Below are 72,089 nucleotides of genomic sequence, written 5' to 3' on the forward strand. Positions count from 1 at the left end.
GTGCTACCTGTGTAGGAGAGAATTCCAGAAGCCTCTTCCAATCCCAATGCCTTTTCTTAGCAGCAGCGAGTGACGGCCATAGAGAGTCCAATATAACCTCCATACGTGACCTCCCCCCAAACGGAAGTCCTGCTTTATCTATTTCAGGACTAGGTGCTTTCACATGTCCTTCCAAAGTAGGGACAATCACATAAGGTCTCAGTTGCCTTGTAGTTGCCACATCTGTACCCTCCTTCTGCATAGGAAAATACACAGGGATCCTTTTTTTGTTTGGATCCAAATAGTAAGCAGTGCGCACTTTAAGTGAGAGCAATATCACTATAAACAAAATGCATGTGTAAATAACGTACAGGTAAGCCCACTTCTTACAACAATAGCTTCTTGCATATCGTGGACGCCTCTCGTTATCTGCCATTATATTGTTCCTATTGACTCTGCCCATTCTTAATCTTTTTTATGGAAGGAAAAATCAACTTTTATTCGGGCAACATCATGCAGTACTCTGGAAGCTGCTGAGTCTGCACCACACGTTTCTCGATTAGCTGGCTGCTGCTGGACGATTTAACAAAGTTCCCAACGAAGACAAAGGAATTGCCCTTTCACCAGACGAAATGAAGATTCTCCTCTAGCAAGAAATAAAAGACTTCAGAAGTAGATTTTTGGATCTCTTCCTCCAAGTCTCATTCGGTTCTCAGTGTTCTCTTGGAATATAGATTGACTTATTTTATTATATCTCGTAATAATTCATTAAGTGCCACATTATTCCTTGGGTCTCTCAAGACGGTGCAAACATCAGTTTGTCTTCCAACATGATGCAGGCATTCCTCAATCAGATAGTAGAACACCATGCCAACCAGTCTATGCGCATTATCAGCCGATGGGGGCATTTGTATTTTACCCACTCTACTCTGGAAGCTGAAGAACTTGCTCTATTATGGCTGCAAGCAATCTCCTCACGACTGGACCAGAATTAGGATCTTGCAGGAACAGATGAACACTAGTAGTTTTCCCCCACAAGTGCAGGGTATGCACGCAGAATAAAGAGAAAAACTGTAAGAACGATCCGAGGAACGTTGTCATTGGGCACCACCATGAGCACCTCCAAAAATAAATTCAGTGAGAAAAGAATCCGGCAACTGTTTCCTCTTCCAGTCATCGAAAAGGAACCCCAAATCTGCCATGCTTTCTGTCTCGATCAAGACTTAAACATGTCTCAATCCAATGTCAACAAACTCCTGTGGCTCAAGAACAAATAACTTCCCTTAACTCCTTTTTTAGTAGCTGAAAAGTGTGTCCCGAAACAAGCCACAGTCCAATATACTCTTTATTCATCTATTCCAGCTTCTGCATCCTATTTCCTCATCATGGACCTAGACTGCACGTGCTGTGGTTCTTCCCCAATGCTTGCTTCTGACTGGGGTGGGGAACAAGGGGATTCTCCAGCGTAGATCTTTATGTCTCCAAGAAATATCCATGCACGTCTGCCTTGCACCTTCACTGCTGGTGGTGTTACGTCTTCCACTATGAAGGGCCCACTAAAGCGTGGCTCATGCCATCTCCTAGTAAACCTGCGGATCAGGATCCGATCACTGGGGAAACATTTGGGAAGATGTAATTCCTCAACTCCAGTTGTTGTAACATCTCCTTCTGTGTTCTGTGCCCCACACCCCTTTCGCTTGATCTGATCTGAAATGACAGAGATACTTTTAGTCATACATGTTAAGTAATCATGTAACTCCTTTCCTAATAATTCTGCTGTCGTCTGGGCATCACTTCTAGTTCTAGATGGAGGTGTGAGGGGTGTCCTCATCAGCCTCCCTGTCACTATTTCATGGGGTGTAAGATGGTGGTTTTTCAACACATACAATGCCAGTGGTAGGCAATGCAACCATCCTTTCGTCACGGTAAGCTTCAATTTGGCTATTCTTTCTTTAAGCAGGCCGTTGAGTCTCTCACAGACTTTGTTCGCTTGTGGTGATAAGCCGATGAAAACCTGTGCTTTATACTAAGCAACACGCTTATCTGTTCAAAGACTTCATTAACAAAATGAGGGCCATTATCTGATCTCAATACTTCACATATTCCCCATCTAGGAAACACTTCTCATACAAAAATATAGGTGCACAGGTGGAGTCTGGATGTGTACATGAACTAGCCTCAATCCACCATGAAAAAGGACATACCACTACAATCATATATCTGTATCCATTGTAGACTTGCAGCATGTCGATATAGTCAATGTGTGAATGCTGAAAAGGACCATTGGGTCTTGGAATAACTCCTCTAACTGTGCGCAGTGTATGTGCAGTGGTATACTTTTGACAATCAATGCAGTTTACTACATAAAATGCAACATGTTCTACCAAATTCGGAACAAACCATTCCTCTGCAATTGTTGCAGCAATGCTCTCTCTAGTGACATGCGCAGGGTAGTGTAGCTGTTCTAATGCCTCCCTTATTAAGGCTGCAGGCATCACCGGTTTACCAGTGCTGTCTTGTCACCACAATGCTTCGGAAGGGCTTAAAGAACATACCCTCGGCGTCCACAGGTCTTTCTCATCCTGAGGCGCTTCCCCTTGAATCTCTACTAGTTGAGTCTTAGACAAGTTATTATAACAATCAGGCACACTCATCATCACCACCATACTTTCATTCACATCAGGCATATTGAACTTCATAATATTTTCTGAACATGCAATACGTTTCGCTTTCTCGTATGCAGCTTGATTTCTGTGCAAGATAAAGTCTGCCCTTTTAGTGTGAGCTGTGCATTTAATGACTGCAATGGCTACTGGGAATTGTAGTACTTTAATAAGTCTGTCCAATAGGGCAGCGTGCTGCACTGGAGTGCTGTCCGCTCTGAGGTAGCCCTCCTTTTCCACCCTGCGTGCACTGTCGACGTCACATAGGTGAAGTCGCTGTACACTGTTACTTCCATATCTGCGTGATTCTCGAATGTGACAATCAGCGCCACTAATTGTGCAGTCTGTGCCGAAAAGTGAGACGGTAGTCATGCACTGATCAATACTTCAAACTCTCCTATGGCCATGTCATTCACCACAGCGGCATCTGTATATCTTTGTCCATCGTTTTGATCGATTCTAGAAGAACCATCAATAAAGAGAATCTCCCCAGCTGCCAGCGTGTTTTCCTTCAACCTCAAGGGTTCATCATAGAATTCCTCATAGTACGAACAATCCTGTGCATGCTCGTCCTCTGCCAGTGGTTCTGCTATAAACATGGCAGCGTTCACTAGTCTACATCTAATTATTTTAATTGCTGGATTCGATATGACTACTTTGTAGGCAGAAGCTCTTTGAGAAGTCAACGTGCCTTTAGGCTTTTCCAAAATGGCAAACAAAGCATGTTCAACAAATAACGTCATGGAACACCCCATTACTATGCTGGCAGCCTTCTCAATGGCGAATATGGCGGCTGCCAAAGATTGTTTGCAAGGAAAGTGACTCCTCATTACTAGGTATACATTCCCACTGTAATATACAAGGGGCCTGTACCCCAACATTGTTCTCTGTGTGAGTACAGCTGTAATAACAGTGTCATTTATTTTTTAAAACAAAAATAATTCTTTAGTATAATTGCGAATCCCTAAAACTGGAGCACTGCAAATTGCCTTTGTCAACTCATTAAACCCTTCTTCCATTTATTCAGCCCAGAACATTTTTTCCTGAGTTGCCTGTGCTTTTTTCAGAGCTTGCAACAAGGGCCTTATGTATGAACTGTAGTCAAAGACCCATGCTCTTACATAATTACATAGTCCCAAAGATCTTTGCATGTGCTTTATCATGTGTGGCTTTACTGTTTTCAAAATAGCCTCAGCCCTCTCAGGGGTGACTTTCTTTCCTTCATGTGAAATTAACTGGCCTATATACAATACTTCCTCTTGACAATACTGCAATTTCTCTTTGTCTACTTTATATCCTTTCTCTACAAGAATAATCATCAGTTGAACTGAATCGCGTCTGCATTCTTCCTCTGGGGTGCTGCAGACCAATATGTCATCTACGTATTACAACAAAACACTTTCTAAATATATATTGCTTAAGTCCATCTGCAGGACTCTATTGAAAATCCATGGAGACTCACAGTACCCTTGGGGAGGGAGAATACTTTTCAGTCAAGTTTGGCGGAAAGTAAATGACGTCCGATCCTTTAAGTCTTAAGACTTGGATTGATAAAAATGCATTTTTCAAGTCAATCACAGTGAAATATTGCACCTGAACATGAAAAGCGGAATAGATTATGGGCACTGACACCCATTGGTCTGTCTCTCCCCACTTAGATCTACCCATCACCCTAACAGGAAGAGGATTAGAACTTACCAGCACCTGGAAAATAATCCATTTAGCCTAGCAAGATGAAATCTGCGATTAGCAGGTACTTACTCTTTCAACTCTAGATGCATATACACAGTTCCTAATGCAAGATATGACAAGCTAGTATATATATATTTTTTATAGGCTACCCATGCAGGAAGCCAACCATCATAGATGACAACCAGCAAGGCATCTGACTTAAGACAACTGAGTGAAACCACAGGTAATCGCTGTATGTCTTTCGCAACCACACAAGCCTTGCATACCTTGTACATTCCCATATTGATTACTCCCCCCTTTTTGTCCATTTGTATATCCCTACAGGGATCGGGACACAAGCCATATTGCCTGTGGAAAACCCTGAAGATATCTCTCCATTCCGTGGAGATGTGGACACTTTTGAAGCAATCATAATGTCAATGAGAATACATAATTCTCCGCCCTGAAGAAGGCGGCTAGCCAGCAGCTCCGCTGAAACCGGTTGACAACCCCATGAGTTATGAGGCTGATGACCTCTACTCCGAGACCCTTAACACAGTGGAGGACAGGGCTCGAAAAAATATACATCATATTTTATTTCCAATTCTTTCTATTTAAAAACACAAGTGAATGTACTGATAGAAACAAATAATACTGTTTGACTTACAATTGGCCATCTGGCCAGAGTCCTTTTTTTTTTAATGATAAGACACATAGACTGGAGGTGGCAACAATAAATAGAAAAGAGTACCAACCTCCAGGATATGTGCACTTGAGTGATTTAGCTTGAGGAAAGCAGTGAGAGAGCTCAGGGCTAGGATCTCTACACCCATTTCTTAGGCGGCACATCATTGCCATTCTAGGGATGTGGCACCAGACTATGGGAGTATGAGATAAGAGTACACAGGGCTAGAAAGTTAACAATAGGGATTTAGACCCAGGAATAATTTGTTTAAATATAATAACTATTGTCTGTTTTGTGATATATATGATTTTGAGCAACCCCATCTCCATTCTGTTGAGTGTATGCAGGCGGGTATCCAGTCCCCCCTCTTCAAAATTGCCCATTTTGCACAAATCCTTGGCTTCTACACATGCGTGCAAGGTGTCCTGACATACCACATGTCCAACATACAGGAGGTCTCCTAATTTGCCCTTCCTGCATGCCTTGACTATCATTCTGTGTTTTTTGAAACCCTCATTGGTTGTTCTGCAAATTTCCCTGATTATTCTCAAATCCTCTACCTCGAAAGCCTTCCCTTCCCTGTGGTAAAAATCCATTATTACCTTGATCGTACTGCCTTTGGTTATTCACCTGTGCTGCTTGCTGTTAACCTGACCCTTCTCCACTAGTTAACATCGCCCCTTCAATGGCGTACCTTGAAAATTTCTTGTGCACTAATTTCGCCTCTCCACCTTTCCTAGCATCGTCTTTTTTCAATTCTTCTCTTGCAACAGTCTGCAATAATGCGCGACGGTCAGCTGAATTTCTGACCATGGCTTTGCTTCCATGCCCACCAATTTCTTGAGGTGCTTCTGCACTGGCTCTGGCAACCCTTGGCATAGTATATGATAAAAACAGGTATATATTTCCCCCAAGACTTGCGTGTCTCCAAAACCCACTACTTTTGAAAATCCTGAATGTAAACAAGAGGATCATCCCCTTCCTGCATCTTTTTCATCATTATAGCTTTCATATCTGACGTGTCCAGATACAGCACTCTAAGCGCTTTCCAGACTCCCACCCTACAATTATTACACGGTGCCCATCATGAGCAGTGCTCAACACAGTAACACTTGAATATCCTGCTCTTGTCCAAACGTCATCAGCTCTTTCTCCAAGGATACTGACTAGGAGACCTTTAATGTCCCCTACAGCTATCATGTTTCCCCCTCTCATTTTTTCTAACTCATGTATGCATTTCCCAGCACCAGAAGTTAAACTCGGGAGTTTAGACCTTAAATTATCCTTATCTATCTGTAGCCAAGGTATATACTGCGGTCTGGCTCCCCCTTTCTCTAACAAGGGAAACTGCAAAATCCCAAACTCACATTTGTCCTCCATCGTCTGTCTGTTCATAACAGGGACAATGGCTCTGCACCGCCTTCTTCCTGACAGCGACCTTAACCTGCTTACATAAGGTGGCGAGTCCCCCCCTCTCACCATGGGAACACCCTTTAGGATGATCTAGCCGTATTAGGGATTCTGACGCACGAGATATAGGTAGGTCTAGATCCGACCATCTTAATTCCTTGTCCATTGAAAAACATCCTTCAGGGCCACATGCATTACCTTCCTCCTCCCCACGAAAGGTTTCACTGTCCTCGTCTGACATATCCTGTCCCCAACTTGTGTGGCTTCTCTGCTCTTTATCTTTATTCAGAGTTAGTCTATCTAAAGACAGCTCTTTAGGCTCCAAACTACATGAGCCTCCCTCTTTATCATACAACTGCGTACTCTCGAGTCAATCGGTTTTACCCTTTCCTTTCATTTCTTTCTTAGTCCTATATCATGATAGACTTTATTGATTGCGTCCCCAATGCTTCTAGAGTGAAACTCATCCTCTAGATCTGCTCTAGAAGGACCTGGTCTTGGTTCATGTGCTGGGAAGATTTCCTCTATGTCCTCCCATGCCACTATTGGATTAGGCTCCATTAATTATTTTTCTACACGCTGAAGATCGCGTGCTCTCTGCCGCCTCTTTCGTTCTATTTCATCATCAAACTCTTTGTTTTCTTGCTTCCTCTCTCACACTGTCTTCCTCCTTTCTTTTCATATCTCTTCTCTCAATTGCCATTCATATCTCTTTGTCTCTTCGTCTTTGTATTCTTTTATCCCTTAATTTCTGTTCCTTCTCTTTGTCTCTTTTTCTTTCTAGCTTTTCCCATTCTTCAATTGCCCTCTGCCTGTTGTCATATTTCCTATGCTACTCTGCCCTTTCCTGCTTCAGCTGTTCGTCTTGATACAACTGTTCCCGTCTTTCTCTGCCCTTCCTTTTTGCCCCATCTTCTTTCAATCGTTCCTCTCTTTCTCTATCCTTTTTGTCTTTTTCGTCTCAATCTTCCCTTTGCCTCACACCCTCGATGCTCTTACCATCAAGTTTGAGCAAAATCTGACCACATTTGTTTTGTATAAGCGCTATGTACTTGGTTGATCATTTCTCTCCTTATTGCATCTCTCCTTGTGCTTTGGGACTTTAGCGATCATATCTCTTTCGGGAATTTTCTCTGCACTCTCATCGCTGCTTTGCACCTGTCGCTGCTTTAAGCTCTCTTAATGGGTACAATCCATCATCTGTCTTGCTATCGCTGTTTGTTTCAGGTGCGGCGGGGTGAGAAGAAGGCTCCTCACCCCCCTCTTTGGATATATTAAGTATCCCATCTTCAGGAGGCGGTTCTTCCCTTTCCTCCTGGTACATTTTCCAGAGCTCTAAGCTTGCTAACATCTTGTCTAACGTTTTTCCTTTGTATGCTGCATGCAAATATATCATCATATGCTGAAAAACTGCCTTTGATAATGATCCCCCTTGTGGCCATGGTATGAACATCTTATCTGCCGTGCCCATAACCCATTCTGCACTGTACTGTTTAAGCTTGGGTGCATGTTTTGGCAACTGCTTGCAGAGATGTGTAAGCGGAGTAATATCCTCCATTTTGACTCGTCACACTTGACTGTCAATACTCACCTTTACACTTTGCAATCTTTTCAAAAATACGTTTCAAGAAAATAATACAATATGAGCATGCACCAATCGTCACAGCTCCAAACCCTCTATATCACGTTTTTACTTTGATCTATTTGATCTATTTATTCACTAAACACCATCAATTCAATTCCAACAAATAAATAATTAATTCTTAAATCTCATGTTTTCCTTTTCACGTTTCTCAATTACCCTATTGTTTCTTCACCATATACAATCACATAAAACAAACGGACAAACTGACATACTCGACCGGCCACATATATCTCCATCTACGATCTTTGAGAGTTATCCTCACCCCTAAAGAACATCCTGATTAGGATGTAAACTGTTCTCTTTGGACTGTCTTTAAACAAGTCTGTAGCCTACGTCATCCACAAATGGGACTCTAGATATGGTTCCTTCTGTTACGTGCTTATGATGCAGGACACTGGGCTTATTCTATCATGGCTCCTCTCCTCAAGACATCTCACTTGCTTGGCTCCTCTCCTCAAGTGAACTACTTTAATATCTGAACGATCATTGTCTTGAGTTGTTTTTACCCCAACCTCCCTCCGTTACTCGTTTTTCCTGATCACTTTCTCCACTCACTGCCCATTCACAATTTTTGCCACCTCACTCAGTTTTCACTCACCATTTGCTTTTTAACTTCCGACTCTCGGGATCGCCGCCTCTTTATCAGCCGCTTAACCTTCCGTCCACTAGGCTTCCTGTAGACATTTGGAGGGTATTTTGTAGAAACCGAGGGACCCGTCTCACCCGCACTTGCAAGACTAATCTTAAAAAACTGGTTCGCTATCTACAGGGAGCTTCACGTCCTTTCAGCCAAATGGCTGTTTGAAATTGGCGGGACCCCAAAGCTACTTAGATCGATGGCTCTGAGCCATCATCTCTGCTACCACATGAATTGCGAGACCCCCAGCCCTTTAAGACAAGGTAACAATACCCTTGAGATGAATTGGGATGCAGAGTTACTCAAATATCATTAATCGAAACGACTCAGGTAGTTGGCAAAAAGGTTGACTGTTTTTAATATCAATTATCTAAAACAGGGAGTACAACGGACATCACCGGACGTCTCATAGCATGGTCTCAACGATTCTTATAAAAAACATCATACTTATAGTAAAAACTCGTCATTGATGAGGTTAACCTACGTATTAACTAATGTCATTCTACGTGGCAAACTACCAAAACCTAGTGAAGAAAGTGATTGGGTCTAAAGGAACATCTAAGCATGCGTTCCATACTAGTCTAAAAGAGTAATAGGCTCTTTAACATCAGGTGGGCAACTAAGCCCTCCCCTCAAACAGGTCACTATGAACGTCACTAAATACATGATGTCCCATTGGTTACACAACTATAGGGCCCTTAATTACATGATCCCTACAATTGGTTGGCATTCTTACATTCATCAGTACTCTTCCACCTACGTTAGCAGCACACAGGCTAGACTTCCAGGTGCTAGTGAGCTGGTCATACCCATAGCTAACCACCAATTAGCATATCATCTTTCATCACCTCAGTGGTCTGCTGTCAATTAAGGCTTTGAACTTGTCCTTGGAAATGTTCTTTGCTCTGGAGAATTCAGAAGAGTGAAGGCACGCTCTGCCTTCATGTTTAGGTGTGGTTCGTCATGTTTGTCCAACTTCATCCTTCCACGTGACTGAAGACCACAAAATTGAGCTCTAGTTTATTTAAAATGCTATTTTTTTTAGATCTCTGATGTCTTCCTTGTTTTTGTCCAGGCCTTCTGAACAGGAGTTTCTTTCTTTCACACAATTGTAACTAATGTCTGCTCATCCCAGCCCTGAACGGCCTTTGCTTCTTGGTGCTCATCCAGCTTCGCCTTTCTGAGGTTTACTCCTGTTCATTCAATTGCTTTTTAGCTGCAACACACTGGAAAGGCCTTCCTTTTCTAAACACGTAGTGGAAGCATCCATTCTTTGCTCACTCCTATATATGTATACGTTGTCGCATGCCGCAATCTATTCACTACTTAGTTAGCCTCAAGAATACTTAGTCTGCTTGTGTTTTTTGCATATGTACACGTGTACCATGACTTGATATCTTCATCATTTCTGTAGCGTAAGTTTCTTCATCTTGAGCTCAAGATGTCACCTATGTTCGATACTTTCTTGATGCCTTATAGAATATCTTCACTCTCTTGTCTCTGCATCTCTTCTATATACGTCAGTTCTGGCTTTGTGTGTGACGTACAGTTTCGACTGTAATGGAGAAGGTGCTCTGATAGAGGAATGCACAGAGGATTGACAGGATGTGGTAAAGGGATTCAACATGCAATGTCTTGAGGATGGAGGCTGGAAAGAGTCAGCTTAGACGGGTGTTGCTTTGAAGGATGCTATGGTCTTTATGGTCTTTATCAGCTCTTCCATGCAGAGTGTTTTAAAGGTAGCCATGTTGTTATTGTGCGTAGTTGGGGTTCCTCATTACAAGTTGGTAGAGGCGTTGCTAGCGGGTGTCTGGGGTGGCTATAGCCCTGGGTCTTTTATTTGTAGGCCCAGATAGAAGCTCAGGGGCTACAACCAAAAGGCTAGCTAGCGCTGAGTCCTGACAGTCTCGACATTAGCATAGCCTCGCATCTTTTACCAAAAACCTAGCAACACCCCTGCAAGTAGGGCACTAACTAGATAAACTGGTGGTAACAAAACTACTACCAGTTTTTCCATTCCCCATAATTATGAGTTGGAAACCTATTAGGATTAAGTACCGTCAGTGCTTGCAGAAAGGTATTACTATTATAAAATGATGAAATCACCTTTGGCAGAATCATGTCTAATTTACAATAAGATCCTTTGGGACTTCGGAAGGAGGGATCATTTAAATGTGTAATGTGGTGGAATGACAACAGTTACCCTCGGCAGTAGTAGTACATTTTTTTAGTGTGATCAACATTGCTAATACTTCCAAACAGGTTAATGAGGACTCTGGGCCTCATTACGACTCAGGCGGTAAGGGGTGTACGGCAGCGTAAACAGCGCCGACCCTTACCGCCTGAGTACGAGGTCCCTTAGCGCCATGGCGGATTTAACACCTGCTTTTAGCAGGTGTTGAAATCCATGGCGCTAAGGGACCATGGAGTTAATTACGCCACCGTAATTTACGGTGGCGTAATTAACGCCTTCCCCACTCCCATTATGCCCTATGGGGCAAAAATGGGAATGGGGAAGGGTAAATGGGGATTGGGGACTTACCGCCCCGCCAAAGTCGGAATGGGGCGGTAAGTCCGCCAACCACCATGGCGTAAACATAGTTTACGCCATGGTGGTAAAGTCACGGCCCAGGCGGTAACTTACCGCCTGGGTCGTAATGAGGCCCTCCATCTCTTTGTTGGGCCGGGTTTCCTATGTATTTCATGGAGATCACCTAAACATGGGTGGCGGCATTGCTCCATGCAGTGCTGAGGAAGTTGATTTTTTTTTGTGTGTAGTGGGGGGGTAGAGGGGAGAGATGGAGTGAGCAGCATATACGCTAGGTGATTGATTGGCTCCAGCTGCAACTGCGTAGGATCCCATGCATATGTTGATGAACATTAGGGAACCGGAGCAAAATGCGTAACAGGGCCATGATAAAACCCTTCTCAGAAAAAGTTGACATGTTATATACACTACTCTTCTGTGCTCGTCAAGTGCAGCTGCAGTGAGCAGCTCCCCGATCATCAGGGCCCATTACCATACCACAACTGGGTCAATCTACTGACATGGTTCTGTGTCTGGCTGCACACCAGTCCTCACTGACACATGCATAATGCATCAACATGTCTTTTTTTCGGCCCAACAAAACCTAGACAGAACAAGCCAGGTTACAAAGGAACATTTGCAGTGCCTGCTCTTCCTTGGTACAATTCAAAAATTGATTCAATTGGCTCACGCGATTCTGCATTTTTGGACTTCGATTATAATCTTAGTTTTAGCAATGTGCAGTCTTTGCTGCATTGTGGAGTTTAACAAATGACTATTAGCACTTAAAGCTATGGCCGAAATGCCACACATTCCCGGTGCGCGGCCAGCATCACGTGCTGTACAATGGCTTCCCAGCAACGGCGGCCTTGGTTTTGCGTAATTTGATTCCTTGGCAGCATGAAGGCCCGGCTGAAAAAATACAGACAATGGCGACAATGGCCAAGGAAAGGCCCATTGTCTTTGAGCTAGAAAGGCCTTATTTCATAGCATTAACTTTACAAAATAAAATGTTTTTGAGCAGAAAACGAGTAACTGCAGAGGCAGAAAGATCACACGCTCAGACATAATACCCTCTTTGAGGCCCGTGGAATTCAGTTTTACGTCTCTTGTCACTTGCTCCAACATTGGTTGGGCAAACACAATTATTTATACTCGTCTTGTGAAAGTAAATTTATAGGACTAAGTGGCAGAAAATCCCGTGGCCTCACTCGGGCCTCGGAGATGCTGTTTGATGTTTAGAATCTGTTCTTATTATTCTTTCCAATTCTTCTGGGAATCCATCAAGAACGCTGCTTCACCCTTGCCCAGGAGAGCAGCGGAGAGGGGAACTTCTTGGCCAGAGCTAAGACATTGGCGTTGTCTGCTATGCATCTGCTTGCCAAATTTTTCTGAACTTTACATGTTCTGTATCCAAGGGATACGAATGATCATTGGCACTCTTTAACCCTCATTCCGGGTAGTGGTAAAAGCATCTTATATTTTAAATGCATCTTTATTTAAAATACCACCTAGTTATGAGTTTGGGTTGCGTGGGATATTTACTGCCTGGGTTAAATAGAAAGTACTGCATGGGGCAAACAAGTCATATCCCCCCCCCCACATTTACCCCAGGGATGTACCCCAAGATGCCAGAAGTCAACGGGATCACAACTTATAACCAGGTGGTATTTTAAAAACATTGGGGCTTTAGATATGTCTTTACTATCAGAGAGATGATATGTCATTATGTCATTACTCTCTGCCTTTTCAAATTCAAGTTCTTTTATGAAATCAAGAAACACATGATTTTCCTAAAACAGACATTCTGGTTATCAGCACACCACCTTTTTATTGTAATGTTGGACATGTGTAGCACTGAATGTCCATGTGATCTTTGATCCTTTAATTGAATCGAGCAATTAGTAAATAGTGACCGGTTGGAGCTCAAATGTAGGAGATATCCTGTACAAACGCGTGTGGTCGCATTGTCTTAAAAATGTCATTCTTATGATAGACTCTTCATTTCGGCAAAGCACAGTCATGCATACAACCAACACACTTCACCATTCACTACAAAGATAGAATTTATTTTTCAAACTGTGAATCTTAAAAGTTTCAACCCTCGCCCTCTATCTTCTTTGGGTTGTGGGGATCCGCCCTGCACTGGTGCTTTGTGTTGCCCAGTCACTCTCATCTGCCCCCCATGACCCACTCACCTGTGAATCGTTCTCCGCCAAGCCGCTCTGTGTAGGATGTCTGCTGGGTGATGTGCGGCACATCCAAGACGGGCGGGGTCTTACATGGTCTGCGTCCTGCCGGTGGCGTTTGTGCATGCTGCTCTTTACTCTGTGTCCGCAATACATACATAGCTCAAAACCGGCCATCCAATGTAAATGTTGTCGTTTTGTACAAATAAGAGAATAACAGATTTACGTTACCCATACCTTCAAGAATTTCTTCAGGTTGCATGTCTACTCATGGGTATTTCTACAGCTCTTATCCACCAGGTTATCATCTCGAGAATGTTTTTAGGAAGATTGGTCTCTCAGAAAGACATAATACGGGCCATCTATGCCTACACAAATGGGTCCTATGTTAGGCACATCTTCTACCATCTTTTTCCTAACTCCCACAGCAAATATAAAAAATTGTTTTTCCAAAGTATTTAAGTGCAATTCTGTCAATCTAATCAGATTTGGTTTTCCATCTGTTTTGGACTTTGACTCCCATGATCCTTCACCATTGTCTTTGATGGCTGTAGCTAATGGAAGTTATAGTCTCAAACAGCTGGGTAGCCAAAGGTTGCAGACTCCCGATCTATGGGTACTTACAGAGGGATGGTTGCTACCACTGCATTCACTGACCTGCTTTAAATGGGTGAGACCACTGCAGCCTCCCCACATGCCTGGATGTACTTAGTCCTCCCTACTTCATCTAATCACCCTTCGCCCTGCCTATTTGCCCCATTCACGGGCACATCTCCTCAGTTAACCAGCCCATTATAGGACAAAGCTGGGACAGGCCTCTCCACACCTAGTCCCTTGTGCTCCCCACACCATCAGCTAATTCTCCACAAACTCCAGGCCCGGTCTCAATAGGGGTCGCCCCACTCACTCCTGGCCTCTCGCTCAGTGGGAATCTCTGTAACATACTAAATATTAATTACACAAATGTATGCACATGGTGCGAATGTTGCAACAGGGAGGGAAAGGAATTACAAGATTGCTGTGTTGTACAGGGGCTGGACATGGCTGCTCAGCTCCTGTGAACCATAGACAGATATTTCTCCTGATGGTGGATATGTGATCTGAAAGGCAATTGAGAATGTAAAAGTGTCTTTTAGGAACGTTAATTTTCTTATGAATATCTCTGTTACACTACAATTCTGCAACCTGCTACTCTGTAGATTTATAGACTGAGTCCCATGAGCCCTCACCCATGATTTCTTTCTGTTGTTGTCCAAAACATCTGGAGAGCCCATGGCTGCAGGTCCTTCCCTACGCCTTCAAGCAGTCAGTGTTTTCAGCTACCCTTTGCACACCCTTTCTGATCCCTTTTCCACCAACCACATAATAATCTTCAATAAAAGAGCGGATGATAGAGAGAATGGCAGCGTCTCAATATACCCGACTACCATAAACTGTATAGGAATTCCCAGCCAGCCTTTCAAATATCTGGCATGAAAGATTACCAGCCCTTTCATGGCAATACTATTGGCCGTTGTTTATCACCCTTCACAGAAAAGGTCTTACTTCACAGTTGATCTTCATAGTCATGACTTTGCCGAATATCTCTCGTCCTTTTGAAACAGAGCCTTTATGAATGGTGACTGAAAATATGGGCTAAAAACGTAACCAGAACATATGTGGAATTTTAAATGACTTGGGATGCCACTAATTCTCAAGGTTAGGCCAAAACACACTCATGATCTTAGTCATAGTCCTAATTTACTGTTCTTGCTCAATGTGAAGGTAAAGTATTCCAACACATACCCATATCTTAGCCTGGCCATCACGCTGTCCTTTCCAACCATCCATCTGAGCTACATCTTCCACTACCCACAACACCTGCTACAATATAGCGCCTTGAAAAAGGACTAACAAGCACATTTTTGGAATGCTTCCATTCCAACCAACTACCAATAAAGGATTTGACGTCAGAAATCGGGAAAAGCCATTTGCCTGTGTAACCCAAGCCCTCATTGCTGTGCCCCCACCAAATCATGCGGAAAGCCAAGTTACCCAAAGCAGACATTAACCAATGGTTTATTGAAGCCATTATAGCCATGGAAGAAACCCAGGAACAACACTGGAGAAAGTGCAAGTCCCCCACAGACCAGATCACTTGTCTGATCCTTGACAGATGTTACAAGGACACTATATCGTGGGCTAAGTGAGCTCACTTCCAAGGCCCATTAAATGCAGCTGAAAACTGAAGAGAGGAACTTGAAAAATAATTTTCTGAACTTTCTCCAGTCTGGGGATGCACACTGTAGTATGCTTGATGATGCGTGTGTGTGTGTGATGTCATGTAGGAGTGGTAGAATGTATGGGTTTGAGTGGGATCCAGAACTAGAATGTGAGGGTGAGACTATTGAGAGAAACTTGCTGAGAGGACACTCTGCTGGTGGGCAGCATTAAAGAGACTTCAATAAACATACTTGTCTCAATTTATGACCGCCTCTGCACGCTACTTCAACTTTGGCAATGAGCGCCTACCGGCACAGATCCACTCAGATCATCCCCTGTGCTGCTGCTCCTCATGTCATGCTACAAGCTCCATCTCTACTGCTAAGCGTGCCAGCTACCGCTTGGTGTCACATACGTGCATTGCTTATCTTTTCAGGGTAAAAACGCACAGCCAGAGCTGACGGAGTGAGGTAAGAAGCGGAGCACAGTTTAAAGACACAATTCATTTTAATTGGAGTGGCACAAAGTATAGGAGCTAAACAGGAGGGAAGCTCACAACGTTCATACTGAAGCGGAAGGCCCTCTCAATATATGAAAAGTTGATAGAGACCAGTAGGAAACTGTACAACAGCGCTACCGAAGTGACTTACAACCAATAGTCAATCCTGTTTTAAAGCACAGACAAAAAGGCAAAGGCAACAGAGACATTGGGTATCACACCATGAATTGGAAAGGCAAATAAAGGAAAATAGGAAGGTACACAGACTGTTTCGGGATTGCGACAGCGGATCACACAACTTTAGAGATGATGCAAAATATTCCTTCCCCTATCACAGTTCTTGCTAGCCCAGGAGACCGTCCAGTTCTATGGAAGCGTTGGGAAAAGTCCTTTGGGCATTACGCAGCAGCTTTGTGTGGAATACATTTTAGTGCAGAAAGAAAGAAATCACTGCTACTGCATTGCCTAGGGGCGCCAGGACAAGAGAAATTTCACGTTTTGACCGAACTTCGTGATGAGGAGGCTGGCGGTCTCAATTAATTTGAGAACTGTATTGTAAAATTGGACAGACATTATAAAACAAAACTCAGCATAATTCTGGAACACTATAAGTTTGGGAAGAGGTCCCAGAAAGAAAGAGAGACAGTGGAGGCATGTATTACAGCCCTTAGAGGATTAGCAAGGACATGCAACTTTGGTCAGCAGACTGATGAGCGTTTAAATGACCAGTTTATGTTGGAATCTTGGCATGGCAAGATTAGAAAACGGGTGTGAGAAAAAGGTGACCCTCCTTTGGAAGAAGTGTTAAGCATTCCAAAGAAGTGGAACATACCACCAAATGCTTGAAAACGTTGGAGATGAAAGTACAGCAGAGCAAACAGGTGGAAGTATCGCAGAGAATGTAGCAGCTGTCTCCAACAGCAAACCAGTGGTTCAACCCAAGGTAGTTATGAATGCCCCCAGGCAATCAAAGATGCCTCCTCAAAAGCATTGTTAGAGATGCAATTCTGTGGGGCATCTCACTAACAACCTGTCCTGTCCAGCAAGAAAAGTGTAGTGCAACAAATGCAAACATAAGGGTCAACTTGCGAAGTGTTGTAGATCTCACACTGTTAACATGATTGATGAGTGGTAAGTGCACACAGAGGAAACAGTCTTCACTGTTGATGATGAGGAAGATGAGGATTTGGAGGGGCCTAAAGATCTGGTATCGCTCAATTGGCGTCATGTCAATATGATGATAGACTCAGGTGCAAAATACACTCTAATTTCCAAGGAGTTCGATGAGGTGTTTCTTGACATGTCTTTGAGAGAGGTTGACATAAATCCTCAGGCATATGGGTTGCCAACATCAAAGTGCTTGGGTGGTTCAAGGCAAACATTCTGTTTAAAGGGAGATCAGCATCTGGAAAGGTCCATGTCACGTAAAGAGGAAGTATCCTGTTGCTGAGTTGGCTACAACAGAAAAGGTTGAATATCAAGTTGAATCCCAATAATGATGATCGTGTCCTTTATTGTGATGCTGATAAGTTATAGTTGCAATTATTCAGTGGAAGCATAGGATGTTTGAATGGATTTGTGCATAAAATACGGCTTGTACATGGATCAAGGCCTGTCATGCATAAAGTGAGGTCCTTCCCTATGACCCTGAGGGATCAAGTAAAAGAAGATCTGTTGAAACTGGAGCAGGACGGATTATTTGAAAGGATTGAATCATCTGGAAGGATATCTCCACTGATAATGGTTTTGAAGCCCAATGGCAAATTGAGACGTTGTGTTGATCTTTGGTCCCTGAATAGGTATTGTCATACCGGATTGCAATCCCCTTCTGAATATGCCAGAAATGCTTTCGACACTAAGAGAGGCAAAAGTGTTTTCCTTACTCGACCATCACACCCGATAACATCAATCCCTTGCTCAACAAAGCCTTAGATACTGCAACAATCACCAGTGATAACCCATGCCTCCTAGCGGATATCTTCTAAAATTGTCTCACCTCCACAATCAACATTGTAGCACCATTAACTACTAAAACAAAACGCTCTGACAAACGCTCATGCTTCTGGTTTAACGAGGACCTGGTTGCTTTCAGAAGAAGGAAGCGTGCACTTGAACATAACTATGGGAAAAACCCCTCACCTGAAACAAAAAATGCCTGCCTCCTGTCCAACAAAACCTACGAAGCAGCCATAATCTCAACCAAAGCTAATGCCTACAATACACGGTTCAGCAATGCTGCATCTGACTCAAAAGAACTATTCTCTATCTTGAGAGAATTGGAAAACCCAATCCCAATCGCCAACCCTATTCAACCGAGCAAAGACAGGATACCCCCATTCAAAATGCTCTAGCCAACAAAATAAAACTGCTATAATCTAAAATCACCACCAAAATGACCGCACTAGCAAGTAAACCCTCTAGTGATAAACATTATATCAACAACACTGGTACTACCAGCTCCCCCCCCTTTCCCTTCACTCCAGTCTCCTAAGATTTAGTCTGCGACACTATCTCCAAACTCAAAGCATAAAACTTCAAAGGAGACTCTGTCCCAGCACAAATAGTTAAATCCTGCGCCCACTCTCTCACACCTATCATCACCAACTTCGTGAACGCCTCGTTCAAAGCCAATCTAGTCCCAACCAGTATTAAAGAAGCATGGGTCACCCCATTATTTAAAAAAAAACACGCTTGACCCAACTGTATCCACCAACTACCGTCCAATAACAACAGTTCCCTTCTTACTTAAATTAATTGACAAAATAGCGCATAACCAAGTCCAATCTCTTCTAGAAACTTACCAACTCCTCGGCTCAAGACAATCCGGATTCAGGCCAAACCATAGTACAGAAACAGCACTATTGGATCTCAAAATTCAAATGGATACCATCAGAGATACAGGCAAACTATGCATCCTACTGTTATTAGACCTTTCTGCAGCGTTTGACCTCGTTGACCATGATAAACTATGTAACACGCTAACTAAAGACTTTAACTTCTCTATGGAGGCCACCATGTGGATCAAATCCTTTCTAGCTGACCGCACCACCAGAGTATCCTTAGGCAAGGAAGCTGCAGACCACATCCCCGTCCCCATAGGAGTGCCCCAAGGCTCTTGCCTCTCTCCCACACTGTACAACACATACACGAAGCTCCTCTTCGCAGCGCTAGACGATATGGGTGTCATCTACACCAACTTTGCGGATGACACCCAGATCCTTATCCCACTCTCAGGAAACTACACCCAAGATACTCTACTCATAAACAGAATATATGCGATCATCCAAAATTGGATGGCCCTAAACAGTCTTTGCCTTAACAACGAGAAGACCGAAATACTCATAGTGGGCTCGCAGACTAAAATCAGTGCCCTTCACTCTGACTATGGATCAATCAGCATTGACAGCACTTTGATACCTGTCTTGAAACAAGTAAAAACTCTAGGAGTTTACTTAGATGCTAACCTGTCTATGAATAAACACATTAGCACCCTTTCATCTACCACCTCCTACATAGCGAAACTGATTTAATTAAGCAGACAATTCCTCACCTCTGCAAATTGTGTCACTCTGGCCAGAGCCCTTATACTATCACAACTTGATTATTGTAATGCATTACATTTAGGCACCTCTAAATCCAATTTGAAAAAATGACAACTCATACAAAATAAATCCCTTAGAGCAGCCCTCGGCATAAGGAAATCAGATCACATCGCTAAGACTAGAAGAGATCACCACTGGCTACCAGTTGTAGACAGGATAATCTTCAAAACCCTTTGCATTTCCTACAAATGCCAACAGGGCTCAGCTCCCAACTACCTTAACAAAGTACTGCAAAAATAAACTTCCTAAAAATACTTAGATCCCACAACCAGCAACTACTTGAGATTCCTCGTTAAAATAATATCAAAGCGGGCAGCATTAGTTTGAAATACTTAACCCCCAAACATTGGAATTCCCTGCCCAAGCATATCAAAGAAGAGGGTTCCTTTTCAGGCTTCAAAAAATCACTCAAAACATGGCTTTTCAACTAATATGCAAGGCCAAAACCCTGAGCGATTGTAAATATAACTGTAACTGCTCTCATTATGTATAAAACCTTATTCCGATTTCTCCACTGCTCTTATGACTGCCCAGTATAAGCAGCTCATTCCCATTGTGTAACTTTGTGATTAATGTGTTTTGTAATTCTTGAATAATGCTTCTGCAATCTCGCCATGATACCAGAGGGTATGGGCGTGTAACAAATGTAATAAATAAAATAAATAAATAAAACATCAGTGTATCTTCAGAAGAAGCTGCATCACACCTATATATATCATCCTCAAGCACATGGGGTTGCTGAAAGGTTAAATAAGGTGATTAAAGGCTGTATGAGATGGGCTTGGGCAAACGGAGAAGACTGCGATAGTGTTGTGAAGAGGAGGATTGAAGTGCATCAGTTTACCCCACATGGGGCAACAGGTGTGTCTCCCTTTCAGTTGAGTAGGGGTTGGAAAGTAAATTGCAAAATGTGTCCACCATGGATGAAGAAAACAAAGTGGACGAGGGAGTGTGTGTTCAGAGGGCTACTTCATGTGTCCGAGAGAGACAAATTGCCAACAAAACTATTTATGACAGGAGGAAGGCGGTCAAAGAAAGTTGATATGATATAAGTCATTTATAATGCGCCTGTACACAAGTGTATCTAGGCGCGACAAGACAAAGGAGGGTACGGAGGGAGGACAAGACAAACGATCTTAGTAGGCCTTGTATCATTCAGATCATGCAAGTGTGGTACGCAAAGTGCAGGGGAGGGGATGGGGGAGTCCAAGGAGTGGAAGGGTAAGAGCAATCGGGAAGCATTGTGAGAGAGGGAAAACAGAAGCAGGGGATCCAATGAGAAGGATCTCTGTCTTACAGGCATTAAGGCAGAGATGGTTGGGGGCGCTCCAGTCCTGAATCGCGGATAGACAGTCTGGAATGTGAGAGAGCAGAGAGGAGGCTGTAAGGAGCGGGAAAGGGAGCTGCGTATCATTCACATAACACTGAAACTTAGAACAGAAGGTAGAAATAAGGTGGGCCAGCAGGGTCAAATAGAGATTGAAGAGGCAGGGTGATAGGTTAGAGGCCTGGGGAACACTACATGTGGAGGGAGAGGTGGTGGAGAGAAAGGACCCAAGTTGGAACTACAAGGATCGGTCCAGTAGGAAAGAGGCCAGCCAGTCTAGGGCCTGATCTGTGATGCCCACGTTCTCAAGGAGTCGGTTGATCAGGATGGTGTAATTGACTGTGTCGAAAGCAGGATGAGGACAGATGGGGTTCTAGTGTCGGGATTGGAGAGCAGATCTTCATTCGTGTTCAGGAGAGCAGTTTCGGTGTCTCTGGCTGCTCTGAAGCCAGACTGGTGATCATGGAGACACAAGTTGTGTGCAAAATGGCGATCTTTGCGACAGGGGCCATTCAAATGATCAATGCCTTGTGGGGTCAAGAGTTTTTCATAATGCTGTAATGACGGAAGATGGTACAACTTGGAATGTGGGTAGAGTGGTGAAAGTAGGGAATCAGGGAGCACTTTTGGTCTCTGCTGGAGGAGAAAGCAAGAAAAAAATGGACGAGGTAAGAAGGAGAAAAGGAAGGCAAATGAGGCAACTTCAAAGTTCCAGGACTATGTGGTTGGTCTGTGTGACAAAGAATAAAAGGAAGTTAGATATGTATATAGTTGTATGATAAATATAATGTTTTCTCTTCTTCCCTCTGTTTTACTTTACCCCCGTGTCCCACTCTTGTCCCCTGTTGGTGTTTTTGTTTTGGTTATTCAGGGGAGGAAGGTGTGTAGTATGCTTGGTGATGTGTGTGTGTGTGATGTCATGTAGGAGTGGTAGAATGTATGGGTTTGAGTGGGATCCAGAAATAGAATGTGAGGGTGAGACTCTTGGGAGACACTGGCTGAGAGGAGGACACTTTGCTGTGTGGCAGCATTTTAAAGACTTGAATAAACATACTTGTCTCACCTTATGACCGCTTCTTCGTGTTACTTCACACACCCAACCCTGCACCCTCTCAGAAGCCCACCTTTGATCCTATGGAGTTCTTCCATGAGAAGGTTGAGTCCCCCAGAGCGTCTACTGTATTTGCAGCATAGCTGAATTACCTTCACCCACTGAACGAAGAGCACACTCAACCTTCATTCTCATCATTTGCACCTACAACAAATACCTTGGCAAGATTCAGAAATCTTTAACCCTTGCCCCCAGTCCGTAACTGAACATAACCGCCCATATCAGCTCCTTACTTAGTGAGCATGAGGTCCTCCCGGGACTGAAACATGCTATCATCATATCCTTACCAAAAAATGTAATGCTTACCCTAAGGGCCTGGTTAAATAACAACAAACAACTCAACTCTGGCCTACCTTGTGCCGCTACGGACAGGTGAACTACTATCACTGGCCACATCATGAAGTTCATTAAAGAGCACAGTCTTCTGCCAAAAGAATATCAATAAGGCTTTCATCCACAATGGTAGGCGATACCACTCTTATTGGAGTTCACAAAGAATTGCTTATCATTAGAGGTCAAGGGAAGACCTATGCCTTGATCCTACTATATCAGCAGCTTTCAATACCTTGGATCAAGGTATCCTCCTCAGCTGCCTTGCACATTCAATGGGCATATCAGTTACTGCTCTTTATTGGTTCAAATCATTTGTATTTATTTATTGAGCATTTGTTAGGCTCCTATACAACAAGCTGGTGTTTCCAGGCCGCACAAAGCAAATGGGGAGGGAGCAAGGGGAGTAAATAAAACAGTAGATATACAATAGAGGTCCTACTAGGCCTTGTGGCATTCAGACGTGCAAGTGCAGTGAAGGGAAGCGCAGGAGGTAGGGAAGGGAGGAGAGGTGCTGAAGTGGACAAGTGATTTTGAGATCCCGGAAGGGAAGGGCCGAGGGGTGCCAGGGGAGGAGGCCATTGGCTAAGTGCTAGTGGGGAGGTATCCCAAGGATGGGATGCAGCTACCAGGTAGGGGGCCCACAAGGGCAGTTCTGCCAGGAAAGGGTGAAGGTATCGGCTGGGCAGAGGCCTGGTGACTTATAAGAGTCATGCAGGTCCAGGCCCCCAGTCTCAGTGGCAGTGGGGTGGTTAGCAGGGAAGGGAAAGAGGGAAAGCGGTAGAGAAAAGCAGAGTTATGAGGAGTTTGCAGAACTGAAGGAGGTCCAGCTGAAGTCTGAGAGGGGGAGGGAGAGGCTGTTCCAAAGAGAGGCACCAGCCGAAGAGAGAGACCTGCCCCGCACTCTCTGCGTGGAGAAGCATTTGACAAGCAGAGAGCTGAAGTTCTAGCAGGGAGTTATTTAGGGAGAGAAAGTTGAGCATAGTGTGGTCGTAGGCTCCAGAAAGCCTTGTGGTTGATGCAGAGGGTCTTGAATTTGATCTGTGTGGCCACAAGGAGCCAATGGAGAGATCTTACGGCTGGAGAGATACTGTCCGTGGGCTTGAGGCCAAGGATAAGTCTTTCAGCCCTATTCTGGATTAGTTGAAGGGGGTGTAGGGAGGAAAGGGGGGATTGGGGAAGAGGCAGTAGTCCAGCCTGTAGAGGACCAGAGCCCTGGAAACTTTGAGCTTCTGTGGAAAGGTAAGGAAAGGGAAAATGCCTCTAAGGAGGTGAAGCTGGAAGTGGGCCTACTTGGCAAGGTCCAAGATGTGTGGAGTGAAGGAGAGAGAAGAGTCGAAGATGTCCCAGAGGTTTTTGGCCTCACAGGATGGTGAGGGCGCAAGCAAGGTGGCCAGAGGGTAGGAGGGAAACAGGGGGCAGGCGTCCCGATAAGAAGGATCTCACTCTTACTGGCAGTAAGACAGAGCTGTTAGCCGCACACCACTCCTGGATAGCTGTCGGAAAGTTAGGGATGAGAGCGGAGGATGAGGAGGTAGAAGAGGGAAGTTTGAAGGAAGCTGTGTGTCTTTAGCATAGCACTGGAAATGTGGATGAGAGAGAGGAGATCTGGTGAGCAAGAGTGGCAATGTTGAAGAGCCACGGCGATAGGATAGAGCCCTGGGGGACCCCGCAGGTAGAGAGTGAAGTGATGGAGGAGAAGGGGCCCAGCTGCAACTGAGAAGGGCGGTTAGTGAGGAAAGAGGTCAGCCAATACAGTCTGTGATGCTGAGGGTATCGTGGAGCCGTTTTTTGAGGATAGAGTGATTGACTGCGTCAAAGGAGGAGGGCAGATCGAGGAGAAAGAGAACAGCAGGGGAGATAGTCAAGAATTGCGGGCATGCCTTCACGGGTGTTCAGGAGAGCAGTTTCCTGTCCAATGTGCATCAAGTCAGACTGGCACCTTTACTCTCTCCTACCAACACAATATCCTGTGGGGTTCCCAATCGTTGTTACTATGTATGTGGTGCTCCTGGCAGCCGTCTTTGAAAAGGTATTTGATCAGGTTATACATGTAAGCTGATGCAGCACAGCTGAACATCAGTCTGCAAGAACAGCTTGGAGGTTGCTGGTCGGTAGGATAGTGCTTACTACACGTTCACGTGTGGAGGATTGCAAACCATCTTTACCTTATTACATCAAACTCAGGTTCCAATCATGCACATGCCTCTCCGAGCAGGCTACCATGGGACTGGCACCATGCACTTGGCCTGGGTCCCAAACCCACATGTGAAGCACACAATCTGGTACTGATCTTTCGTTCTCATCACAGATTACTGGGGTTGCAACGTAAGCTTTCTACAACATAAGACCTCTCGTAATGGTCCTTCCTTTCCCCACACTCAAGAGCGCACTAGTATGTGCAGTAATCATGTCCAGGATGGACTACTGAAATAACATCTATGCAGAGCATCCTGCTAAGACCCTAGAAATGTTCCAAACAGTACAAAATGATGCTGCTAGATTGATCTTCAATCCAAAGAGGAAAACCACATCACTCCTGCTCCGAAATGCCATCCCTGACTAAGCACCACTCCTGCTCTGAAATGCCTTCCCTGGCTGACTGGAATGTCCAAAATGTACTTGCTGGTTCTCGGTCCTACCAGTTTACAGGAAGGTTTTGCATTATTTGGAATCATGTGGGCCTGCTCAGTTATTCTCCATTTTGGAGTCCATAAGACTCCTCTTGGACATGTGGTATTACTGCATGAGGTAATATCAAATAAGTAATACTGTATGTGGTAAAGCTATTGTCTGCAGGTACCACGCATAGCTCTTTCCCAGCATGCTTGTTTTTGTTGTCCTGTCATCTTTACACCACCTGTTGTGTTGATAGGTGTAATGTTGTGAAGTCTTGTAATGACTTTTTCCTCTGGGTGCGTTTAGTTCTACAGGTTCTCCACGGGGTAGCAACACTTGAAGTTTGGTGCAGCGGTGAAGCATGTAGTAATTGGAGCATGTTTAACCACTGCTGGTAAACTTGTAATCATGACCAAAGAAAAATGTGTGTAGTAATAGACAACAAAAACCCTTCTAAGAAAAACAAACTACACAAAAAATACATCTAACTACTTAAATTGCCCCTACAAATGCTCAAAACCGCACTCAAAAAACTCTTAAAAACCAAAAGCCCTTTGTGTGTGAGCCTGCCCTGTGACACTGTCCTCCTCAACTAGAGAGGGGAGAGCCAGGGATTTCTTGACTAGGCCCAAGTCAGAGCCAACCTAGGGGGTCTGGCCTGGTTCTTATGGCCAAACACAATGGTATTTTGTGGATGGTGGTGCAGCGAAGGGGGAGAAAGGAAACTGGTGGCACTCATGGCGAGCTGGGGAAATTCTGGATGGTGGTTCAAGTAAGGGGGAGAGGATGGGGCAGGTGGTACTCTGGGAAAAGTGGGGGGAATTCTTGATGATGGCACAGAGAATGTGGAGAGAATGGTGGGGCAGGGCCGGCGCCATTCTCTCCACATTGCAATGAGTGGGAATGTCACTGCCCCGCTCCTACAATAGCACATGGGTAAACTACCTGTTCCATCCGAGCCAATCAATAAGTGGTGGAGAGACAGGAAGTCAGACATCAGTGCTCCTGTATGCGCCTGGACATCAGAGAAGCACTTTTTTGACATTGGCCCTCATTACAACTGAGGTTCTAAGTGCACCAACTTTACCACCATGGTGTAAACTATGTTTACACCATGGTGGATGGCGGATTTACCGCCCCATTACAAGGTGAGTGGGGCGGTAAATCCCCATTTCCCATTTTCCCTTCCCCATTCCCATTTTTGCCCCATAGGGCATAATGGGAGTGGGGAAGGCGCTAATTACGGTGCCGTAATTAGCACCAAGGTGCCTTAGCACCATGGAACTTAACGCCTGCAAAAAGCAGGCGTTAAGGTGGGAATCAGGCGTTAAGGGTTAACGGTGGCGTTAACCCTTAACGCCTGAGTTGTAATGAGGGCCATTGTGTTTGCGGTTCACAGGTGCTGCTGGCAGCACGTGGGTGGTCTTGTGGCTGGCCCCTGATTTGGGCAGGCACTGACCGAAAGGATGTTCATGCCAGGGCCCCATTTTCGTCCCAGGCCAGCCCGAGCCTCAAAGGGATCGCCCAGCGCTACTCTGAATGTAGAAGAATTCTCAAAGAAACAGAAACTAAGCAGCACCAAACTTCTTTTAGGAGATTCAAGGTCGCTGAATGGCTGAAAGTACCAACTACTTTTTAGGGCTAAGAGGTCTTTTGGGTGTTAGATTCAAAGGGACCCAAGGGCAGCCCTTGATTTCCAAATAGCTAATATTGAATCTGGTTCCCCAGAGGCACATCCCCAACTAATGTAATAGAATCGGTCACTAACATTATAGAGTCAAGACTGAACCAGGACAAACTGGATCACCAAATCCTGCTTGTAGGCGACTTAAACCTCCAAATAGAGCCCCTTTTAGATCTAGAGGGGGCTTGGGACGATTTGGACGAGGAAGGGTACATATCTCCTTTGGAACCACCCCCGAGGGGCAGAGCCCACCTGATGGCCCTTAAATGCGCCACCTTGCTATTAGGCGTGGGGCACAGGGCCTGTAATGGCTGCTTTATAAAGGACCATCTGCCAAACCCAACATTTGAAGGGCCCAGTGACACCTCCCACATTGACTATATTTTTCTATCAATGAAATTATGGGGAAATGAAAAAGACTTTGAAGTCATGAGCATACAGGCAAGTGACCACAAGCCACTGCTCCTGAAGCTTTCCAGCTTGGGTGGACATGAGAATGACTCTCGTAGTAATTCCAGCTACCCCGTCCATATGCAGGGCCAATCCAAACAGCAGATACAATGGTCTGATCTTGACCTGGCCCAATCAAAACTCCAAATTTATGATGCCATGTTGCCCCTCGTAGAACATCTCATTGATGGAACCGGGGGATCTAGATATTTTTCCTGTCTATAATAAAGTTGTCCGGTCTATTCAACCCTTTGTCACCAGACCTCGAAAAAGTGTTAAAAAACATGCAATAAAATCTCATCCATGGTTTGACAAGGTTAGCGAAGTCAGACATATTGAATTGCCTAAAAAGACGTCATGGCCCAGATAAGAGTTGAGATCGCACAGGGCATCTTACAAATCCCTGATAAAAGCTAAAAAAGATGGCCATGTATGACTTGAATGGGATCAAATGCAGAGAAAAGCTTGGAGCTCCAACTTGAGATCAATATGAAGAAAAGCAAGACATTGGTCTTCCACCCAAAATTGAGTACATTTGCAAACTCAGGTTGGTCATCAACAACACCTCCCTCGAGCAAGTGCAACAATATGATTATGTAGGGGTGAGTGTCAATGACCAAGGGAACTGACCTACTAAGATGTCAAAATGTAGTTTGCCTTTGGAAAATATGGGGGGTGCCATACTGAGATTTTTCTATTCACACGGCCAAGGCCTCATTTCATTGGATACTACAATGTACTCTGCCAATGCCAAGTCAGCAGCTATGTACAGGGCTGAAATTTGGGGCCATTCGGACAACAATAAATTGGGTTGGCAGAAAGATATTTTTTGAAAAAACTCTTAGGGTTCAGTAAATCATGTCCGAGTATCCCCATCTATTTTAGAATTGGGCCTCAGACCAATTCAAAAAGAGGTCTTATTCAGACCGGTATTTTTCTGGCTGACATTGTGGTCGGTCCCAGAGCTGCAAACATATCGTGAAGTTACTACCCACTTACTGGAGGCTGAGGGTGGTAGATCCTTACCTTGGTTCCAGCATGTCAACATATTCTTGGTGTAAATGGAACTGGGAGACCTTTAGCTGAACCCCCAGGGTATTACTCACGACTATCTACTTAAAGCTAAAAACTTCTCACGGTGATTGATGGAGGCTGAGTAAGCCAATGATTGTATGGGACCAGCTTCAGGAACCACTTATCTGTCCAATAAGTGAATCATGGTGTTTGAAAAATATTTAGACTATGTTAAGCCCCCACTTGCGTGTAGCCTTTTTTTAAGGTTCAGATTCTACCAACTGAATTTGGCATGCCACACTAGAAAATGGGCACCTGATGGAAATGAGATATGCCCAGTTCTAGAAGAAATGGTGGGGTGTGCGCTTGCCAATGCTAATACAAATATGAGATCTTGATCCAGAACCTTTTGAAGGCTAAGAAGGCACTGGAGGAAATGGACTGGATTGAAACAATTGACAGTATGTGTGCTATTTCTCCCATGAACTCATTCCAGAAGGTTGATTAACAAGTTGGTATTATACCGAGATATTTGCTAAAGTTCCCAGATTGGAAATTTAGACAGACCTTTATGAGAATGCATTTGAATATTGTTCCTACGGGGGAAGTTTTGTCCAAAAGGGGGATGGGAGATCTTGCAATCGCATTGTGTAGTGTTTGTAAAGGTCCATCCAATCAATCATTACACCATCTACTAATGGAGTGTGAAGGTACCTGGGCAGTGATGTCATTAGTGTTTGCCCCCTTTGGAGTGAACAATGCCAGGTTTTTGCCTAACATGTTCTGGGATAGAGTGATTTCTGGCCATGACAGCGCATTGACAATAGCATTGGTCCAAGACCTGGAAAGATCTAATATTATCCAGTGATTTATTGCAACTGTGCAGCTGTTTATTGTAAAGGTTATTACATCCTTTTCTGGTTTTATTTCTTTATGCAGCTGTGTCTTGTGTTCCTCTAGGCCATCTTGGTCATTCTACTGACGGCAGGGTTGTTAATGGGTGATACCATCCAGCTATACTCTCATCTTTGTGCAATTCATTGAGTCATTTTTATTGTTTTAATTGTTTTAAAATGAGTAAAATTTATTTTTTGTAAATTTTAGGTTTTCAGGGCTAAGGAGTCTTAATTTTTGTGAGGGACACGAGTCATGTACACTTATTTGTGTACTATGTTTCTTGTATCTTTCTTTTTTATGTTGCCTTTTTCATACTGTGGGTATCGATTGTATTGTGTTTTGTAAAGGTTTACAACCATATACAAATAAAAAAAATAAAAAAACGATATGCCCAGTTTGTGGATCTGCCTAGGAATCTTTGAACCACTTCTTGTTCTTTGGCCAGGTCTATCGTGTAGCACAATGTACATTTTTTGAAAACCATATGCAACACACATGGTATACGTCACACAAGTAATGCACTCCAACTTTTTTTAAAGTGACGATATAACTGGTTTATTTTGTAGCAAATTTTCTTGCCCAGGCCTGGCGAATAAGGGCAAAAACTAAAAAAGCCAGAAGCCTGGAGTTATGATAACCAAGCACTTTACTACCTGTTAGTACTTTGAGTCTGTTAAATTACATGTCAACATTGGAGCCATAATAATGTGGATTGAATCGAGCACCATGGTTTTTGAAACACATCTACAGTTTTAATAATGATTTTTGTATTTTATCTTTTGTTTTGGTTTTTAATGAACTATGTTCTTTGATCCATTGTGTATTTTCTTGTTTAATTAAAATGTGGGTTCATGGCAAATGACTGTATTGTCGAATAAAAGCCAATTGAATTGAAAGAATTCTCTCAGGCTTCCTTTGCAAGATTGTACGGCTCGGATTGGCTGAATGAACTTGATGAATAAACCAGAGACTCAATCTGAAAATTGCGACTGTGTATTGGACCGCAACTCAACAGGAGAGACTCAGAAACTGACTGTGAGTTATACCTGGGGTTTGCTCTTGCCGACAACCCCTTGTTCACTCCCAGTATAGACCGAATAGTCCCAAAAAGATCCAAGGGGTCAGCAAGTCAATATTTATGAAGTTTGCTCAGGCTTATTAAATATGTACCTTCGAACAATCAAAGAAAAATGGAAATGTAGTTTTCTGTCAATCCTAAAGATTCATTGAATGTGTTTATGAAGTACGGGGGGTTGAATCCCACGCTGAAGGTTTCTAGTCTTACCCTGCGCACCTCAGTGAATTTGCTCTGCTCTGTGTGTCCCACCTTGGCCTCTGTGCTTTTGCTTCATGTTTCCCTCTGCGCCCAGCTCTACACCATTCCACCTCCTCTGTGCCCGCCCTGCACTCACGTCTTTCCCACACGGTAGTTTAGCAGCAGCATCACTGTCTAACTTCACCAACAATGCTGTTGGTATGAATTTGGCAGGGAAATCACTGGACACCAACTCATATTGTTGTTAATCCTATCGCTATAATTCTCCACATGGCATTTATTGGGCACAACACGCTCCTCTTTTGCCTCTCGTCAGATGTCTGCGATGTATTCATAGTTTAGCAGTTTCAAACTGAGGCGTTTTTCATGAAGGGTGTAGCCCAGCAGGCACTGTGGGCTCCACTCAAGCAGCTCCCCTCTTCTTTTTCCCCTCCCTCCTCACCTCCAATTTACCTGAAGGGATTGCTGTGCCACCGCGCCACTTCTCACATGCCACATGTCCACCAGGCTGCCATGGAAATGGAAGAGGGGCTCCGATTGGAGCGTTGCTTGCATTTCCATGGCAGCCATGTTAGGTTAGTATTTCTTTAAAATAACGGGTTGCATGCTCGTTCCTAAGAAAAACATTCCCATAAGCACCTCGGAACTCATGACCATGCTTATAGTAATGAATGCTCTAGAAAGTTTTCAAATTCATCGCATGCATCAATGTGTAGAGTGGATTGCCCCAAACTGGAGCTGATTCACAAAGATGTTGACCATGACACACTCTTGAATTACTCCTCCAGAAACCGTCTTTGATTTGCAAAGAAGTTACCAGTAATAACTTTGTTATGAACCAAACAGACGGTCTCCGATTGTAAATCAATTAGTCACTCTTCAGAAGTAACTTACTACTCCTGTTGACTTCTGTGTAAAACAAATAGTCATTTGGGTTCATTTTCTGCCACTTTTATCACCCTTTTTAGGGATACTGGGGATTTTAAAGGATTTGTCAGGCGGATTTGTGAAGCAGATTTGTGAAGCGGTCCACACTTTACATGTCATGACTTTACATGTCTGCCCCCATACCTGCTATCTGCCTGGTCCACCACCAGTAGGGGATTCTCATTTTGGAGGTAAACTCAAGGATTCCTATGAAATACACCTGAATGTACCACCTGGTAAAAGCAGGCAGATCCCATAGGAATCCATTATAAATTCCTCCAACAATCGTTAATGGCAGGGGGAATGGTTTGTTCAATGGGGACTTATAGGTCCCTCCAGGGTCGGAATGGACCGGTAAGTCCCCATTGAACAAGACCGGAGTCGGTACTGGTATGGGAGGCAGGCATGGAGCTAATTGCTCCATGGCTACCACCATACTCAGAATGCTTCACTTTACATCTAAAGTATAATTTTAGGAATGTGTATTTTTTTGGACCCCCTTTCAGGGACCCAAAGTGATTTGTGTCAGTGAATCCAGCTGACACATGAACCTAGACAAGACATGCCATTTTTGCCAAGCGCCTTTCCTATCCGGAGTCTAATTGAAAATAAGAGATATATTTAAATAAAGCTGTTTGCCTATTGCAAACACTGAATAATATTGCAATTAATGTGATGGATGGTTGTACGTAGCAAATGTTGAGGGATTCCTTTTAGTGGTTGTCGGTTTTGTGCTCTGGCCAAAGGCAGGAGTCTCGCTTGAAGCCAGTGACGAGTGCCATTGTACTGGGGCTATGTAAATGACCAGAAATGGGGCTTTTCAGCTTTTTATGATTACTGACCCTTCCTAACCTGGATCTCCTGTTAAATTCTAAAAACTGTCCTTGGGGAGAAGACGTGCTGACCTCCCTTTATTCAGGCCCTCCTTTATGGCCCCCGATAGGACATTGTATGATATTTCCATGGGGCACTGACTTACCCCAGGGGTGCCTGGGGGGGGCAACAATGGCCCAAGGAAAGGCAGAGGCAGCGACTGGCTATTGACTGGCCCACATTGTGCTGTACTGGTGGAAGATGCGCGCATTCACTCTCCCCATGAATAATGCATGTGCTTCCCGCCACGGGGGTGGCCTCTGTTCCAAGATACACATACGTATAATTAAGTTAGAGGCTGTCAAGTGAAAGAAACCTAGATGTGCACAACGCTCGGTGCGCTTGTACATTTCTGGATGGCGAGCAACGCTCTGCATGTTGACTTGTGTTGTATGCGAAAGTCAATAGGCTCTTTACGTGTTTGTGTTTGTGTTTATTTGAGGGGGGGGGTCGTGCTTCCAATAGAAACGGCGTACAACACAGTATACCTGAGTAGGGGAGCAGCAGGCTCGGACTGGCCTATAGGGCAACGGGGCAATGCCAGAACCAAAAACTCAAAATGCTGGTGTGCGCCCGTTTTTTTTGTCAAAGTGGGCCACTTTTTTGGTCCTTGTGGACCAGTTTGATTAGTTACTTCACTATGCGGCTAGCAGTTTTGACCAGTGCTGCTGAATACGTAATTCTTTAAAATGCTCCATTTGCATCTCATTTTATCAAAAGCCTCCTCATTGGGTACTATTCAAACAGTCGGTCACAAAAGGAATGAATTGCCATTTGCAACTCTGGGCCACTTTTTCATTGGTGCCCGAGACCATTTTTTGCCGCAGTGCGACCCTGCAGAGCAGTCGCATATCTGGGTGCCTTACAAGTAGTTTTACAGCATGGCATGAGCCGACTCGTCGTAGGGGGCGTTGGAAAGAACTTTATTCTCCCGAACTGTTTAGTTGTTGGCCTAGCCCCCACATTTTGCAATGTAATGGAACATCTCCCTAGTGAAAGACTGGGAGGGGTGGGAGTGATGGTGTCAGGGAAACTCGCTGCAGAGTGCTTTCAGCAGCATTGCAAAATATCCTGAAAGGAACAGGTGCTGCTATTTTAGCACGGTTCCACCTTCAGTGACATTTTTATTTTTTATTTCTTTATTCATTTTGTTGAATCCGATTTTATTTTTTTAGATGCACAATCTTTTTAGGAAATAAATACAAAGGGCCTGATGGCAAGGTTGGCGTTAGTGCTAACAGCGCCAGTCATGCCGGCTGTTTTACCATTCCTAAAACTCGCGAGATTTGTCACTGAATCTCTTATTTTCCAGCCTACTTTTGTGTGCAGAAAATGGCCTCCACACAATAACATTAGTGCATGCGGTGTTGGCCACGCGTTATTACCACATGTCTGCAAAGGTGTCCTGTGGACTCGAGAGTGATGGAAAACAGCAAAGGGTCTGTATTTTACCTCGGGCAGTAACGGTAAACGAGTTTGGCGATATTACTTTAGGTAATACCAGCTAACTTGTGATCACACCACAAAAAAAGGTATGTTTCTGTAACAATGGGCCTCATGGTTTGTAAATAAGGGTGCCGGTAGCAACGTAGCGGCACCCTTTCCGGACCGTCAGACTACAACTGTGCCTGCCAGTGCCGTTCCAAAGGAGTCCTGTGGGACTCCAGGGGAATGGGGGCTAACATTTTTTGCTGCCTCATATCCCGGGCCAACTGGACTTGTAATGTCCCGTGGCACCGGGATCTCAGGCGGCAGAAACAGTGTTAGAGTCGTAATGAGACCAATATCTCCTTTGCATAAATGTTGCCACTTTTGGTTTCTGTCACCTCCATTTTGAATTACTTGGCGTGAGCCATAAACATTTCTTAGTAAGGAAGCTTCGATTTACCTGGTGCCAGTGTCTCTCCACAGGTCATAAACCTGTAAAACTTGAAATACACCTTTCTTCAAGAAAAATAAAGACATTTTATATACAAACCTAAGATGCCAATTTCTTTTGTTCCCAATTACTTTTTTTGAGCTGTGCTGTACCTTCTGGTGGAATAGCCTCTGCTGGTTCTTACAATATCGGTGAGAAAAATAGGGGCCTGTTTGAAGTACACTCAGTTAGTATGTTAATGATGTTACGGCTCAACAAAATGACCTGTTGGATGCATGGAGTCTTTGTTAGTTAATTAGGCTGAATATTGCAGGGGGAAGGGTGTATCCACCCCCCTGCTGGAGAGGCATCATGTACTCCACCTGCCAGATCCATATTAAACATGACGGTGGAGACTGCTCCTGTAGCCTGTGTTCACCGAGTACACAGCGCCACACATCCAGAGGTTGTTCTACCATCATTCAATTTCATATAACATTTCAAAAAAGCGCACAGCCACTCTGCGGATGGTCGCATTCCGCACAACTGCAGATGTCTCTACATTAGAGGAACTACACATAGGTTACTACTATGAGTGTCTTCATATTTGATGCTCGTTGCTCCACTGGATACTGCAGAAGTCTCTGCTTTACAAGTTCAACAATCTATAATCTACTATGGATGGTTGTGTATTTGTTTCACATTGCTGCATTGGTTACTAAAGGGCTCTCTGCCTAACGTAAATGTCAGTCGATATCGATATTTTCATATTTGATGCACAATGCTGTATATGTTACTGTGTTTTTTTCTGCCGTAGATGAACATCAGTTTATAGGGTGTGACAAAGTCACTGTGCATAGAACTGACACCATGACACAAGTATGTTTCAAGGGTGTTTATTGCAAACAAAAGAAAATAACATGTTGGGATGACAGCTCCCAGTGTAAGTATTCAGGGTGTAATGTGAAGTAAGGACTTGTGAAGTTCTCAATAATAGGTAAAAATAAGTGGATTTCCCTCTCTGCTCTCAAGGGATACCCCAAAACAGTGTCAGTGCCCTAAAATTCAGCAACGTCTCAAAAAAGGTATCCATTTTAAATCAATGTACAATTTGTCTTGAAGCCACAACCTCAAAGGATAAACACATTTCAAACTCTTCAATAAGGATGTCTGCTCGCCTATGGTGGTCTCTAGAAAAGGATGTCCTTTCCACAGCGCTTCCTATCTAGATGTGGGGTTTCCAGGGCTGCTGTACCCCCATGACTGTTTAGCAAACAAATGTCCCCTACGTCCTCCTGACCTCTCTCTGCTGAGTCTTCCCTTTGATATCTTTTTTTGTATGGCCCGATAGGGGGCTGTTGGCAGTGCCATGCCAAGGCGCTGGGTTTCTGCACGACTCTATTGCACCCTGTTGGGGTTCAACAGAAATCCATGCACCAGTCTTCACTTCTACCTGTCTCTCTGCTCTCCACTCTAGAGTGTTGAAGCCTTGGCCATTCTCTTTCCCGACTACTGTCCCTGTACATCTATGTCCCATCCTCTCTCCTTCATACTTATTCGGAGTTCCGGTGGGCTGGGGATGGGACCAGAGCCTGGGCGCAGCAATGCAGGCTTCCCCTTTAAAATTAGCATGCAGAGGTGGGCTAGACATGTGTAATGCAACTATGTACCTGGCTCAGCCCCCATTCTCTCCGAACCCTTAGTACCTTTCTCTGCATCGGACGCCTTAGTACCTTTCTCTGCATCGGACGCCTGATGCAGTTTTTTTTTCATCAGTTCACTACTTCCATTAAATTCGTTTTGTGTTTCCCAATGCTGACCCCAGTTCCTTCTCTGTGTATATCAGGAAAATCCTTTTTTTCTGTGTGCACGGGTCGTAACAGGTCTATTTTAGCAGCGGACCCTCACACTCTGTGTTTGGAGTGTGATGTATCTTCTCGTGGTATCAACTTCAAGCAGGACACACAGGAACCGCCAGGGAGCCATGGTTTTAAAAGGTAAATGCTTCTTTATTTGTTACAACTTAAGTAGGAAGGTGAGAATAAGGAGCTCAATGACATGCTGCCTCCACCCATGGCTTTCTCCCTGCTAGTCCCTAACCGTCAAACCTGGAACCCTCTCACTCACCACCTTCCATGCTTCACACCAACATTCCAACCTCCACTCACAGACCCACAGCTCTCATACCAGATATAGACCATACATTTACTAGGATGCAACAGAGTGCTTGGGGCCTAGTCACCTCTGGGATACCTGTGCGCTTTGTGATGAATTTTCACACTATGTGATGCAGATGAATCATGACGAAGAGATCCTCAAAGCCAGTCCTCCAGAATACCTCAGGAACTTTGTGGCTTTGAGGTAGGTAAGTAAGCCTCATTTCTTGTTTGCACCCCAGCTAGGCAACTCCTTCCCGGAGCAGCCTTGGTTGCGAGGGCCTGTTCCAGGTCTGGCACAGCTGGCCGCTTCAGCGGGGTCAACCTTGAGGCTTCTACAGAGGCTGTTGCCAGAGTCTGTTGGGTCTGTTACCAGCCCTCGGCCCAAGGGGACTTCTGTCTCTGTTGGGGCTTGTATCCTTTTCCCCCTTTACCAACTCCTTCACCCCTAACTTTTCCACCAATGCATCTACAGCCTCCATTGTGGAAGGACCCTCCTATCCCGTTGCCACCATTGCCACCTGGATCGCTAGGAGGTGACCAGGGAGACATTGATGTTTCTGTGGATGTTGCAGAAGAGTTGCCCTTGTCTGTAAATGCTGTTTTTGTCAAAGTACAATGCCTCAAGCAGTATTTAAATATCCGGCTCCCAGAAGTGTCTTAGACCGACAAGGGGGTCCTTTCCTCTGTGATGTCACTCAAGTCTACAGAAAAATCAAATCTGCTATATGTTTGTAGCAGGTTGATCGTATAAAGCACCCTATTGCGAGACAGGTGTAGGAGGGCACACAATATAGAGCTTAAGCCTTTAATTATAACCTGACTCGCCTCTTCCCTGTCTCCAAGCCCTGCTTCCCTGGGTTCAAGAGATTACCCCGGTGAGTCCCAATGGGAATTTGGTACAGGTAGGAAATGACAGAGGGTTAGGGCAGGATGCCCAAATACCCCTAAGGGGAAAGACACAAGGTTAAAGTAACTGATAAAAGAAAAAGTGGGCAAAGGAATGCTGGTGTACGGTTGTTTAGTTTTTATATGCACTTTTTCTCTTCCAGTACACCAGCAGGGGTTTGTGAGATTTTGTACAAAAGTGGAGAACACAAGTCAGTTTGCACAATGTAAACCTAGCAGCTGAGGACAAAATATAAAAGTCCTTTTAATAAATAATAAAACTAAAAAACGTGTCTTTTAAATATATATACAAGTCTATACAGTGCACTGTTTCTTTGGAGGCAGCCTGGCAAGGACAGTCTTGAGGTCTCTGCTGCTGCTCCCTCTATGTTCTTCTTTCTTGATGTTCTTCTTTCTTTACAAACTCCCTCTGGTGATGGCAGGTAGACAGCAGCAGCAGTGGTGGAGAGGGGGCCCCAAAGTTTCTTGCATGGGCTGGGCTGCATATGCAAGATTCAGTCAAGCCATCAGGTGTGGCCCAGGGAGTCCAAATGGGCCACCTGATTGGGTGGGGGGTGGAGGCCAATCAATTAAGAACAGCCCAGGAGGGCTGCAAACCGCTGGGTGCTCTCCTGCTGTGGGGAGCACCATTAACTTAGAGTCTGTGGCCCAGCAGTGATTATAGACCACCTGGGAGGTGGTGGTGCTAGATGTCAGGCCCTTCCCTGCTGCGGGGAGGTCCGGTCTGCAGTGGTGAATGCCGCAAAGCAGAGTGCCTTTGAACTCTCTCGAAGGGTTTAAACCGTCGGCTGGTGCTCCGCTAATGCCAGTAACCATGTTTTCCTTTTTCAAGAGTAAAGGATTGGGTCCTTTACTCTAATTATGGTTTAACCTTGTCAGATCCCTGTGCGACTCTGCGGCGGGTATCTGATGCTTTCTTTTTTCCTTTTATTTACCCCGCTAGCAAGGTTATATGTTATCCACCAGGTGTGGCAAGCGAAGCAGACACACTGTGGGCAAGACCAGTGTTGGCGCCGCCAGTAGTCAAAAAGGTTGAGATTCGCTATCGATCCCTCCCTGAGGAGGAATTCAACCTCCAGCACATCCCACAATTGTGGCAGTGGCTTCAAGCTTCTTCATCATCCTTCTCTTCTGCTGAAAGCCCGCTAGGTAAGGATGATCCAGTGCTGTATGCTGCTGGCAAGACATTTTGCCAGAATGTGGCCCTCAGTCTGTGTCAATCAAAAGCAGATGTCGTTATGGCAGCGGCAAAAAGAAAGTTGTGAAAAAAGTTGGGCGGTTTCGAATCCCAGCCGCTGGCAGAATATCATGTGGGTCTGCGATTAAGTTTGGCAGAGGCTCGCTGGGTCACTAAGGACATGATTGGTGCGTCTTACCATCAAATTGACACTGTGGCTCGGGGCATGGCGGTAGGAGCGGCTCTGCATCGCCATACTCTGTTAAGGACTACTATATTTCTGTCTGGTGTCCAAGAGAAAATGATGAACTGTCCCCTTCAAAGGAGTCAAGCTCTTCAGCTCGGAAACATGTGACACGCTAAATAAGAAGAGAACGAGTGCACAGACTACAGAATCCTTACCTGCCCTCACAAAGATTGCAACCAAGTTGGGGGCCACATGCCAGTAGTAGCAGCCCTTTCCCTCCAAGTACACAGGGGGGGTTTATACGTTTTTGCAAACATAGAAACCGTGTGCAAAAGTCTTCCTGCACGTCCCTCAAAAAATAAAACAGCCTTGTCCTATTCCCATGGGCGTCTTCTCACCGCCCTCCCAAACCTCTGTCTCTAAGACAGCTAAGTGGCATCTGGGTCAAGGTGCACAGCATTCCTGTAGGGGCCAGGCCCGCCACCACGTAACCCACTGGAAATCAATAACCAACAATTCCTCTGTTCTGTCATTGGAGGGCAACGGTTATTGTCTTCCCTTCCTACTCTGCGTCCTTCTTCTCCGCCCCTCTCTCAGCAGGATTCACACACACTGCAGCAAGAGATTCAAATACTCTGATAGATAGATTGTAGCAGTAGTACATGTTCCTCTGCCAGAGAAGCTGTCAGGTATCTATTTAAGGTTGTTTGCTGTCCCAAAATAGAACAATGCTGGCCTTCAGGTGGCTCTGGACCTCTTTTCTTTCAACCTTTTCTTGCCCCAAGAAAAGTTCAAGATGATAACCCCAGCAATGATACAGACTGCTTCAGTGCCAGGCCACTTGCTGACCGCTGTGGATCGACATGATACGTATCTGCATGTGCTGTTCTGGACTCCTCATTGGCACTTCCTCCATTTTTACATCTAATGCATTCATTATGAATTCAAGATTTTGCCCTTTGGTCTTTGCTAGGCACCATTGTCTTTGCAAAGCTGATGGCTACAGCGGTGGCCTACCTCCATCTGAGGGGGATACACCTGCACCCATATTTAGACGTTTGGTGGATTAGGGCAAGCTCGCCAGTTCAGTCAACATGTCACCTTCAGCTCCTGCTGGACCTCATGTTCTCACTGGGCTTTCTGTCAGCCGCAGGGAATCTACACTGGTACCGACACAACAACTGGAACTCATAGGTTTTCTGTGGGGTAGCCAGGCAGAGAATGAGTGGCGGATGGTATATCCACAGTACATCTCTTCATTACCCGCACCTGCAGCCCGTCTTGGTGGTTCCAATGGCTTCTTAGGCTAATGGCGGCTTGCATGCTGGCGGTTCCCAGGGCAAGATTGCATATGCACTGCATTCATTTCCACCTGGACACACATTGGGACCAAATGAGGGATGCTCAGGGCAAACCAATTCAGATTCCAGTTTGGATCAAGGACAATCTCCTATGGTAGTTGAACGATCAGAATCTGCTGTTGGGAACTCCCTTTCAGGATCCACCACATCAATTAACTATGATGATGGACTCCTCCCTTTCGGAATGCGGAGCCACCCTGGGAGTTCTACAGATTTACAACATCTGGAGTCTGCAAGACGTAGAGGAGCATATAAATGACCTGGAGCTGAAGGCAGCATTCCTGGGCCTTTAGGGTGTCTTGTGTGTTCTAAAGAACTCCTGAATCAAGATCTTTACAGACAGCGCAGTGACCATGTTGTATCTAAAAAAGCAAGCAGGATGTGTGATCTTGCGGGATGTGTACAGAATTGGAAGTTTGGAAGTGGGCCCTGCAGAACAGCATTGTTTTGACAACAATGAAGCAGATGCCTTTTGCAGGGTTGGATGCTCCAACCACAAATGGGCGCTTCACTCAGAGGCTCTGGGAGATATTTTTGCAAACACCCCTCAGGTGGAGGTCTTTGCTACAGAAGTGAACTGCAGGCTACATCTTTAAGCTTCCTGGAGGGGAGGGGAGATAACTCTAGATGATGTGCTGTTGTTTCCTTGGAACAACATGTTGGCGTATATATGACTTTTTCCCTCTCTCTCTTATTCCCATAGTTTTCCAGTGGTTTTGGAGGGCCAACTATTGCAAGATTCTCCTAATCGCACCACATTGATCATGAAGGCACTGGTTCTCTGCCCTTCTGCACATGGCAGCTAGACCACCTCTCCTTCTCCTGTGCCTTGCAGATTTCCTCCACCATCAAGGAGGGAAATTGCTCCACCTCTCCCCACAATCACTTTCCTTGGCACTTTGGCAATTGAAAGACTTATTTATGGGCATCTTAGGTTATCAGGATACAACCCTTGTACTTGGGGACTGTTTCTGCATCCCTACAGCCCCTACTAGCATTTTATTTTACTGTTACCCTATGAACCGCACTGCCCCCTCCCCGTTTCCCCTGCACTTTTCCCCTTCCCTCCTCCCCTGCACTTGCGCGATCTCAATGTCACCTGGCCTAGTAGGATCGTTGTCTCTGTCTTTCCTCTGTTTCCCCTCCCTTGCCTTGTCGCTCCTTGAAACACTTTTTATAGGCGCATTATAAATGCCATATCATTTCATATCATATCAATAGGCCGACCCTATCAGCAATAGATGAACATGGCTTAGATTCTGCCATCGGATGCTCAAGAAACCCTGAACCCTTTGCAGACATTGGGCCTCATTACGACCCTGGAGGTAAGGGGTTAACGCCAGCGTTAGCTGCGCCGACCCCTTACCGCCAATTACGAGGTCCCTTAGCGCCATGGCGCTTTTAACACCTGCTTTTAGCAGGTGTTAAAATCCATGGCGCTAAGGGACCATGGAGTTAATTACGCCACCGTAATTTACGGTGGCGTAATTAACGCCTTCCCCACTCCCATTATGCCCTATGGGGCAAAAATGGGAATGGGGAAGGGTAAATGGGGATTGGGGACTTACCGCCCCGCCGACCTCGGAATGGGGCGGTAAGTCCGCCAACCACCATGGCGTAAACGTAGTTTACGCCATGGTGGTAAAGTCACGGCCCAGGCGGTAACTTACCGCCTGGGTCGTAATGAGGCCCATTGTTAGATGACATTTTACCTTTCCTTTCTGGCTTAGCACACTCAGGGACACTGGTTTCCTCTTACAGGACTCATCTGGTGGCGTACCAGTCTAACAACCAAAGGATTATTGGATTTGACAGCCAAGTCATAATACAACACATTGTGGGGCTGTTTCACCTCTTCCATCCTATATGCAGGCCCATTCTAATGTGGGATTTGAGCATGGTCTTGACAGCATTAGCTCACAAACCTTTTTGAGTCTATGGGCCTCATTACGACCCTGGCGGTAGCCGTGCCCTTATTAAGGGCAAGGCTGCCGCCAGTAATGATTTTTTACCGGGTCCCAGAAAAGGGCAATAACTGGGTCATGCCGACCTTGGCGCACCCAGTAATTGCCCTTTCCTGGGATCTGGTAAAAATTAGGGCTCAAATGGGAATGGGGAGGATGCTAACAACGGGCCCGTTAATGACGGGCCCGTTGTTAGCAGCACAGACTGGTAGCGGGACCCGCTAAGGATGCCTGGTCTGACCAGGCGTTCCTTGGCGGGTCCCGCAGCAGTCCTCGTAATAGGGCAGTCCGTAATGAACGGTGCCGGTCCCGTACCGGCACTGTTCATTAGGGGACCGCCAGGGTCCTAATGAGGCCCTATGTGTTCTGTAGAGTTGCGGTTTGTTTCTTGAATAATAACCTCCCTGGTAGCGATACCATCAGCATGTATGATTGGTGAATTACAGTCCCTCTCTGCCGAGGATCCTTAGATTGTTTTTCACTAAGGCAAGATGGTGCTTTATACACATCCTTCGTGTCTCCCAAAAGGGTTTAAGTCTTTCACATCAATGAAGAGATCTGCCTACTAGCTAATTTTCCGGACCCACTGAAGGAGGCAGACGAAATTCTGCGTGGTATGGACATTCGTAGAGCCCTGAGGTTCTACTTGGATAGGACTAAACCCCAGCGGGTGTTGGGCAGACATTTTGTCACATTTGGGGGTCCCATTCCTGGCAGACAGGCAGCAAAAACGACCATGCGAGGTGCATTATTTTCGCCATTACATATTGCTATGAGTTCCAAAGTGAAGACCCCCAGTTGGATTCCATGCACATTTTTGCAAGGGCAAAAAGCACAGCAGTATCCTTTCAATCACACGTTCCATTGGTGGCTATTTGTAAGGTGGCTACTTGGGAATCTATCGGCAGGCACTCTTCCGTAAGTATGGAGGAAATGGGAAGGACATAGGAGTAAGGAACTCCCCGTAGTAACTACCCTCTAGTCTCGTGAAACAAGCCTGCTTCTTGCTGTTCACTGTTCAACCTCCAATAATTCTGTACACAACTCTCCAGCATCATATTCCTCTTGAGCCCAAGTGCCACTTTCCTTCCAACCATCTCATGGTTTTAAAACACCTATCACCTCTCCTTTACCACATCCTATTCATTTGTTGCTTTGAGCTCCACCCTCCTCCTTAACCCATTTTGTTTCTTTGCACTTTCTGGGCAACACCATCCTCCCTAGAACACTCTGTTTCTTCGCCCTGTCCAGGCACCACCCTCCCCATTAACTTGGCACTTAAGGGGTTAAGACACACTGCTTCTTTGCCACCCACTTGCTGCAGGCAACCCCCATCCCCTTTAAAGATCCTGCTGCCTGTCCTCAAGTTTACAAAGGAGACTTTGTTAGGAGGGCTATTATGTATGACTTCATATTTTGCACATTGCTGCCTAAGGTACTGCATGTGTCTCAGCCTTAGATGAACATCAGACAATAGGTTGCTATGAATGTCCTTATCATGAAGGACCCTGCCCTCTATGGAATCCCTACTGTGAACTCTCCTCTGCAATTGTTCTCACCTACTATATACTTGGTACCCACCACCTCAAACTCCCTCTGTCTTCCCCTCCTCCCTTTGTTTCCCTCACCTGCATCCATCACTGTGGCTGAGCAACGTCCGCTGCCAGATATACCATTCCACACAATGGTGGCTCAGGACATCTCCTCACAAGAACTTTCCCTGAAGGGCACCAGTACTGAGATGTTGCCCAGGGGCCATCCTTACTGAGAACTCACTTGACACACTGGTTGTATGCTCTAAGAGGTGCAGTGGACCCCCAACTAACCTCCCAGCACTATCATTCACAACCTCCATGTTCAAATACACTATATGCAGACCAACTAAGCCACTTCCATTCCCCACCCAACAGACATCAAACAGAGCACTAAATCTCTCTAGCCAACCTACATATCACTGTCCTGGTTAATGCATTACCATGGGTACTCAAGGCTTCCCTCTGTACAGAAATGAGGTAGAAAAACGAGAAACAGACCAGTACACAGAGTCCAAGTACGTCCGGTCTGCATGCATCAACAAAACAGCAAAGCTACCCAGTATTTTTCCTCTCTCCCCACTAACCTAACCCATCCTCCTCACTTTCAGATCCACCAAAGCACCTGGAGACCATGCAAATGGCAGCGATGCACAGTATAGCAAAACTACCAAAAGGTTGGAGTCTATGCGTTTTAAGAGATCTTGTTAAAGATGCATCATTAAAGTATTTTAGAATGATGAGGAAGTAGAGATAGAAGGCAAACGGTTTACAGGATTATTGGGGTCGAACTAGAGCTTCTTAGGATTGGCTGGGCCGTTGCTACATTGAAGCAGACTGGAAAGATCCAAAGAGGAAGAGAGATTGAAGTGAAGGAGAGATGAGAACGGGTCAAAGGTTCAATGTTGGTTGACTGTCCGTGGGGCAAACAGGTCAGCAGTGGTGTTGGACTGGTTTGCAGTCGTAGGAATTGCTCCGAGTTCTAGGGGAGAAGTTGAGAGCAAAGAACGTAGGCAGGAGATGGTAGAGAAAGGTGGAGGTGGAGAGGGCTGCAGGGGAGGAGATCTTTAACATGGAGGGTGCGTGAAAGCTAGGGATTTTGAGAAGTAAACATTCAAGCTTTACACCCCAGTGACAGAAAGTCATTAATCTGACAAGTAATGTTGTTCTCAGCCAGTGGCGGAGGCAGGGTTTGAGGCCAGAGGATGCACGGGGACGTTCAAGTCTGGTTGTAAATATAATGGGCCTCATCACGAGTTGGGCGGTAACGCCGGTGGTATTACCGCCGGCGCTATTAGCCCTAGCGCCAAACCCTCCGGCGCTATTAGCACCGGATCACGGGTTTGGCGGAACGGTTAGTGCCCATTCCCCATTGGGCCCATTCGGGAATTCCTCATTCCAATCGGCCCCAATCGGCAAATTTGCAGTGGATTTCACCCCAGCTGAGAGCTGGGGGGTGGATATCCGCCAATACCATAATCTGGGGGACCCTTAGATGCGGCAGTAATAGCACTACCGCCGCATTTAAGGGTTACCGCCAGACTCGTGATGAGACCCAATGTCATTACTTTGTGGGTATCAGGGTTTGCACCATCCTCTGAAAGATCCCTAGAGGGCCATCAACCTACAATTTCCTCCCTAGTTCTGCCAGAGCTCTTCTACCCCTGAAACAAAACATGTACACCTATCAAAGATGCTCATTGTGATGTCAGCAAGCGTCTCCATCCCTTTTGCTGGTAGTATGAGGTTACTGCTGCTGCCACAGTAAAATATTAACATTTGTTCCATGTTACTCTTTTATTTCTTATTTAGATGAACCTTGGTGAATATGTCCCTCTGTGTGTCCTAGTTTAGATTCACATTGGCTGACAAATGACAGTGGCAGTTTCTGTTTTAGAAGAACATTGACACATTGTAACATATACCCAGATAGATTATAGTAGGTTTCTCTACTGTAGATGAACATTGGTACATCCAATTCAGGATAAATTATAGTAGATTTCTCTGTTTTAGATGAACATTGGTTCAGCCAATCCCTGAGCTTTTACATGAACATCAACAGGTTGGCTCATTAGGCGGAGGTCTCTGTTTTAGATGAACATTGATGCATTATATTTCTAATCCCTTACATATTAAGATGGAGTTCTATGTTTTAGTTTCATGTAGTACATCCAATCCCGTAGGTTCTTGCTGAATAATGATAAATTGCTACATTTGATCCCATGATGAGCTACTGTGGATGTCTCGGTTTTAGATGAACATTGGTACATTGGTAAACCCAATCCCTGATAAATTATAGTGGATTTCTCTTTTTAGGTGAACATTAATGCATCCAATCCTTGATGGCAATGAATACTGACACTTTGGTACATCTGATCTTCATTTCTTCCTGGTTTGCTATGGGTACGGGGCACAATACTGGAGAATCACTTTTAAAGGGGACTCCACAACAAATATGCATGTGGTTTGTGACACCTATGCGCTGACCAGCTCCTCGTATTTCACTTCTCTGTTTTAAGAATAGGTTCTAGATGGACAGCCATTAGCTAGCTTGTGGTTTTCCACACTTTTTTTCAAATGCCTTCACCTCTGGTCTCCACTGTGATCATCTGCATTCTTGACTCAGTTCATCTCACCTGCTTATAATGTGAACAACCTGTTCCAAGTGATGCTGCGCTTGTCTGTGTCAACCCTCACAGGCGGACCCTCATTAATTTTCTTTGCAGTGGCTGGAGCCTGAGAAACACAGTATTACCCAATTTGATGGATTTTAATTGATCAAATGGTACATCTGGACAAATTCGCAACATGGGGAGCGGGAGTTGCCGGGGTGTCCCCCACAACCCATGTTCGGTAATGATGGCCTTTGGGGGTAGCAGGGGTGTCCCCAGCTTCCTTAGGATTGGAAGTGGGGGACGGAAAAAAAAAGAGAGAAAAGCGCATCCCGTGTGGCATCTGATCCGGCCCAAGTAAGAGGAACGCAACTGATGCTGCAGGGTCAGAAGGAAGCAGAGGAGCAAAGGATAAGTGGGGTGGGGGATGCATTGGGGGGTCGAGGGGGCAAAGAGTAGTGGATTTTGGCCATGGCAAAATTGGTTTAGCGTGAAATTGACTACGGTCAATTTCGCTATCAACAATTCAGCCAAATCACACAGATCCGAGAAACACTGGTCTCACTGTGTGCTTTGCGATTCACTTAGCAGAGACAGTTCACACTTTGACACCTATAGATTGACTTAGTGCGCCTGCAAGATTTATCAAATGCTCTCCAAATGCCTCTGACTCTGCCCACAAACCCACTTGCCACCCATCTCTCCAATAAATATATTGTGACAACTTTGATGCAGGTAGAAAAGGCTGCCGCTGTTTTATTCTGGCAGGAGTTCACGTGTAGGTGGTCTGTAATGATGACACAGCACTGGGTTCTACCCTGAACTGACATTCTATCTGTTCTCCAGCCTAAGGAGTACATTATTCCTAAGGAAGGGCAATCAGGATGCGATCCCCGCTCTTGTGTATACTTCCTTGTCTTCTCTCTTTTCAGCACTCAATACCTTCTCTCATGACCCCTTCCTTTCGTTTTAATATGCAGAACTTGGTCCCTGGTTTCGTGACCATTTGTATTCTTTTTTTTTATAATTCGGGTGTCGGTCCTAAGCCTTGTGACGATTTTTCTTCTCGAAATTCAGAAATTGGTCCCAGTTTTGGGGCCTGCTAGGTCTTCAGGGCACCCCTCATGACCTTTCTTCTCCCTCATGCTGCCTGAAGGACTTTTAACACAAAGTATCAATAATTAGTCACCTTGAGTCCCTGGAAGAGCTTTGTTCCATCCATTTCTTTGCAAGCCCGAAACTGTCGGACTCATTTTTTCGGGCCACTTCATCCTGACACCACGACAGGCTAGTTCTGGCCCACTGACCCAGAGTGCTAGTGTAGGTCCGTTTTTTTGGCCATAGTAGTCCTGTTGGATAAGTTGCTGCACTTGGCACTGTGTTTTTTTTTTTTTTTTTTAAATGTTACTGACCAAATGTGCTATAAAATGCACTGCTTGGAATTCATCTTACTAAAGCATCCCGAGAATGAAAGATAACTAGGCGGTAACAAACGAGGGTGTGCTTGCTAAATGCCGCCGAGTTCCCATGAGCTACACTAGCTAATTCCTAATCGGTAATGCTACACAGCAGAAACCAGCATCCACTCTCCAGCTGTGCCCCTCGCACGCCCGACCGCATACACCAGTTACTCACCCTGCAGTAGCACCCGCAAGGAAAGGGCGCCAATCCCGCTCAAAGAACTACAAACCCCACAAACCCATGTGAGCGCGCATGCGCAGACAATAGCTCCGCCTATTACTAGCGCTCACGATTGCACAAACTCCAGCTCCATGAACTGCTCCAAACACAATTTATCCCCCTCACCTTGAAATCGACCAGCCTTCTTAAGAACTCGATGGTCATTGACACACGCGCTCCCAATACACGATGCCTCCCCTACCCACAGCACTCACACCAAAGCAATCCTTGCCTTACGAACACGCTGCAAGTGACCCACTGCTTGCCCAGACCTCCAGCACGCCCCCTCCCCTCTCAGACTCGTGTGCTCCCGAGTCCGACGGATGGGATGCTATTTCGCAGAAACCTCAGACTGAGATCACGTTTCTGCCGACAACGACCCCAAACTACACCACAAGAAACTAACGCAAGGAACTCAAACCTCAGGTTGTGTACCAGTTCCAATACTGATGGGTCTGAAGCTGCGGCCCTCTCCCTAGCAACGACCCCCTCAAACAGAAAGGCAATCACATTGCAACCCCTCACATCACCTCTAATTTCGCACACAATTGTAATGTGCAAACTAACATTCACTTCTCAGACTCTCCTCTCAACCCTGCACCCAGCAGAAATATACATCCCACACATTATGCATCACCCCACCACCTCACCACCCCAGCAAACAGAAGACCAGCCCTAAGTCCTCCCTCAGAGTTTTAAGTCTCCCATAAACTCCGATCCTCACCAGCAGCAAACTCTTAGCAACTCCACTTTTCCTCCCATCACTGGTAAGGAGCCAACCAAAATACCCAGCATCCACTCCAACCAACCCTCACCTAAACACTTCCCCCACCTACCCACTTAGCCTCTCGGAATCAAGGCACCTCCCCACCCCCTCGATCCAGTCTCTGTATCCTTGCCCATTAGACACTCAGCCCCTCCTGACCTGCCCCCTGATCAACGCTCGCTCCCTTCCTGCCCATGCACTGGATATCAATGACCTAATCACCAAATACAACCTCGACACACTAGCCATCACTTAGAGCTGGCTTCATGAAGCATCTGGCCCTGTTCTAGCCCTAGCCATACAGACAGGATACACCATCCTCCGGAAGGACAGACCCTCCTCCAGGGGAGGCGGAGTTGCCATGATTGCTAGAGAATCCATTCCCCTCAGACAAGTTAACACCTCCATTGATGGGAATACAGACCTTTTATCACTTAAGTGCTCACCATCGCCCACATGTACTATCACCATTCACATTATCTATAGCTCTCCTGGCCCTTCTCTAAACTTAGAGCCGAACATACTTCATATTCTCTAGGATAACCTAAAAGCAACCTCTAAAATAATCTTGTTAGGAGACCTCAAACTGGTCCTCCATGACCCTTAACGACCCACTCGCTAAATCATTATCAGATACCCTTGATACACTAGGCTTCACTCAACACATCGCCAATCCCACCCACAACAAAGACCGTACACTGGAATGATCGCAGACCACAACTGTGAAATCTACACTGGCACCACACACCCTGTCCCATGTCAGACCACCATATTATCCATTTCTCCATCACACAGCCCAAAAAGCCCAGATCACTACCCATCCCACTTCCTCCTGCTGTCACAAGGAGCTCACGGAAGCTAAACAGAGACAATATCCCACCCCTGATCAACACCCCCTGCTTCCAGGCTCCTTTCGCACCCAACCCCAATTCCCTAGAGGGTACCTATACTTCAATCCTCTCTAAGGCAGTGAACACCTTAGCCCCCCTAGTTCCACACAAATCGAAGATAGTCAGACATTCCAACTCATGGTTTACCCCCAACCTTTTATGACTACGCACCCTGAAACGACAAGCCCAGTTAACTTGGCTAAAGGATCCCACTGTCTCTGCACAACAGGACTTCACCAAAATGTCCAAACACTATAAATCAGTCACAATCATGGCAAAATCCAACTCCTTCAACACCAGAATCAGCAATACCAAGTCAGACGCAAAAGAGATTTTCACCATATACAGAGAACTTGAATCCCCAGCAGTACCACCCAAAACCATCACTAAAGACAAGACTTGGTGCTCAAGCATCCAAGCAGCACTCCCAGGCAAAATTGACACCTGGAACAGGAAAATCCTTTCCCAACAAGCAAAATTCAATATAGTCCCCATGGCCACGAGCAACAGCTGCTCACGTCCCATCCCCATTCCCTCCGGCACTCAGTTCTTCTTCAGAGACCTCTCTGAAATAGACATAACAAAATTAATTAATAGCCTAAAACCATCAAAATGCAAAGGCGACATGTACCCTGCATCCCTCATCAAACAATGTGCCGACTTCCTAACCCCCATAATCACAGCCATCATAAACGCCTCCTTCGCTCAAAGTACTGTTCCAGCCAGCCTCAAAAAAGCATACGTCCTCCCTCTCCTGAAAAAAACATCCCTAGACCAAGCCATCCCCCCAAACTACATGCCTATCACCACTGTCCCCTTCCTCCTAAAAATGTTGGACCGAGCAGCCTACTTACAGGTTCAGCAGTTCTTGAGGACAATCAAATCCTAGGGATGCGTCAATCCGGTTTCCGCCCAAGGCACAGTACAGAATCTGGTGAAAAAATGAAGGAGGGCGAGGCGCGCACTCCAAGTCCTGGTCAATTAAACCTGTTGCAAGAAATATATATCTGGGTTAGATCCCAAAATGGACAAATATTCACCAGGGTTAAATCCCGTCTGCTACAAAACCCAAAAATGAACAAATATTAACAGGGTTAGATCCCTTCTGCTGCAATTCAGTTGCTCAGTATTAACAGGGTTAGATCCCATCAACTGCAGTTCTGTTGTCTGTAGTTGTTCTCCTCCAAGCGCTTTTTTATCTCAAATAATCATCAGGGAGACTGTGTTACTTTAACTGGTGTTACTGATTAGACTCAAAGGATTCTGGTAGCTGTACTGAAAAAGTGTTTTCAGTTCAGGTGACCAGGGACTGACACCCCTCCAAAAGCACAAGTCCTTCCCAAGTTTGGTGGAGGGGAGAGAACCATCTTTATGATTCTCTAAAGTGGGGCACAGTCACCCCGGTGCTATTGGTGAACTGCAGAAGTTGGGATTTAACCCTGGTAATTTTTTAACATTGTTGAGACTATTTGCATCTGAGATTCAACCATGTTATTTTTTGAACTTTGTTAGGATTTAACCCTGTTATTACTCACATCAGGATTAAATGACTGGGAACTAGAGTGTGCGCCTGACCTTCTTTTTCTACTTGATGTTGCAGGAGACCCGGGCGCCAGAGGCAGCAGCAACGGGGTTATTATGCCCCCACTTTGGAGAGCCATAGTCATGGTGTTCCCCCTTCACCCAATTTTGGGTAAGATTTGTGTGTTTGGAGGGGAGTTGGTTCCTGGTATCCTGAATGAAACTCTTGTGCCATCACTACAATAACCGGAATCCCCAGTGACTGAAATTGAAAAAGTAATTAGCAACACCTGAAAAGGAACACAGCCAACACAGCCTCCCTGATGAGAGTTTGAGACTTGAAAGTACTTGGAGGAGTAGAACTATTGTGCATTTCAACTGCAGAAGTTGGGGTTTAACCCTGGTAATTTTTTAACATTGTTGGGACTATTTGCATCTGGGATTCAACCCTGTTATTTTTTTTACTTTGTTGGGATTTAACCCTGTTATTGCTCACATTAGGATTAAATGACTGGGAACTAGAGTGCGTACCTGACCTTCTTTTTCTACGCAATACAGAATCTGCCCTGCTCGACCTAAAAAATCAACTAGACGAGATTAGGGACAAAGTCAAGTCTGCCCTGCTCCTCCTCCTAGACCTATCTGCGCCATTCGACCTGGTCAACTACTAAATCCTCTGCCACCATCTCACCACTTACGCTCATTTCTCACCCTCAGCCACTGCCCGGATAGCATCCTTCCTGAATGGAAGAGTCATGAGGGTTTTCTCAGAGATCGCTAATGCCTCACCCTCTCCTATCACCTGCGGTGGGCCACAAGGATCCTGCATCGGCCCAACATTATACAATATCTTTACCAGGCCCCTATTCCACATCTTAGACTCCCTCGACATAGCGCATACTAACTATGCTGATGAAACTCAAATGCTGATCCCTCTCTCAGGCAACTACACAGAACACCCTTAACACGATCTACTCCACAATACAGACCTGGATGGCAGCCAATCATCTTTGTCTCAACAGCGACAAAACAGAAATCTTAATTGTCGGCCCACGGGGTGCCATAAAGACCCTCAACAATCAATACACACTGCCTTCCGAATTGACAATTGCTTGATTCCTGTCTCAAACACCATAAAGACTCTAGGGGTCTACCTGGATGCCTCACTCACCATGACCAGACAAGTAAGCGCCATTGCCTCACCAGCAGCCTACGCTACCAAGGTCCTGAATGCGGCCATACCCTTCCTCTCTAAAAACAAATACCTTACCATTGCCCGTGCAATCATTGGCTCCAAGATCGATTATTGCAATGTCCTATTCAATGGCACCTCATCCAGAAACATCCACAAACTCCAAGTCATCCAGAATAGCGCCCACAGAGCAGCCCCGAATAACCCAAAAAGAGACTGCATCTCTAGAGCTAGAAGAGAAGCACCCTGGCTCCCCATCCAGAAGCGGATCACTTTCAAAACACACTCCATTACCCACGAGTGCCTTTCCAACACAGCACCACCATAGCTAGGACCCCCTACACTGATTGACTAATTGTTCCCAAAGTAAAGAGATGCAAAGTTGGAAGATCCTGCTTCCCATACCTTGCTGCCAAACTCTGGAACAACCTCCCACCCTCGCTGAGGGCAGAGAAATCCTATTGGATCTTCCGTAAAGCACTAAAAACTCAGCTTTTCACCTAAACATGAACCCTCCCACCCCCCACCCAGGCCACTCGCCAGGAATTTCTTCCTGCCCCACCACCCTACTGCTTTTTTATGTATGAATATTGCCACTTGGTTAATGTACCTATGTTACCTTTGTTTTTGTATGACGAAACTATGCCTGTATGACACTAGCTTCACTAGTAGTCTTGTACCTGTAACTGCGCCTCAATGCCTACGGGTTGTATGCACGCTGTACAAATGAAATACATAAATAAATAAATCCCATTGGAGCTCGAACTGGTTGTAATGAAATGTAACAAATTGGCCCTTACATTGGGTCTATTTTGTGCAATGAAGCACGACTTGCTGTGGCACAAACCAGGTCCTCCAAACCTATTGATGGAGCTTTGAGTGCCCTTTGGGCCCATCCCTGTCGCCACCTCGAGGCTGGACTTAGTTTTGGGTCTTCCTTTTCCCTCTTCCTCTATCTCCTAAGAAATGTGAACACTGAACAAAGGAGCAGAAATCTTTTCCGTGAGAGGTCACAGTTTACCCTTGCTTACCAAGTCCTGGCAGGGCTGCTGTACCCCTGAGTCCTTGGTTCCACCTCAAGGCTGGACACATCTTTGGTCCTTCTCCTTTACCTATCCTCTTCTGCCCATGTCTTCTGAGCACACTGAACCGAACAGCATGAGTTGCTTCCATCAATGCCCCAAATTACTCCTCCATTGCCATTGTTGGCAGGACCTCCACATCCCAAAGGATCATACGTGACATGGTGATAGAACTTATGTGTTGTCTGGTGGCGGCCTGGCACCCACAAGTGTTCCTCCATTGGAGCTTGGATGATTTGATGCCATGAAGGGAATTGAGCGGGGTGCCTTTTCTTTCAATAAAACAGGTGTTCTCTGGCATGTAAAAGGCCTAGAATTTAAATGCGTCCAGTTTATTTATTTATTTGATTTGTTCATTTATAAGGTGCCGAAGCCTGCAGGCATCGGGGCGCCGTGAGCATAAACACAAGTACTAGATGAAGCTGGACAAAGAACAACAGATTGTCCACAAACATAGACACCAAGGGACCGAATTGAACGGGTCAGTAAGCAAAAGATTGTCAGGGGGTCTATTTATGTAAACAGTAAGGCTTTTAGCTGTTTACGGAATTTTTTGCAGTCCTTTGCTGTCCGAGCCCTGGCGTTAAGGTGTTCCAAAGCTTAGCTGAGGCAACAGGAAATGACTTCCCAAGACCGTTGCTGCGTTGGAACTTAGTTATCTGAACAGCACTTGTGTCGAGGATCGCATTGTTCTTAAAGTTTATAGAGGCACATCATATTTTTCAGATATGAAGGCATTGTACCATAGTGGCATCTCTGAGTCAGCATAGCTGACTTGAATTGTATCTGAGCACTGATCGGCAGCCAGTGCATAGCTTGTGGGCAGCAGGATATATGTGCTCTTTCCTGGTTTCACTTTTGACGATATGTACAGCATCGTTTTGTATCACCTCGGCACTTTTTGTTTGCTCCTATTAGTAGGGAATTACAATAGTCGAGCTTTGGTAATATTATTGCTTGTGCAATAGATGTGCAGTTGGGCTCTGAGAGGAAGGGACGAATGTTCTTCAGGAGACAGGGATAGTAGGAGCAGTTTGCAACAACCTTGTTGGTGTGGGTTTCAGAGTTGAGTTGAGGCTTTCAGATGGAAAGCTAAGGTCCTAACTTTCCCAGGAGACAGTGACGCTACTGGCATGGATCTTAAAGGAGACTGATAGCTGGATTCCAGTTTTGCACAAGCTCAGTGGGAGACAAAATTAACAGTTCCGTTTTGTTCCCATTCAAACACATCCATTTGTGGTTCATCCAAGTTTCCACCAAACAGTACATCTGCACATGATTTGTTATGTCCTGGTTTTAGTCACAGAGGAGTTCAAGAACCAGATGACTATCATCAGTGTAGTTGGTAAAGAAGGTACCAGACACTTCAAGGAGGTCACAAAGAGGTTTGATGTATAGGTTAAAGAGAAGTGGTCACATGCAGGGCCCCTGAGGGACACCGTAATATGTGTAAACTGAGAGGGAGGAAGCATCTCCTAACAGATTCTAGACGTCTGGTTAGTCAGAAAGGATTGTACCCAGGTGATGGTTTCTGTGCTGAATAGACCTATGTTGCTCATAGTGTGAAGGAGGCGTTTGTGATCTAAAAGATCGAACACTACCGACAAATCTAGTAGAACGAGCAGTCCGGTGTTGCCTTTGTCAGTAATACTCAGCATGTGGGTTTGCAGGTCGATCAGGGCTATTTCGGTACTATAGCCGGGCCTAAATCCAGATTGTCTAGGGTGAAGAGTGTTGGAAGCTTCAACAAACATTTGAAGTTGTGTAGTGGCTGTTTTGTCAAGAATTTTCAACAAAAAATTGCAGTTTGTGATTGGTCTCAGGTTATTTGGGTCATTGGGGTCTAGGCCTGGTTTCTTGACCACTGGTTTAATGGTGGCTCTTTTGATAGAACCGGGGACCAGTTGACTGTGGAAGAACGAGTTTACAAATCTAACTAGGAATGCGGCAAAGATTTCCTCGTGATCAAGGATCAATTTGGGCAGAATAATGTTTTCCAGACAAGAAGAGGGATGTAATTGGTCAGAACATTGGCCATCTCAGGAATGGTAATTGGGAGAAGTTGAATTTACGTGACATTTCATCACTGGTAAATTTCCCGGGGGTTAACAGGTTGGGTGAGATTTTCATTAGCTTAATTTGGATCTTTGTTCTGGCTTTTAGAGATTAATCTTCAAACGCCATTTGTATCCTAAAACAGTCTTGGTCAGTAGATTTAGTTGGTAGGGGTTGAACTTTTGGTTTTTCCAGCGTTCTAATAATCTCAAACACCTTTTTAGAACTGTTACTGGCCTGCGTGATCTGTTTTTTAAGAAAGTTCCTTTTGGCCTAAAAAATGGTAGACCTGTATATCTTTTTCGACCATTTGCAGCTATTTTTATTTGCCTTTGAGGGGCATTTAGGCCACTTGGCTTCTGCGTCCCTTATATCTTTTTCCAGGAGATTAAGTTCCCGAGGGAACCATTTCTTGTGTGGCGTATTGTCCCTAACTAGTTTGAGCCTGGGGGGTGCCACTCTGTCCGGCATAGCTTCCAGGGTGGAGTTTAGAATGTCAACTAAAATGGAAGGTGAACCTAGGTTGAATGTAAGGGACAGGATCTGGTGCATGCATACCTGCAAGTCAGATGTGCATACTTTGTTTTAATTGAGCATACAGTTCTAATCAAGTTGGCTTTGCTAATCTCGAAAAAAGGGAGCTTCCTCTGCAGAAGCATGTAGAGCAGTGTTCTTCGAACTTTTTTATGCTGAGCCCCTCACCCCCTCCTCCTAACCCCTCTGAGTAAAAATATTGTTTCTGACCCCCCACAAGACGAAATTGCTTATATTTTCTATTAAATGCTTACATTTTCTGTTGAAAACAGTCACTGTAATCCTGTTTTAAAGAGCTTCCAGCCGCCGCCCGGGTATCCTCCATACCCCCCTAGGGGGGTCCAGCCCCTAGGTTTGAATACCACTGATGTAGAGAAATTAACACCACACATAATCTCTGCCAGAAGAGGCTGTATTTGTCACTTCTCAACAATAGTTGATCAGCTTAGCATCTCTTGGTAGGCACAAGAGCACTATGCCATTTTACACTCCCTTTCCCCCCTTGCCATGCCACCTGCCGACAAGGGAGGCTGAATTGTTTCATGAAGTAGGGATAAAGTAATGCTAGGTGTGGGCAGCCGAGTTCAACTTCTTCAAAGATCTCCCCTCCAGTCGAACGACTGAGTTCCAATCAAGGTAAACACATGGTAAACAGACTCCCCATTACCCTGCTAAACTTTGCCATGGGGAACATGAATATAGCTGTCAAGGAGACATAATTCTGGTGTGGCAGGACTTGTTCTCTGTATCCTTCTAAGTCTCAGGAGAAGTCCCAGGACTTCCCCGTATATATTTTGGAAAACTCTATTTGCTGCCTCCACCGGTGGTCAGCTCAACACAAGCAAGTAGGGAGCTCTGGGGTCATGTAGCTAAGTGATGATCATCATCCCTACTAAACCTTCCCTGATCCCCCTTTCGCACAACCTCTGACTATCCGCTACAAAAAAAGTGAGCTCTCTTCAGGGGATTTATGTCTATCTAAAGGGCAAATGAGAAAAAACAGGTTTATCAGCAGGAAGAGAGGAAAGCTTAAAAACAAATCACAGAAGTTCTTCTTCTCAAGGGGCTCTTTGGCGTTAGAGAATCAAATTTGATTACAGTTTGCAGGAAGTTGGAATGCATGCAATCCTGGTTGTGGGTCTCACATCATCCCGTGGCCTAGAAGAGCATCACCTGGAACTCAGGGGCTCTGGGTACCCAGTGATTTTTACTGCAGAATATTCACTGCACATATTTTTCAGTGCAGAATATTCAGTATAAGTACTCGTGCGGCGGCGGGGGGGAGGGGTTGTGGCAGCCTCTCAGCCAATGAGGAGGCTCAGAACGGGGGAATTATCAGCGGTAATCCCCCCGCTCTGAGCCGCCTCACGGCTAGAGGCTGCCATCTTCCCCACCTGGAAACAAGGTATGTGGTCACCCTTCTCCTCTCATCCCCCAGCCACAGTATTCCCTCCCGGAGCCACAGAATTACTTCCCCACCCTGGCCACCCTCCACCCCCACTTACCGTCTTTTCTGTCCATTTTGGGAGCAGATGCGCAGGGAACACTTCTGTCTCCAATGCGTCCGTTCTCAATCTGAGACAGGCTGCCATGGAAAGGAAGAATGGACTACACGTAGTCCCTTCTCTCCTTTCCATGGCGGCTATATTTTTGTTTCCTTTTTCCCCCTATTTTTTGAATGGCTGCCATGGAAAGGGTGAAGGACATGTAGTCCCTTCTCCCTTTCAATGGCGGCCATTTTGTTTGTTTACTTTTTATTATTGTTTTCAATGGTCGCCAAAGAAAGGGAAAACTGCCTTTGTCTTCCCTTCCCTGGCAGCCATTTGTATTACTTTTTTTTCTATCCCGAAATGCTGGGACGTTTCCGAACAGAAAAAAAAATGCTTTTAGTACCCTGGTCTTACGGGCCAGGGTACTATAGCAATAAGCCTCTCACAGGGGTGGCATTACCACTTCGCTCGAGCCTGTAACCATGGGACCTGGGGCATTACCTGAAGTGGTAAAGCCCCCCTCCTCCCGCTTGGGGCTTATTGCTTAAGTAAAAATCAGTGAATATAAAAAATAAAATAAATAAACAGAAGGTTGGTTTGTGGATGGGTATATAGATTTGGAGGGCTGGGTTGGGGCTTAATGGGGGAAGCAGTAGTAGGTGTCAAAAAGTCTGCAGTCAACAAATGCACAGTAGAAACACACAGGACCTCCATGTGATTTATAAGTGATGATGTGTCAGACTGTCTTTACCTTCCCCCCTTTCTTGCTCTAGGCCAACCCAGCATCTTTGGAGTTACTTTACGTGATTCAAATTCTTCTGGGGGTGGAGGCAATAGAGTTAGTTCTTTTGAATGAGTGAAATCTGGGCTTTTATTCATAATTCTTAAATGAGGGCAACAGGTATGGAGTCTGCACACCATGCTACGCATACCTCTGTTCTTAGGCATTTGGTAGCAGTTGGCCTCAGGCATTGTAGACTTTGCAGCTACATCTACTTGGAGGAAGGTTTTTGTGGTTGTTTGGGATGCTTTCCATTTGGTTTCTGGCACTTATTCAATCTGCGTCAAACTTTACATTTCCAATGGGCCTGATTTACAATATGCTTTTGAATGGTATTTTCCCATTCTAAATCGCTTTTATAAATCAGGCCACATGTGGCCTGTATGAGCAACTTCACTCATCTGTGTAATCTTGGACAGAGAAATGGTACAAGCTATTCCACCTCCAGATAGTTTTAGCACTTCAGTCCAAGTTCATCAGCTCTTGCTTCTTAATCACTTCATGGAGGGTTCCATAGAGCTTTGGAGATCTCAGCCTCGTGCCTGCAAATAGCCCCCTTTACCCTCCTGAGGATGTGCAAGACCTTGTTGGGGTTGTTGTCCCATTGAGGCTAGGAGTCTGATTTTCAGGCTGCTTGAATCCCCATCTCCAAAGGAAATTATATGTATCCTATCTGGTCGTGTCAGAAGGTTGTGTCTTACTTGATGATAAGAACCCCTTGTCTCGCACTGAAGTCACGGACCCACATTTCCTCAAACTCTGGCTAAATCTGTTGGCTTTCCAATGCTTCTTATTATAAGGGATTCAGTTTGAGCAGCCCATGTGAGGACACACGTATAGCTTAAAAATCGATTGGCTGAAGGAAGACGATCCAAGACACTGTTTTTTATAAAAGGTGCAGATTTACCATTACCTTTCCGAAGACTGCTCAGAAATAACAATGGCAGCTCCACTCCAGAAAAATGCCTAGTTTGATGTTAAAGCGCGAGAGCACATGCTCAAATAGATCCCAGCCGGGTTTTGTTTTGGGAAAGGGGTTGGGGAGACAGGGTGGATAGTTGGTAGGTATAGCCTAAAGGATTAGAATGGATGAACATGGGCAGTGAATGGTTGGGTAAAAATCAAGCAACATCCACATGCTGTGTATCCCTCCTTATATCCCCTCCCCTTCCTGTCGGCACTACTGTGCCAGTATTTGTGTCTTTAAAAGTGGTGCTTAACCGCCACCTAATTGCCAAAACAATCAAGTTTGCCCTACTGTTTGCAAGTAGTTATGGTTAGGCTGCAATTGATGGCCCTTTTCTGCACTAACCGTGCCCTTTCTTCAAACCTTCTTTGGTATTACACACATCCTAGATTCGGAGTGCTCCTAGACATATCACGCCTTGCTGTTGGTTTATTTCCAGGTATATTGCAAGATATGTGCCAGTATCCTAGAACATGTTTTACTCTTCCTTTGAACTTTAGAGCTATCCCTCTTATATCTAGGTTGCACTTACACTGTGATATAAATACTAAACACCATAAAGTGGCATAAGGGAGGAAGGGGCACGCAGTGCTCTAGAAAGCTTGAATTCTGTCTTTCATAGAGATCTCCAAAACGAGTGTGGTATATTTCTTTCAGGAGTTGTGAATTTTTCGGTTTTACAGGTGCTTCCAGTCCAGAATAAAGTTTAACTGTTGTGATTCTTATAACTTTTTAGTACATAGGAGGTGACATTTGCCAGCCTCCCAGCCAATAGGGGAGCTCGAAATACAGGCATTGCCACATGGTGTTGCCTGCCTTCTGAGCCTCCTGTGCAGTAGGCCGCCATCATCTTGTTTCCCTTGTCTCCAAGGACCCCGGCCTCCAGTCACCCCTACGTTTGGAACAACACACGTTCACCTCGTCCCCCACCAGACACCTCCTGGCACCCACCATGCACCCACTTATCTCCCTCCTTCTTCAGCTGTATCTGCACTCTCCTACACATGGCTCTGGCCAGCCTCTTCCCTCCCATGCCAATGGCTATCATGTAAAAGAGGAATGACTAGGAGTTGTTCTCTTCTCCCTTTGTCCACGGCGGCCATTTTCTCCAATGCTTTTTTTTTTTAACGTTGTGATACAGCAGCAGAGATGTTTCACAGGTTTTCTTGAAAAAGAAGAGCTATTAGCACTCTGTACAGCACGCCTGGGTGCTAATAGGTGTAACACCCTCGGTGTTTGGCATTACTGCCTGCTAATTGTGCCGGGGACCCTTTTAAGGGCTTCGCCTCGGGCATATAAATTGGGTAATGGCCTCTACCAAGGGGTAATCGCCCCCACCTTTGTTGCTCAAGTATCCTGTGGATATGGAGATGGAATTTGCTATATACTTTTTAGGTGTGTTAATATTGCACAAAGGATGGGTTGTGTCAGTTGAGGCCATGCATTGTCCTCCCACAAGTCGTCACACAGCAAGATCATGCTTTCAATAGCTTCTGGGATTGAGGTGGCAAAAGTTCAGAAATCAAGCATGGGCTAGAGATCCGCATGGTAACCTACGTCAGTGTTTCTTGATTGTTGATGGTGGTGTGTTTGTGGTAGCCCGACTGATATGCGGAAGGCAACGTTTTCTAGGCCCTCTCAACTCTGCCCTTTATGTTGAGTCAACGTGCCGGAAAGACGTGTGGGTGTCTGATCTGTCGCAATCCTGGCTGGCAGCCAGGCCTTTTTCTGCATGACATGTAGTTCAGAGGTATTTCGTATGTTTGTGCAACAACAAATGAAAGGCTGTTGGGCGTACGTGTAAAAAAAACTTCCGTGTACTGCCATTTCCTCGCACATTGCTCTTTGGTTGCAATAGTGCTCGGGCCTCTCTGATAATGCACCTGCGCGCTGCAGGTAACAGGCCCTGCTCGTTATGTGTCTTGAGGGAACACTGCCTCTTGAGAGCAGAAATGGAGGGATGGCTTGGATCAAAGCGGAGAAGCTTCCGTCACCACAGCCAAGCTTCAGACAGGGTCCCTACCTTAAAAGACCAGGCGTTCATCGCGTTGCGGCACCGGAAGGACACTCATCAGTGGTTCAAGAACACAAAGTTGTACTTCCTTGTAAAGGTATCTGGCATTTCACCCGAATGCACTACAAGATGAGTTCATGCAAATGAAAGTGGTGTGGAAAAGTCAATGGGCAAAAACGACAGGGACCAGACACGCAACATTTTTACCACTCCAATCAAACAATACTTAAAAGATAATCGATATAAATCAATGTTATACTTTTCTGTTATGTTATGTTTTGCTGCATTGTTCAGAACAGCATCCACTTACACTGCCTCTTGGCCCTGGTGTTTGATGGGGGATAGTGGTAAATTTTCCCCTGTCAGCTTGTGAGTTTGAGACCACAACAGGCCACTAGGAGGTTGGATCTTCCGATCTTCCGTATGCACATGATATATGATAGGTTATTTATAACATGCTTAATACCCAGAGGTTTCTAAGCGCAGATCGGGGATCGAACGGTATCAGGTAATAATATCCCCATATATATGGTCGCCGTAAATAATATCGCCGGGAAAATGTTGTGGCGATATTATTTGGGTGACCATATATATGGGGACAGGGGCAAAAAAAAAATACATTTTTTTTTAAAAGAAAAAAAAGTTTGAGGGTTGCGGGGGTGTCCTCTGCATGTTCCATGCAATAATGTTGCCACAAAAAATGGCCATTTTTCGGCAATATTTTTGCATAGCGAGATTTTTGTGGCGACATTATTACATGGAACCGATCGAACCTGTGTGGCTCCATGTCGTCTTGCTTCCAAGGCGTGCACGTTGCTGCTGAGCTGTCCTCCCCTGCACACATGATATGTGGATGGCGGGGTTGGTATTCATTTGTTCTAGATGTTATGTTACAAAGGATTTATAATGTGCCCATCTTCCATTTACTAGACCCTGTAGTGCCCATGATCTTCGCTCATATACCGGACAGTGGTGGGATACCATGGTATAGGTCCGGTGCTTAGTTGATAAACGTTGTCCTGGCATGATGGTCGAGTACCTCAAGGCGCTCCCCTACTCCTTACTGTCAGGTTTCTTGGGTTTGTGAATGAGCTTCTGTGAGATTCCAGTTCAATGCTGTCATACAGGGGACAGGTTCCCATTGGTCGTCTTCATCTCCCTCCACTGGGATTTACCTGTTTTCAGTCTCTGGAGCTGGTGAAGTCAACAGTCCTGGCAGTGGGGATCATGTAGCCAAAAAGGTGCAAACCGCGTGGGTATATTTCCACACTCTGCAAAATGAAACCCTTCACCCCTCACATGACTTCCGCATGGTAAACCAGCCCTCATGATCTTACATATCAACAGGGAGAAACCCCTTGGTACTGTTAGTCGTCTTTAAAACACGCACCTGGCCCCACTCGTGGCAGCCTACCACACCACAGCTGGCCTCATTACAGTCGCCCGTACATTTGACCACATCTCTCATATACTCTGCAAGCTTCACTGGCTGCCTCTCCCAGCTAGGGTCATTTTGAAAACTGCATGCATCACCTTCGAAGCAGTCTCAAACGGAACACCAAGATACTTTGTGTCTAAACTCCACACCTCTGAAGGTTCTTGCGCCTCACGTAGCAAAACTATCAAACGGTTGGTGCCAAAGCTAGCCCACAAAGAGAAGACTTGCAAGCAGTCCTTCTCCTGCCGCATCCCGACCATATGAAACTCAATCCCAGCAGGTGCCTGAAATGCCCCCACCATCCTCCAGTACTTCAAAACACTAAAAAGGGTCTCTTTCAACAAGGCCTGCGACATTACTAAAAATCCTTGCAACCAACAGTACTGTGACATTGCATATAATGTCTGTTAGAATACCTGTGTTGCTTGTCAGAAGCAGACAAACATATAGGTTGTGGTGCAACGTGATGAGCGTAGGGACGCTGTAAGGTCCTTTCCTTGCGACTCCGGATTCCCATGACTCTCGTCGACTAGGCGAAGCAAGGCGAGTCAGCGCAGTGAAAGCTGTATCCAGTTCAGCTTCATTACTGTTTGTATATCGGGCTGCCCTCTGAGTAGCGATTTGTGTATACCAAAGCCAGTGATCCAGTGAAGCGTGAGGCATACCTCCCCTTCTAGGCCATGTACCTGGAACAAGATGGTGGCATAGCCATTGGCACAGCCTTCAACCACTAATGCAGGTAGCTGGCAATAAGGATTCAAAAGGGTTTGTGCTCAGTGACTGAAAGCGCTCCTTTTACATAAGGCCCTTTTGAATTGAGCTTTAAAATTGCATTGTGAAATTAGTGCCGTGCTGTGGCTTGTCCCCTAGCAAAGCACTCATCTAGCAAACCTTTCTACCATTATTTTAGCGCCTGTTGTCTTGCCCAACTGTCAACTTGTCTCTTCTCTCTGTCTCGTCTGCTTGCTTTGTGTCCTTCCCTAGTGTTCTCCCCTCCCTCTTCCTCTTCTCACCTCTCCCTACCTACTCTATGGTGCTCTCTGTCTCTCCTATCTTTTCTAACTGCTTTTTCATCGACTATCCTGCTTTCCTCACTAAATCTGGTAGGAAGAAGTTTTAAAAGGACATTCTGGAATCCAACCCAGGCCTCCCTATCACTGTCACCTATACCAGTGCCTCCTCCAGGCAAACTTTCACCGACATCCTCTTTGTCGTTCCCTCGCCAGACTTATGGACTCTACACATGGTCTCTGTGCTCTCTTCCTTCTCTTCCTCTCCCATTAATGGTCGCACCCGATGGGAGGCCCTCTTGACCTCCTTCCACTCCTCTAAGGTCATCATTAATGTTTACTTGAATGGGGTACCATTCAAGATGGTAGTCTTGGTCCAAGGCCCTCAAACCAACCTTCTCCACTTTGATAGACGCTTCCCGTGCCTCATCAATTTCCTTTCTTCTCCTGCTGTTCCCTCTCCCTCCCCCACGGCTTCCTTTCCTACCCCTGCTGTCTCCTCTTTGGCTCCCTTGCCCTCTTCTGCCCCCCCTCGGGCTGCTTTTAGACCTCCACAGGGCGTACCTCTGATTTGTACCCCTCCGTGGATGTCTTTTAAGGACAGCAACCGTCTCCATATTGCAACTCTAAACTCGCGCTCAGCTGTCAAACACTCCTCAGACATCTGCCACTTCCTGGAGGAACTTGACCCTAATGTCCTCGGTCTCACTGAGACATGGTTCATGGCCAGTTCTGTCACGAGCTTTGACACTCTGTTCCCTGATGGCTACAAGATCCTCTCCATGCCCAGATCCAACCGTTCTGGAGGGGGTGTAGCCCTGATCTTCCCAGAGTGGATTCCTGCCTATGTCATTCCTACGCAGGCCTACTTCTTCGAATGCCTCATCTGCAGGTCAAACAGAAGCGCGCCATAAACTAAGTAGCCAAAGTCAGTAATTGAAGGAAGAATAAATAAACAATCAAGGATCTTCTGCCAAAGTTTGGCAGATCCACAAACCAAAAACGAGTTGGCTACAAATAAGCCACAAGAATCTCCCAATGCAGTGGGGTTCTCCTGAGGTTGGTAATGATCCAGAGAAGGTACTGGAGAAGGAGGGGATTGTGAAGAGGAGCCTGTTCCTCCAACCCCAGTGGCATGTGTCACCTGCAGAATGTGGGCCTACATTCTCAATGAAGGAAGAAAACTGCCTGCATTTCAGATTCTGTCTGGATGCAAACAGACCAAACCAGAACCCTATCATGGTAAATAATTCACACCACTGAATTGCCACTCCCACTCAAGCAGGTTTTAAGTGAACTCTCCAATGTGGTTTACCTGACTTTTTCAGAATATTCAGCTACAAAGACAGGCAAGGGAGGCACTCACATTTGAAGGTTCCACAACTAACGCCCCACCGCAAACGGATAATAAAACACATGTGTGAGACCATGTTCATTGACATAAAACAATCGCTGAGGAATTGTCCACGGGAATCAAAACCGCTTTCTCCTCAAATAAAGGCAAATAGGCACTGACTTCCAGAAAGGTGCCCTTCCGTTTCAGAACATTGATTTGGAGAGGCAATCCTGAGTGGCACACAAGTAGTGGATATTTAGAGGCTGCGGAGTGGCCTCGCAACTATATTCACGGAAGTTTGAGAAATGTGGGTCTGTGAATCCAGTGCGAGACAAACAGATCTTATAATCAGGTAAGACACAACCTTCTGAAACAACCAGATAGGATACACATGATTTCTCTCTCTCTCCTGGCCATTCCCTTACTGTGGCTACCATCTATCGGCCACCTGGTCAGATCTCCTTCCTCTCTGAGTGGGCAAACCTCTCCTCTTCCCTCCTGGTCTCAACCACTCAACTCCTACTTCTTGTAGACTTCAACATCCACCTGGATGCTTCCTGTCCTTCCACTGGACTCTTTCATGACCTCTGCGACTCTCTTTCACTCTCTATTCTTCCCTCTGGCCTGACTCACTCTGCAGGGCACACTCTGGATGTTCTGATATCTACAGCCCTTTCCCTTTCAATCCCTCTCACCACTCCTCTCGCCTGGAGTGATCACTTTCTCCTCTCCTCCCATCTCACCCTCTCTACCCCTCAGGCCAAGCCAAATCCAGCACTGCCACCTATCTTCTCGGTTATCCGACCCATGAAGTGTGTGGGAGTTGAGGCTTTCGCTGCCACTTTCTCACCACCCTACTCCTTGGCCGACTCACCCCCTGACACAGCCCTTTCCAGGCTCCACTCTGCTATATCTGATACTCTCAAGGATCCTTCTGAAGCCCAAAGCCAAGTGCAACTCTTGGTACAACTCAGGCCTCGCCACCCTTTAACGCAAGTGCAGGGTGGCTGAGAGGAAATGGCGCGCTTCAGATATAATCCCCCAACAAACTGGCCTGCCGTCTGTGCCTGCTCCAAAGGCAATACTGGCTCTCTGTCCGCACCAAGAAGAGAGCCTATATCCAATCCTGCCGCTGTCCCTATCTCTCCTGTCCCCTCACAGGTCCTCTGCTCAGCCCTGGCTTTTCATTTCATCTCTAAAACTCAGAACATCCTGTTCTCTCTCTCTTCCTCTCCCCCTCCTCCCTCCACTACCTGCTGTTACTCTGGCCCTTCTGTGGCTACCTCTCCTCCCTCCTTCTCTGCCTTTCCCCTACTCTCCTCAGACAAGGTTTCCAGACAAGTCCGATCTATGAAAGTCTCTTCAAAACAGGTTCACCCCTGTTCCTCCAAAACCATCAAGGACCACTTTGACACCTTGGCTCCTGCTCTGGCTTGTTTCTGCTACCACTCCTTCGCCACTGGAGTCTTCCCATCCCCCCTAAAGCACTCCCTTGTGCACCCACTTCTTAAGAAACCCTCCGCCAACCCTTCTTGCCCGGCTAACTATCATCCAATCTCCATCACTTCTTTCCTGGGCAAACTCCTGGAAAAGCTGGCCATCTCCCAGCTTAATCTTCATCCTGATTGTGTTGGTTGTCTCCATGACCATCAGTCTGGCTTCAGAGCTGCCAAAAGCACGGAAACTGCTCTCCTGAACATCCGTGAAGACCTGCTCTCAAACCTTGATTCCAACACCCCCTGTGTCCTCATCTTACTTGACCTCTCTTCTGCCTTTGACACGGTCAACCATGCCATCCTGCTCAACAGTCTCTGTGATAACCTGGGTATCACCGATCAGGCCCTGGCCTGGCTGACCTCCTTCCTTTCAGATCGACCGTCCCAGGTCCAACTTGGGTCCTTCCTCCCCTCTCCTCTATCATTATCTCTACCTGTGGTGTTCCCCAGGGGTCTAATCACTCCCTGGCTTTTCAATCAATACCTGGCACTTCTTGCCCACCACATTGCCGCCCTCTGCCCCAACTTTCAGTGCTATGCAAATGACACTCAACTCATTTTCAGGCGCCCTTCTGCCACCTCTTCTCCTTCTCTCATTTCTGACTGTCTGTCCGCCATCCAGGAGTGGTGTGCCGCCAATAATCTCTGCTTTAATGCCAGTAAGATTTAGATTCTCCTCATCGGCACACCTGCTTCTTCACCTTCCCCCCAAAGCTCACTGTCTCCAGAGCTCTGGTTCTCTCTAGGCTGGACTACTGCAACAGCCTCTTTCTAAATCTGCCTGCTTCTACTCTTCACCCTCTGCAACTCATCCAAAACAGGACTGCGAGACTTGTCCTTGGCGTCAAGCCCAGGGATCGTATCTCTCCAGGACAGACATCTCTGCACTGGCTCCCAGTGGTGGCGAGGATTTAGTTCAAAACCCTCTGCATTGTTAACAAGGCTTTCTGGGGCCTGGGGCCTCAATACCTTCAACTCTCTCTTCCAAAATATCTTCCTTCTCAAGCTCTTCGCTCATCCGCCTCCAACTCCCTCAGGGTTAATTGCTTCTCCAAGCAGGGAGTTGGTGGTAGATTTTTCCTCTGCGGGCCCTCCGTCTGGAACAGCCTCCCTGCCTCTGTGAAACGGTTCCGGAAGCACCTCTTTGCTTCTGCTTTCTCTCCTCCTCTCTCCACTGTTGATCTTCTGGCTGAATCTGAAACTGCACTGGTTACCTGACTACCCTCTGATCTTGGGCCCAGATACCCTCCCCGCCAGTTGCAGACCTGCACTGCCCCCCTGGCAACCCTTGCACCCGGGGACTGTTCTGTATCCCTACAGCCCCTACTAACACCTGGCACCTGATGTCTGCACTTGCCACGGTATCAGGTAATATTATTGCCACCAAATATATCGCCGTACATATGGTCTTTGGGAACGGCGATATTTTTGGTGGGGATAATTTATGGGGTAAATGGATGGGGGACTGCGGGGGTATCCCCCGCTCCCTTTTAAAATATATGGGGGTTGCGGGGGTGTCCCCCGCAGGTTCCATGGGGTAATATCGCTGCAAAAATATGGCGAAAGTTTTGTACGGCGATATTTTTGCAGCGATATTATCACATGGAACCCTTGCCACCAGCTGGCCGCATTTTTATTTATTATTTATTTTCTTTATTCATTTTAATGTTATCCTATATACTGCACTGCCCCCTCCCCTTTCTCCCCGTACTTTTCCCCTTCCCTCCTCCCCTGCACTTGCACAATCTCAATGTCCCCTGGCCTAGTAGGATCGCTGTCTCTGTCTTCCCCGTTTCCACTCCCTTGCCTTGTCGCGCCTTGAATCACTTGTGTATAGGCGCACTATAAATGCCATCATATCATATCACTGTGTTTTATACTTCTGGCATTGTGTTAGTGCCTCATCAAGTGCTGACATATAGACTGGCTGCGTGCTGCAAGCTTTGTTCAAAAATAACTCTTGTATGACTGGAAGAAATAAGGGGTACGCTGTTTGCAGAAAAGGAGTGAAGTGGAGGGGTGAGGATAAGCCCCCAGTCTCAAATAGCAAGAGATCTGATTCCAGGGAAATCCCCACACCCAAGAAATGAAAAAGTCCAAAAATGTGACAAAACCAACAGTTTATTAAGAGATCTTGAAAACAGGGACAGAAAATGGATATCACAGGATTTCAAATACTCTCTCTCAACTCGTTACAAGCTTGTCAGTATTTTTTAACGGGCTATGACGCCATAAGTGACGCATCTTCTTCAAAAACCAAAGGTAGGCTGGGGTTGGTTAGTGGGGCAAACTACACATGGTATCCATATGGGGTTAGTGCTCTGATTGGATATGCTTAATCTGGTGGCTCCACCTGTGACCCCCTCCTAAATGTTGCAGGTGAAGGCATGTCAGGTTAGTGCATTATAATTGGACAGTGCAACAAAGTGTGAACTGGCGCCAAAGGTGATCAGGGGTTGGTTAGGAACAGGAACGATGCAGACCTGTCATTTCTGTATCGTCGAGTTAAGGGAGGGACCAGAGTCATGTGGCCCCATTCAACTGTCCCTCTTCAGGGGGCTCCAATCCTAAAACTTTGGTGAAAATGCCCCCAAAACGAGGTCATAACTTTTAGAAATCTCACTTTGTTACACTGCCTATTTTGCCTGTGTCTAGCTCTTTGTGTCTCACACCTGGATTGTATGCAAATTCAGATAATGGGAAAATAACAGATTATGTTCCCGTTGCACCTTCTAATGAAGACGATGCAAGACTAGCTGCTAACGCAAACGGCCAAATGGTTGGAGATCTAATTTTATTATCTGTGCCTGACCTGGCCGATTACCAAATGGTGATTGATATTGTTTCTGTACCTGTGCCGGAAACAACTGTGTGCCACGTGGTTGATTATTTTATTTCCTTGGCAGGGCTAGTTTCAGCTGACTCTCTGATATTTTCACAAGGGGACAATATAACGGCTAGCCCTATTGATAACAATTTGTTATTATAAATATGTTATAATACAATAACCAGATTGGCCTCAACCTATCTAAGTCTCCTGATTTGGTTCAGATTGCAGGGGATTTGGATTCTGTGAATGATGAGGGAAATTCATCTTGCCAGTCTGATGCTGGTCGTATCAGTGGAGCTTTAGAGAGATGCCCATGATGGTGAAAGCTTTATTTATGCTATGTATGACGATGTCTCGGAAAAAAAATGATTTCAGTAATTCAGTGGCAAAAATGAGGATATTATTTTAGAGAATAGTCCTCCTGTGGTTGAATCATTTTTGGAATGTAATCAGGTACCTACTGAGAATAGCACAGAGAATGATAGGTTTGCTCTTTGTAACTCTGCATTATTGGTTGCCCCGTTGGTCTCTGAAGAACCTGTAATATCTTCTACTCCATCTAGAACTTAACCAGTGCCTACTGTGGGCAATGTGGCTCGGAGTTCTAGCCCTGTTTGTAGAAGGAATTGGAGGAAAAACAAAAGAAATAAGAGACATAAGAGGGGTAATAAACTGGCATGAAAGGACTATCTAAAACCGCTAAAGCGAGTAGGGCTATTGCTTCAGATTTTATTCATTCTGCAACAACAGAAGTTGAGGTTGTGACCTCTTCAACTTGCTATTACTTGACCATACCAGTAAAGGTTGTGCGGAAAAGGTTATCTACTAAGCCACGGATTAAGTTGAGACCATTCGACAATTGGATAATGGACACTACAAAGAAATCTTCGAAGGCTGAGATCAACAATACTAGTTCTTCATCTGACTCCGATTCTGATAGTATGGATCCAAGTCTAGTCATGTGTGATGAGTATATTGAAGATACAGTTGTTAAATCTAAATGTGATATTCAGCCAAATCCCTTAAGCAAAAAACGAAGCAGGCCCATTCAGGGCGATTGATGAGGGTGTAGGTGATGTAATTACTGGTATCAATGATCTTATTGTCTCCAATAACAGTTGTAATACCAAAACCTTAGAGATTGTTACCAATTGTAGTCATTCCAAAAAGAGTGAGAAAAATCTATTCTTCACTGAATTATTTGCTACTAGCAACCGTCCTTTCTTCAATCGAAAACATATTTTAAATGTACTTCATTGTATTCCCCAACTTTCCTCTATTTCCTCAAGTGACATTAAATTAGTCGAATTTCTGGAGGAGAGTGAAGCCTCAAATTGGTAACTGTTTTTTTATGTCTCCTGTTATTTCTGAACTTGTGTTTAATTATGATTTCTTAAGGATGGGATTTGAGTGTCAACATTATTGTAAGAGTGGAATTAATCTTATAGTACATACGGATATGGTAAATGAGAATGACAAATCTGATCAAAACAAAATAATTTGGAGGGTAGATTGCTACAGTTTATGAAGTCATGTATTGAGCAAAATGGTACCTAGGGTATTATGAATTGAAGTTATACTCCGGAAGGCCCGTCCCTAGATCATAGATATTTCGATTTTGTTATTTCTTCTTGGAATACTAGTGGGTATTATTCTTTTCTTAAGAATTATGATGGGTTGGCGTTTATTTGGGATTCTGACTTTTTTGCTTTACACGAGACCTGGCTTAGTGATAAAGTGAATAGGGAGGGGTGTTCTGTCATTCAAAGATTAGCCTGTAAGAGAACTAGGGGCAGACCTGTTGGTGGACTGATTATTGGTATTAAGAATAGTTTCTCTATAACTGAGTTTTCAGGATTTTACCACCTGTCTGTTCTTGCAGTTGTGGTAGATCTTCGTATAAAGGCACATTTTCTGAATTTCATATTGTTAAGGTTTGCGTGCCACCTGATGGAAGGTCTCGCCAGGGAATTTTGAGTCATGTGGATGCCGTTCTTACTGATTGGAGTTATTGATTCCCTGATAGAGAAGGTTTGGTTGTAGGTGATTTAAAATGCTATTTGAGTTATTGATTATAAGCCTAAAGGTAGCTACGATAGCCAGAGAGCTGAAGATGGTTCCCAGTGGAATATTTAGTTGGAAAGTTATGGGATGGTATATGTAAATACCTGTTGGGATAGGGAATGTGATACTAGTTATACATGGACTAATGGTTCTGCCCAATCTAGAATAGATTATATCTATGTATCTAAACAGTTGTCTTATGTAATGGGCAGCATTAATTTGATACATAATTCCATTAGTGACCATTCTGTGCTGAAATGTGTTATCCTAACTGATGACTTAAGACAGAAAGGAATTATTGTTAATAATGTAGCTTGTAATAAGAATTGGAATAGACTACTGTATAATTCATCAGTAATTGGGAAATATATTTTGCTAGTTAACTTAAGGATACAAATAGATGTTTTGACTCTATAGATTCCCCGTCTGAACTATGTGAATGGATTTGTGTTTCCACATGTGGCACCTATCATGATATGTTAAAAAACCATTTGTGGTGCTCCGTGATAAACCTCTTAGGATTCATGATATTGCAATTGCAGCAAAGATGGAGCAGATGCAACGTGAGATAAGAAAATTGTTGACAGGGCAGGGTGATTGGCTTGAAACTAAGACATTGATTGCCAAACATAAGACCAATTATAAAAACTGGTTGAAGTCTCATAGAAGATCCACTAACAATGCACATTGGAATATCCTTTATCTTGCCCTTCGTAATAAAGATGGGCGTACATATTGCTTGCCAGTGATGTAAGAGAGATTAATTCTATTCCTGAAGAAAAATGGGCAAAGAATATTGAAGCCAATTTTAATATGAGGGACATTGTAATACAAGAGATTATGACAGTGAAAAGATTATGGGCCTGATTCATGGAAGTGTTTTACAATGGCACAATCCCATAGCAAAATGTTCCATGAATCAGGCCCTATGTCTATTAGCCCATAATAATTCTATTTCCTGGTTTTCCGT

Source organism: Ambystoma mexicanum, chromosome 8, assembly GCF_040938575.1.
Source record: "Ambystoma mexicanum isolate Mex_15411 chromosome 8, UKY_AmexF1_1, whole genome shotgun sequence".
Taxonomy (NCBI): Eukaryota; Metazoa; Chordata; class Amphibia; order Caudata; family Ambystomatidae; genus Ambystoma; species Ambystoma mexicanum.